This window comes from Pristiophorus japonicus, unplaced genomic scaffold, assembly GCF_044704955.1.
Source record: "Pristiophorus japonicus isolate sPriJap1 unplaced genomic scaffold, sPriJap1.hap1 HAP1_SCAFFOLD_1692, whole genome shotgun sequence".
In the NCBI taxonomy this organism is placed as follows: Eukaryota; Metazoa; Chordata; class Chondrichthyes; family Pristiophoridae; genus Pristiophorus; species Pristiophorus japonicus.
Genome location: NW_027251375.1, coordinates 1 through 50509, shown reverse-complemented (window position 1 = coordinate 50509; position 50509 = coordinate 1). Strand labels below are relative to the sequence as shown.

The 50509-nt window shown below is 57.5% G+C and overlaps 2 protein-coding genes across 2 annotated transcripts; one reads left to right on the top strand and one right to left on the bottom strand.

Annotated features, from left to right (window-relative positions):
- The first annotated feature begins 2989 nt into the window (after positions 1-2989).
- Positions 2990-14469, top strand: LOC139243426 (KH homology domain-containing protein 4-like). The gene is made up of 3 exons (XM_070870770.1): positions 2990-3153; positions 4220-4311; positions 11353-14469. The coding sequence occupies exons 1-3, from the start codon at positions 3059-3061 to the stop codon at positions 11562-11564; spliced, it is 399 nt and encodes a 132-aa protein (XP_070726871.1). The 5' UTR covers positions 2990-3058; the 3' UTR covers positions 11565-14469.
- Positions 14470-24122: 9653 nt separating this feature from the next.
- Positions 24123-47023, bottom strand: LOC139243427 (immunoglobulin superfamily DCC subclass member 3-like; the record flags this gene model as incomplete). Its single annotated transcript, XM_070870771.1, has 6 exons — positions 24123-24367; positions 24673-24811; positions 25024-25156; positions 41422-41526; positions 42632-42820; positions 46859-47023. Coding segments are annotated over 6 exons (833 nt in total), but the record flags the coding sequence as incomplete, so codon positions are not given.
- Positions 47024-50509: the final 3486 nt, after the last annotated feature.

Genomic DNA, 50509 nt, shown 5'->3' with positions numbered 1-50509 from the left:
AGGTGTGTGTGTGTGGGGGGGGGTGTGTGTGTGTGGGGGGGGTGTGTGTGTGTGGGGGGGGTGTGTGTGTGTGGGGGGGTGGGTGTGTGGGGGGGGGGTGTGTGTGTGTGTGGGGGGGGGAGGTGTGTGTGTGGGGGGGGGGTGTGTGTGTGTGGGGGGGGTGTGTGGGTTGTGTGTGTGTGTGTGGGGGGTGTGTGTGTGTGTGTGGGTTGTGTGTGTGTGTGTGGGGGGTGTGTGTGTGTGTGTGGGGGGGGTGTGTGTGTGTGTGGGGGGGGTGTGTGGGGGGGTGTGTGGGGGGGGTGTGTGTGTGTGTGGGGGGAGGTGTGTGTGCGGGGGGGGGGTGTGTGGGGGGGAGGTGTGTGTGTGTGGGGGGGGTGTGTGTGTGTGTGGGGGGGGTGTGTGTGTGTGTGGGGGGGGTGTGTGTGTGTGTGGGGGGGGTGTGTGTGTGTGTGGGGGGGGTGTGTGTGTGTGTGTGGGGGGGGTGTGTGTGTGTGTGGGGGGAGGTGTGTGTGCGGGGGGGGGTGTGTGGGGGGGAGGTGTGTGTGTGTGGGGGGGGTGTGTGTGTGTGGGGGGGGTGTGTGTGTGTGGGGGGGGTGTGTGTGTGTGTGGGGGGGGTGTGTGTGGGTTGTGTGTGTGTGTGGGTTGTGTGGGGGGGGGGGTGTGTGTGTGGGGGGGGGGGGTGTGTGTGGGGGGGGGTGTGTGTGTGTGGGGGGGGGGTGTGTGTGTGGGGGGGGTGTGTGTGTGTGGGGGGGGGGTGTGTGTGTGTGGGGGGGGGTGTGTGTGTGGGGGGTGTGTGTGGGTTGTGTGTGTGTGTGTGGGGGAGGTGTGTGTGTGGGGGAGGTGTGTGTGTGTGGGGGAGGTGTGTGTGTGTGGGGGGGGTGTGTGTGTGTGGGGGGGGGTGTGTGTGTGTGGGGGGGGTGTGTGTGTGTGGGGGGGGTGTGTGTGTGTGGGGGGGGTGTGTGTGTGTGGGGGGGGTGTGTGTGTGGGGGGGGTGTGTGTGTGGGGGGGGTGTGTGTGTGTGGGGGGGGTGTGTGTGGGTTGTGTGTGTGTGTGTGGGGGGGTGTGTGTGTGTGGGTTGTGTGTGTGTGTGTGGGGGAGGTGTGTGTGTGTGTGGGGGGGTGTGTGTGTGTGGGTTGTGTGTGTGTGTGTGGGGGAGGTGTGTGTGTGTGGGGGGGGTGTGTGTGTGTGGGGGAGAGGTGTGTGTGTGGGGGAGGTATGTGTGTGTGTGGGGGGGGGTGTGTGGGGGGGTGTGTGTGTGTGTGGGGGGGGTGTGTGTGTGTGGGGGGGGGTGTGTGTGTGTGGGGGGGTGTGTGTGTGTGTGGGGGGGGGTGTGTGTGTGTGGGGGAGGTGTGTGTGTGTGGGGGGGGGTGTGTGTGGGGGGGGAGATGTGTGTGTGTGGGGGGGAGATGTGTGTGTGTGTGGGGGGGAGATGTGTGTGTGTGTGGGGGGGGTGTGTGTGTGTGTGGGGGGAGATGTGTGTGTGTGGGGGGGGGAGATGTGTGTGTGTGTGGGGGGGGGTGTGTGTGTGTGTGGGGGGGGGTGTGTGTGGGGGAGATGTGTGTGTGTGTGGGGGGGAGATGTGTGTGTGTGGGGGGGGGTGTGTGTGTGTGTGGGGGGAGATGTGTGTGTGTGGGGGGGAGGTGTGTCTGGGGGGGGCTGTGTGTGTGTCTGGGGGGGGGTGTGTGTGTGTGTGGGGGGGGGTGTGTGTGTGTGTGGGGGGGGTGTGTGTGTGTGTGTGGGGGGGGTGTGTGTGTGTGTGTGGGGGTGTGTGTGTGTGGGGGTGTGTGTGGGGGGGGGGTGTGTGTGGGGGGGAGATGTGTGTGTGTATGGGGGTGTGTGTGTGGGGGGGGGGTGTGTGTGGGGGAGATGTGTGTGTGTGTGGGGGAGGTGTGTGTTGTGTGGGGGGGGTGTGTGTGGGGGGAGATGTGTGTGTGTGGGGGGGGGTGTGTGTGTATGGGGGGGGGGGGGTGTGTGTGTGGGGGGGTTGTGGAGAGCCGGGGAGGGGGGTGAGTGTGAGAGCAGGCGTTGGCTGTTGCTGACTGACTGTGAGTTGTATCCCCTCCTGTGCCCCCTGGACTGAAGCGGTGCTGGAATAGCAGGCCCGGGGTAACGGCAGGCAGTCAGTGTGGGGCCCAGCTAGCTGCTCTGGTGGTGTTTGGGTTTGTGTGTGTTGCGGTCTCGGAGCTGGAGGCTGTACCACCAACGCTGCCCCTTTAATGAGATGTGTCAGTGAGCGTGTGTTGACGTGTGCAGCCGACGTTGCCCCTTTAATGAGGTGTGTCAGTGAGCGTGTGTTGACGTGTGAGGCCTACGCTGCCCCTTTAATGAGGTGTGTCAGTGAGCGTGTGTTGACGTGTGAGGCCGACGTTGCCCCTTTAATGAGGTGTGTCAGTGAGCGTGTGTTGACGTGTGAGGCCGACGTTGCCCCTTTAATGAGGTGTGTCAGTGAGCGTGTGTTGACGTGTGAGGCCGACGTTGCCCCTTTAATGAGGTGTGTCAGTGAGCGTGTGTTGACGTGTGAGGCCGACGTTGCCCCTTTAATGAGGTGTGTCTGAGTGTGTTGAAGTGTGAGGCCGACGTTGCCCCTTTAATGAGGTGTGTCAGTGAGCGTGTGTTGACGTGTGAGGCCGACGTTGCCCCTTTAATGAGGTGTGTCTGAGTGTGTTGAAGTGTGAGGCCGACGTTGCCCCTTTAATGAGGTGTGTCAGTGAGCGTGTGTTGACGTGTGAGGCCGACGTTGCCCCTTTAATGAGGTGTGTCTGAGTGTGTTGAAGTGTGAGGCCGACGTTGCCCCTTTAATGAGGTGTGTCAGTGAGCGTGTTGACGTGTGAGGCCGACGTTGCCCCTTTAATGAGGTGTGTCTGAGTGTGTTGACGTGTGAGGCCGACGTTGCCCCTTTAATGAGGTGTGTCTGAGTGTGTTGAAGTGTGAGGCCGACGTTGCCCCTTTAATGAGGTGTGTCAGTGAGCGTGTGTTGACGTGTGCAGCCGACGCTGGGAGTGCTGTGACTGCTGCTAATGATACTGCTTTCTTCTGCTCATAGCATGGACCCATTCATATGACTAATTTAGGTACAGGATCCTCCCCGAATGGGCGAAGTGGAGTGGGCGTGATCTTCGCTGATTCCTGTGGCAGGGAGAAGGAGCGGGACAGGTGAGTGTCTCAGCATGGCTGGGCTCCGGGTCCATCCACTGACCGAGGGTGGCCCCGATCGGTACAGAGCAGGATGGTGCCAATCTCCCCACTGCGCGCTTCCTCCCCCCACCCCCCCCCACGGGATTGAGCTGATCACCCAATGCCACACCCCGCCCTGCCCTCACTGTCTGCGGGGAGCTCGAACTCCAGCCGCCTGGGACACTGCGAGCTGCCCCTGCTATCTGCGCTCCGATCACTGCACTGCGCGCTGACGGGGAACTGTCCCATCCTGCATGCTCAGTGCCCGTGTGGGCCTCAGTGCCCGTGTGGGCCTCAGTGCCCGTGTGGGCCTCAGTGCCCGTGTGGGTGTCAGTGCCCGTGTGGGTGTCAGTGCCCGTGTGGGTGTCAGTGCCCGTGTGGGGGTCAGTGCCCGTGTGGGTCTCAGTGCCCGTGTGGGTCTCACTGCCCGTGTGGGATAGTGCCCGTGTGGGTCAGTGCCCGTGTGGGTCTCACTGCCTGTGTGGGTCAGTGTCCGTGTGGGATAGTGCCCGTGTGGGTCAGTGCCCGTGTGGGTCTCATTGTCCGTGTGGGATAGTGCCCGTGTGGGTCAGTGCCCGTGTGGGCCTCACTGCCCGTGTGGGCCTCACTGCCCGTGTGGGTCTCACTGCCCGTGTGGGTCTCACTGCCCGTGTGGGTCAGTGCCCGTGTGGGTCTCACTGCCCGTGTGGGTCTCACTGCCCGTGTGGGCCAGTGCCCGTGTGGGTCTCACTGCCCATGTGGGCAAGTGCCCGTGTGGGTCTCACTGCCCGTGTGGGTCAGTGCCCGTGTGGGTCAGTGCAGTCCCACACCGGGCCCTGGTTTGTGAGATTATACGGTCTGTGGGACCCAGGGATAACGTTAGTGGGTGTTCTGTTCTTGTATCTCCGGGTGGCGTGTCATTCTCATTCTGCCACCGTGAATATTCTGCGTTGAATCTCCGCTCGTGCAATGTTTCCCGGCCTGGCACGCTGCCCCTAGTGGAAGGTTGAACGCTAACCCAGCCACTGCTCTGTTCTTTCCCCCCCACCCCCCCCGCCCCCTGCAGGCAGGTGATGCCCCCACCACTGCGACTTCTGACCGAAGGATTCATGGAGTCGAACGACCTCCGGGGGATGTACGGACCCTCAGCGTCGATGGGTGAGTGAGCTGCACCTGGACCTCCGCTTGGCATTGACTCGGGGGTGGGGGGGGGGAGCTTACATGGCCGATCCCCTGTCCCAGTGTGGGACTGATCTGGGACTGATCCAGTGCCCCAGTGTGGGACTGATCCCAGTGTCCCAGTGCGGGACTGATCCAGTGCCCCAGTGCGGGACTGATCCAGTGCGGGACTGATCCAGTGCCCCAGCGGGACTGATCCAGTGCCCCGGTGCGGGACTGATCCAGTGCCCCGGTGCGGGACTGATCCAGTGCCCCGGTGCGGGACTGATCCAGTGCCCCGGTGCGGGACTGATCCAGTGCCCCGGTGCGGGACTGATCCAGTGCCCCGGTGCGGGACTGATCCAGTGCCCCGGTGCGGGACTGATCCAGTGCCCCGGTGCGGGACTGATCCAGTGCCCCGGTGCGGGACTGATCCCAGTGCCCCGGTGCGGGACTGATCCCAGTGTCCCGGTGCGGGACTGGTCCCAGTGTCCCGGTGCGGGGCTGGTCCCAGTGTCCCGGTGCGGGGCTGGTCCCAGTGTCCCGGTGCGGGACTGGTCCCAGTGTCCCGGTGCGGGGCTGGTCCCAGTGTCCCGGTGCGGGGCTGGTCCCAGTGCCCCGGTGCGGGGCTGGTCCCAGTGCCCCGGTGCGGGGCTGATCCAGTGCCCCAGTGCGGGACTGATCCAGTGCCCCAGTGCGGGACTGATCCAGTGCACTGTGCCAGTGTTGGGGATTGTGGGGGTGATCGTCCATAGTTGAGTGAGCAGTTACTGATCGCACTGCTACATTTGGCTGTCCCAGCAAGGCGGGGATTGGTCAGGGGTGAGAGACCCTCCCACAGTTTCCCCGCTCCGGACCAAAGGTCTCGGGGAGCCCTGCTACTCCCAGCTGTGCGTCCAGCTTTCGGGGGTGAGAATTTATTTTTTAAATTAAATTTGGTTGCGTTGAACTTTGTGGAGCCTGCAGGTTCACACCTGATCTCAGCTCGGGTAGCAACAGGGGCGAGAGTGGGCTAGGGGGAAAGATCTGCCCGGGGCTTGCTCCCGATTACTGCCCAGTGATCCCTGGGTTAGAGAGAGGAAATCAGCCCGGGTTCCTGCTCCTGATCACTGCCCAGTGATCCCTGGGTTAGAGAGAGGGGAAATCAGCCCGGGTTCCTGCTCCTGATCATTGCCCAGTGACCCCGGGGTTAGAGAGAGGGGAAATCAGCCAGGGTTCCTGCTCCTGATCACTGCCCAGTGACCCCAGGGTTAGAGAGAGAGAGGGGAAATCAGCCAGGGTTCCTGCTCCTGATCACTGCCCAGTGACCCCTGGGTTAGAGAGGGGGAAATCAGCCAGGGTTCCTGCTCCTGATCACTGCCCAGTGACCCCTGGGTTAGAGAGAGAGGGGAAATCAGCCAGGGTTCCTGCTCCTGATCACTGCCCAGTGACCCCTGGGTTAGAGAGGGGGAAATCAGCCAGGGTTCCTGCTCCTGATCACTGCCCAGTGACCCCGGGGTTAGAGAGGGGGAAATCAGCCAGGGTTCCTGCTCCTGATCACTGCCCAGTGACCCCGGGGTTAGAGAGAGAGGGGGAAATCAGCCAGGGTTCCTGCTCCTGATCATTGCCCAGTGACTCCTGGGTTAGAGAGAGAGGGGAAATCAGCCAGGGTTCCTGCTCCTGATCATTGCCCAGTGACTCCTGGGTTAGAGAGAGAGGGGAAATCAGCCAGGGTTCCTGCTCCTGATCACTGCCCAGTGACCCCGGGGTTAGAGAGGGGGAAATCAGCCAGGGTTCCTGCTCCTGATCACTGCCCAGTGACCCCGGGGTTAGAGAGAGAGGGGAAATCAGCCAGGGTTCCTGCTCCTGATCACTGCCCAGTGACCCCTGGGTTAGAGAGAGGGGAAATCAGCCAGGGTTCCTGCTCCTGATCACTGCCCAGTGACCCCTGGGTTAGAGAGAGGGGAAATCAGCCAGGGTTCCTGCTCCTGATCACTACCCAGTGACCCCTGGGTTAGAGAGAGGGGAAATCAGCCAGGGTTCCTGCTCCTGATCACTGCCCAGTGACCCCTGGGTTAGAGAGAGAGGAAATCAGCCCGGGTTCCTGCTCCTGATCACTGCCCAGTGACCCCTGGGTTAGAGAGAGGGGAAATCAGCCTGGGTTCCTGCTCCTGATCACTGCCCAGTGACCCCTGGGTTTGAGAGAGGGGAAATCAGCCAGGGTTCCTGCTCCTGATCACTGCCCAGTGACCCCTGGGTTTGAGAGAGGGGAAATCAGCCAGGGTTCCTGCTCCTGATCACTGCCCAGTGACCCCGGGGTTAGAGAGAGAGGGGAAATCAGCCAGGGTTCCTGCTCCAGATCACTGCCCAGTGACCCCGGGGTTAGAGAGAGGGGAAATCAGCCAGGGTTCCTGCTCCTGATCATTGCCCAGTGACCCCTGGGTTAGAGAGGGGAAATCAGCCAGGGTTCCTGCTCCTGATCACTGCCCAGTGACCCCTGGGTTAGAGAGGGGGAAATCAGCCAGGGTTCCTGCTCCTGATCATTGCCCAGTGACCCCGGGGTTAGAGAGAGAGGGGAAATCAGCCAGGGTTCCTGCTCCTGATCACTGCCCAGTGACCCCTGGGTTAGAGAGAGAGGAAATCAGCCAGGGTTCCTGCTCCTGATCACTGCCCAGTGACCCCGGGGTTAGAGAGAGAGGGGAAATCAGCCAGGGTTCCTGCTCCTGATCACTGCCCAGTGACCCCTGGGTTAGAGAGAGGGGAAATCAGCCAGGGTTCCTGCTCCTGATCACTGCCCAGTGACCCCTGGGTTAGAGAGAGGGGAAATCAGCCAGGGTTCCTGCTCCTGATCACTACCCAGTGACCCCTGGGTTAGAGAGAGGGGAAATCAGCCAGGGTTCCTGCTCCTGATCACTGCCCAGTGACCCCTGGGTTAGAGAGAGAGGAAATCAGCCCGGGTTCCTGCTCCTGATCACTGCCCAGTGACCCCTGGGTTAGAGAGAGGGGAAATCAGCCAGGGTTCCTGCTCCTGATCACTGCCCAGTGACCCCTGGGTTTGAGAGAGGGGAAATCAGCCAGGGTTCCTGCTCCTGATCACTGCCCAGTGACCCCTGGGTTTGAGAGAGGGGAAATCAGCCAGGGTTCCTGCTCCTGATCACTGCCCAGTGACCCTGGGGTTAGAGAGAGGGGAAATCAGCCAGGGTTCCTGCTCCTGATCACTGCCCAGTGACCCCGGGGTTAGAGAGAGGGGAAATCAGCCAGGGTTCCTGCTCCTGATCATTGCCCAGTGACCCCTGGGTTAGAGAGGGGAAATCAGCCAGGGTTCCTGCTCCTGATCACTGCCCAGTGACCCCTGGGTTAGAGAGAGAGGGGAAATCAGCCAGGGTTCCTGCTCCTGATCACTGCCCAGTGACCCCGGGGTTAGAGAGAGGGGAAATCAGCCAGGGTTCCTGCTCCTGATCACTGCCCAGTGACCCCGGTGTTAGAGAGAGGGGAAATCAGCCCGGGTTCCTGCTCCTGATCACTGCCCAGTGACCCCGGGGTTAGAGAGAGGGGAAATCAGCCAGGGTTCCTGCTCCTGATCACTGCCCAGTGACCCCGGGGTTAGAGAGAGGGAAATCAGCCAGGGTTCCTGCTCCTGATCACTGCCCAGTGACCCCTGGGTTAGAGAGAGGGGAAATCAGCCAGGGTTCCTGCTCCTGATCACTGCCCAGTGACCCCGGGGTTAGAGAGAGGGAAATCAGCCAGGGTTCCTGCTCCTGATCATTGCCCAGTGACCCCGGGGTTAGAGAGAGAGGGGAAATCAGCCAGGGTTCCTGCTCCTGATCACTGCCCAGTGACCCCGGGGTTAGAGAGAGGGGAAATCAGCCCGGGTTCCTGCTCCTGATCACTGCCCAGTGACCCCTGGGTTAGAGAGAGGGGAAATCAGCCAGGGTTCCTGCTCCTAATCACTGCCCAGTGACGCCTGGGTTAGAGAGAGAGGGGAAATCAGCCAGGGTTCCTGCTCCTGATCACTGCCCAGTGACCCTGGGGTTAGAGAGAGGGGAAATCAGCCAGGGTTCCTGCTCCTGATCACTGCCCAGTGACCCCTTGGTTGGAGAGGGGAAATCAGCCAGGGTTCCTGCTCCTGATCACTGCCCAGTGACCCCTGGGTTTGAGAGAGGGGAAATCAGCCAGGGTTCCTGCTCCTGATCACTGCCCAGTGACCCTGGGGTTAGAGAGAGGGGAAATCAGCCAGGGTTCCTGCTCCTGATCACTGCCCAGTGACCCCGGGGTTAGAGAGAGGGGAAATCAGCCAGGGTTCCTGCTCCTGATCATTGCCCAGTGACCCCTGGGTTAGAGAGGGGAAATCAGCCAGGGTTCCTGCTCCTGATCACTGCCCAGTGACCCCGGGGTTAGAGAGAGAGGGGAAATCAGCCAGGGTTCCTGCTCCTGATCACTGCCCAGTGACCCCGGGGTTAGAGAGAGGGGAAATCAGCCAGGGTTCCTGCTCCTGATCATTGCCCAGTGACCCCTGGGTTAGAGAGGGGAAATCAGCCAGGGTTCCTGCTCCTGATCACTGCCCAGTGACCCCTGGGTTAGAGAGGGGGAAATCAGCCAGGGTTCCTGCTCCTGATCATTGCCCAGTGACCCCGGGGTTAGAGAGAGAGGGGAAATCAGCCAGGGTTCCTGCTCCTGATCACTGCCCAGTGACCCCTGGGTTAGAGAGAGGGGAAATCAGCCAGGGTTCCTGCTCCTGATCACTGCCCAGTGACCCCGGGGTTAGAGAGAGGGGAAATCAGCCAGGGTTCCTGCTCCTGATCACTGCCCAGTGACCCCGGGGTTAGAGAGAGGGGAAATCAGCCAGGGTTCCTGCCCCTGATCACTGCCCAGTGACCCCCCTGGGTTAGAGAGAGGGAAATCAGCCAGGGTTCCTGCTCCTGATCACTGCCCAGTGACCCCTGGGTTAGAGAGAGGAAATCAGCCAGGGTTCCTGCTCCTGATCACTGTCCAGTGACCCCTGGGTTAGAGAGAGGGAAATCAGCCAGGGTTCCTGCCCCTGATCACTGCCCAGTGACCCCTGGGTTAGAGAGAGAGGAAATCAGCCAGGGTTCCTGCCCCTGGTCACTGCCCAGTGACCCCGGGGTTAGAGAGAGAGGGAAATCAGCCAGGGTTCCTGCTCCTGATCACTGCCCAGTGACCCCTGGGTTAGAGAGAGGGAAATCAGCCAGGGTTCCTGCTCCTGATCACTGCCCAGTGACCCCTGGGTTAGAGAGGGGAAATCAGCCAGGGTTCCTGCTCCTGATCACTGTCCAGTGACCCCTGGGTTAGAGAGAGGGAAATCAGCCAGGGTTCCTGCTCCTGATCACTGCCCAGTGACCCCTGGGTTAGAGAGAGGGGGGAAATCAGCCAGGGTTCCTGCTCCTGATCACTGCCCAGTGACCCCTGGGTTAGAGAGGGGGAAATCAGCCAGGGTTCCTGCTCCTGATCATTGCCCAGTGACCCCGGGGTTAGAGAGAGAGGGGAAATCAGCCAGGGTTCCTGCTCCTGATCACTGCCCAGTGACCCCTGGGTTAGAGAGAGGGGAAATCAGCCAGGGTTCCTGCTCCTGATCACTGCCCAGTGACCCCGGGGTTAGAGAGAGGGGAAATCAGCCAGGGTTCCTGCTCCTGATCACTGCCCAGTGACCCCGGGGTTAGAGAGAGGGGAAATCAGCCAGGGTTCCTGCCCCTGATCACTGCCCAGTGACCCCCCTGGGTTAGAGAGAGGGAAATCAGCCAGGGTTCCTGCTCCTGATCACTGCCCAGTGACCCCTGGGTTAGAGAGAGGAAATCAGCCAGGGTTCCTGCTCCTGATCACTGTCCAGTGACCCCTGGGTTAGAGAGAGGGAAATCAGCCAGGGTTCCTGCCCCTGATCACTGCCCAGTGACCCCTGGGTTAGAGAGAGAGGAAATCAGCCAGGGTTCCTGCCCCTGGTCACTGCCCAGTGACCCCGGGGTTAGAGAGAGAGGGAAATCAGCCAGGGTTCCTGCTCCTGATCACTGCCCAGTGACCCCTGGGTTAGAGAGAGGGAAATCAGCCAGGGTTCCTGCTCCTGATCACTGCCCAGTGACCCCTGGGTTAGAGAGGGGAAATCAGCCAGGGTTCCTGCTCCTGATCACTGTCCAGTGACCCCTGGGTTAGAGAGAGAGGGGAAATCAGCCAGGGTTCCTGCTCCTGATCACTGCTCAGTTACCCCTGGGTTAGAGAGGGGAAATCAGCCAGGGTTCCTGCTCCTGATCACTGTCCAGTGACCCCTGGGTTAGAGAGAGGGAAATCAGCCAGGGTTCCTGCTCCTGATCACTGCCCAGTGACCCCTGGGTTAGAGAGAGAGGGGAAATCAGCCAGGGTTCCTGCTCCTGATCACTGCCCAGTGACCCCTGGGTTAGAGGGAGGGGAAATCAGCCAGGGTTCCTGCTCCTGATCACTGCCCAGTGACTCCTGGGTTAGAGAGAGGGAAATCAGCCAGGGTTCCTGCTCCTGATCACTGCCCAGTGACCCCTGGGTTAGAGAGAGAGGGGAAATCAGCCAGGGTTCCTGCTCCTGATCACTGCCCAGTGACCCCGGGGTTAGAGAGAGGGGAAATCAGCCAGGGTTCCTGCCCCTGGTCACTGCCCTTGGGTTGTAGAGAGGGGGAGTATCGAGGCTGTCACACTGATGGGGCCGGTACCCCAGGGAGACTGAGCGAGTGGATAGATAGCTGGCCGAGTGGAGGTTGAGCCCTCGGTGACTGATCTGTCCATGTGTGGGGCTGGGTCACTGTAACTCCCTGCAGGTGGAGCAGGATGGGTGAGGGAACCCCTTCTAACGTCACCTTCTCTTTTTGTGTTTCTCTCTCTCCTCTCTTCTCTTCCATGGTTGTGCTGCTGTCGGTGACTCCTGCTGGCTGTCCCGGACTGCCCTCTGCCTGCGTGACAAACCCGCCTCCCATCACCACCGACGACAAATGCCTCCCAATAACAATTCCCTTTCTTCCTCGAGCTGCTGTTTTGTGCCGCGTGTGCGTGCGTGTGTCTGTGTCTCTCGTTCTCTGCCCGTCTCTAGATCGCCCTCGGGAGCCCTCGATGAAGATGAGGAGAGCGGGCGAGCGGGGATCGCGGCCGTTGCCGTACGGCAGGGACCTGTTGGACGCGGAGGAGGAGGAGGAACGTTGTTGGCGGGGCCGTGGGGCGGGACAGAGCTGGGGCACGGGCTGCCACTTCACCATGCCCCCCCAGCGGCCACAACAACAGATGCCCTTCTGGATGGCGCCCTAGCGGGACTGGATTCTTCGGGGGGGTCCGAGCCCACCCACCCACCTCCCGACGATGGTGACGGACTATTGACGCGCAGGGGCTTGGCGAGGACCCCGGACCCCGGACATTACACTGGCGACGGTCAGAATGCGAGCTTCAAACATTACGCTTTTTGGGGGGGGGAGGGGAGGGCCGGGGAGAGAAATTTGGCCAAGAAATGTTTAGTTCTCCAAGTTGAAAGTTTTATTTTTATTTCCCTCGCGGCTGGTCGGGAGTCTCGGGAACAGATGGACGGACAGAAGCCGGTGGCAATGGGCGACCGCATTAGGACACTCCCGCGGGACCAGCTCTCCCCCTTCCCCCCCCCCCCCCCCCGCTTCCGAATGGATATTCCCCAGGAATTTGAACAGGCCCCCAAGATCAAATTGAGGGGGAGATTGGCGGTGATGTGGGGGCTCGCGACTTTCTCCCTGCGGGATCCGTGAGCGACGCTCGTGGAGCTGGCTCCGGGGGAGGGGGAGCGAGCGGGAGGGGGAAGGGGGAAGGGGGACGAGCTGTACTGTCTGCTCGAGGCTTTCTCCCTGTTTGGCCGCCTGGGAACCTATGATTTAAGGCCCTTTGTCAACCCGGGGTGTAAGCGGGAGACCTGGGAGGGAAGGTTGTGTAAATAGCAGGGGGGGGGGTTACGGGGGGGGATTGCGAACGGAGTCCCGGGTGCGTGACCTCGCCACGGGACGGCCTGGCCTGTGCATCCCAGGGGGCGTCTTTCCCCCGCCCTCGGCCCCAGCCGGTCCGCCTCGCCTCTGCCCCTCCCCGTCCCTCACGCTGAGAGTCTGCACAGAGGGCGACGGCCAGGCCCGCTCCTGCCGTCAGTCCGTCTGTACGCAGTGCGGGGGCCCGCGGGGTCACGGGAGGCAGCCCTGAGCGATCCCGGGGTCACGGGAGGCGGCCCTGAGCGATCCCGGGGTCACGGGAGGCAGCCCTGAGCAATCCCGGGGTCACGGGAGGCAGCCCTGAGCGATCCCGGGGTCACGGGAGGCGGCCCTGAGCGATCCCGGGGTCACGGGAGGCGGCCCTGAGCGATCCCGGGGTCACGGGAGGCGGCCCTGAGCGATCCCGGGGTCACGGGAGGCAGCCCTGAGCGATCCCGGGGTCACGGGAGGCGGCCCTGAGCGATCCCGGGGTCACGGGAGGCGGCCCTGAGCGATCCCGGGGTCACGGGAGGCGGCCCTGAGCGATCCCGGGGTCACGGGAGGCTGTGCTTTATGCAAGTGTTGGGACCGCTGCCCCTGAAGTGACTGCCCCTCTGAACCTTTGCACGATGCACCCAACGCCAGCCAAATGCAAACCCCTCCCTCCGCTTCTCCGGGTGGGATCCGACAGCCCCACTCCCCCTTGTGTTTGGCGGTTTGAGCTGTGCTGTGACCCCACCGATCCCAGGACCACGCACCCGGTGAAGCCAGACTGCTGGGCGTCTCTGCACCACCGCCGGGCTGGGTTGGCCGTGCCGTGTTGGAGTCACCGTCAGCGGGTCTGGCTCCTGATTGCCGGCTGTACTGCTGGCTCTTAAAGGGCCACAGCAGCCCCTCCACCAGCATCACATCCTGCGGAGCACGCAGACCCGCTGTAGTTTGCGAGGATCCACTGTGTGCCCGAGAGATTTCCCGGGTACCCGTATCCACTGGAGAATTGTCATGTGAAGTCCTGTATCGGGGGCGCCTGCACTGTTGGAGCTCTGTGTTAAATGGGCATCGCTTGGAAAGCACAAGAGCTCCGATCAATACAGAAAAAGCACCTTCCCCGCCCGGCCCTGCAAACTCCAGCTTGGATAAAAGCCAAACCCAATCCACAGTCCTGGTTCAGTGAGTGGCCTCCTCGCATCCCAGTCAGAACTCCCACTCCAGAGACTTGAGCTCAAAAATCCAGGCCGACACTCCCAGTACTGAGGGAGTGCCGCACTGTCGGAGGGGCAGTACTGAGGGAGTGCCGCACTGTCGGAGGGGCAGTACTGAGGGAGCGCCGCACTGTCGGAGGGGCAGTACTGAGGGAGTGCCGCACTGTCGGAGGGGCAGTACTGAGGGAGCGCCGCACTGTCGGAGGGGCGGTACTGAGGGAGCGCCGCACTGTCGGAGGGGCAGTACTGAGGGAGCCCCGCACTGTCGGAGGGGCAGTACTGAGGGAGTGCGGCACTGTCGGAGGGGCAGTACTGAGGGAGTGTCGGAGGGTCGGTACTGAGGGAGCGCCGCACTGTCGGAGGGGCAGTACTGAGGGAGCGCCGCACTGTCGGAGGGGCAGTACTGAGGGGGCGCCACACTGTCGGAGGGGCAGTACTGAGGGAGCGCCGCACTGTCGGAGGAGCCCTCTTTTGGGGGGGGGCGGGGCGGGGGAGTTCTCCCCGGTGTCCTGGGGCCAATATTTATCCCTGGTCCAACATCACTAAAACAGATGATCTGGGTCATTATCACATCGCTGTGTGTGGGATCTTGCTGTGCACAAATTGCCTGCCGCGTTTCCCACGTTACAACAGTGAGCACACTTCAGACAGTACGTGATTGGCCGTGAGGCGCCTTGGGACATACCGAGGGACAAGTCTGTCTGTGACCCCGGAGACAATGTGTTCTCAGTGTTACACCTGAAGATGAGGGGGTTTGGGGACGGCTGCACTCCCTCTCCCCCTCCCCTGTAAAACTGGTGCTCACTGCCCTCCCCTCCCCTGCATGTGAGTGCTACTCGCCTTCAGCAGTTAACGCTGCTCATTGCCTGGGCCGGGCCGGGCCGGGCCGACTGTTGGGAGTGGGACTGGGCGATGGGGGAATCAGTTTCTGTTGTTCTAACCTCGTTTGTCGGTTACAATTTCTGGCCGTTTGTAAATATTGTGACAAAGTTCTTATTTTGCCCTTTGTAAATAAAACCAAGCTGAACGGTCTTCCTCTAGATTCCTTTTGGAGCGGGGCCCGGGAGCAGCCTGTGAATCCCTCAGTCCGTTCAGTGGCTCCGCCCGCTCGGAAACCCCACGCGGGGCGGGGGCAGGAGGGTGTGGGGGGGTTACTCAGCTGAGCGCGACCGGAACCGGCAACACCAGAGCCTGAGGCCAACCTATCCCATCAGTCCGAGGGTAAAGGGGTGTCCCGGGCACAGGAGGATTCTCACCCAGCGGGGGGCAAAGCCTGGAGAATGCTGGCCTTTATAGCAAGGGGCGTGGAGTATAAAAGCAGGGCAGTCCTGCTCCAACTGTACAGGGTATTGGTGACGCCACACCTGGAGTACTGCGTGCAGCTTTGGTCTCTGTATTTAAGGAGGGATATACTTGCATTGGAGGCAGTTCAGAGAAGGTTCACTGGGTCGATTCCTGAGATGAAGGGGTTGTCTGATGAGGAAAGGTTGAGCCTGTACTTACTGGAGTTTAGAAGAATGAGATCTTATTGAAGCGTCTATGATTCTGAGGGGGCTGGACAGGGGGGATGCAGAGAGGATGTTTCCCCTCGTGGGGGCATCTAGAACCAGGGGGCATAGTCTCAGAATAAGGGGTCGCTCATTTAAGATGAGGAGGAATTTCTTCTCGGAGGCTGGTGAATCTGGAGGCTGGGTCATTGAATATATTTAAGGCGGAGATAGACAGATTTTTGAGCGATAAGGGAGTGAAGGGTTATGGGGAGCGGGCGGGGAAGTGGAGCTGAGTCCATGATCAGATCAGCCATGATCTTATTGAATGGCGGAGCAGGCTCAAGGGGCCGTATGGCCGACTCCTGCTCCTATTTCTGATGTAGGACGGTGGCTGGGCTCAAGGCTGGAGCCAGGAGTCCCAGTGATGCTCGATATCCTCCCAGCTACACAGCCCAGTGCACGCTCAGCTATTCACCCTGTGGGGCATCGTAGGAGTGGTTTTACCCGCCTGCTCCCGGAGTCTGCCCCAAGCAGCCGATCCAACGCCGGGGCCCGCAGACCCTGACTGACTGACCGCCCGAGCCCAGCCCGCTGGCAAACCACAGGGTCCTCCGAGCGCGGCTGGAGATGAATGGTCTACAAGGTACATTACATTGTGGAGTGCTGTGAGTAACTCTATCTGTTAAAGCGATACCGGCAGAATATTAACAACTCGGCTGCAGCGATTTGCTGAAATGAGCATCGTAAACACAAGATTTGTTCATCAAATCTTTTTATTTAAAAAAAAAATGAACATATTCTCGATGAAGAAGATGCTTTTGGACAGTGACGATGACCCGTGGGGTCAGTAAATGTTGGCAACCCTCAGTATTGCTGGTGCACCCGGGCAGGGGTAGTGGGAGAGAGAGGTTGGGGGGGGGAAGGAGAGACGGGCCCGGCCTGGGTATAGAGGGAGGGGGGGTGGGGGAGAGAGGTTGGGGGGGTGGGGGAGAGAGGTTGGGGGGCGGGGGGGGGGGGGGAAGGAGAGACGGGCCCGGCCTGGGTATAGAGGGAGGGGGGGTGTGGGAGAGAGGTTGGGGGGGTGGGGGAGAGAGGTTGGGGGGCGGGGGGGGGGGGAAGGAGAGACGGGCCCGGCCTGGGTATAGAGGGAGGGGCGGCCGGGTATAGAGGGAGGGGGGGGTGGGGGAGAGAGAGGTTGGGGGGGGAAGGAGAGACGGGCCCGGCCTGGGTATAGAGGGAGGGGGGGGTGGGGGAGAGAGAAAGAGAGGGGCCAGGATTGGGGGATGGGTAAATGGCCCGTGTTTAACTGGAGGTTTTATGGATGGGGGGGGCTGATCAATAAAGGGCAGTAATTGAGCGATCAGATACCCCGGGGGGGAGGGGGGGGAATCTCAGCAAGTGATGTCACGCTGCAGTCTGGGAATAAACCTCCAGCAAACCCGGTAACAAGCACCAAGGGGCCTTCAGCAATACAAAGGGAAGAAAAATTCCACCACCCTGTAGAGTTTTGTAAACGGAGCGTACAATGGAGAAACGGTTCAAACATTTAACCAGCATCTTTTTACAAAAATACACAACAAATACGTTTCACATCATTGGCACCAGCGTGTACTGAGTGTGACCACTGACTTCACTGGACAGGCAGGGGCCAGGGGCGAACCAGCGGCTGTTTCAAGCTCTGCAGCTCCAGGGTACCAGTGAGGGGGTAAAACAAAGCCCTCGCAGTCCCTGGAGCGAGCTGCAGGTGAGCTGATGTCACAGGGAAGGGTCCCACACAGCACCCCCACCCCCCCAGTCCCCGTCACTTTCACGTGTAGAAATTAGAACATCGGTTTTTGGCACGCCACGTGTTGAAGTAACAGTCCAATGGCTCAAGCATGCCATTACATCTCAGCAGATCTTTGGGAGACTGTGTGTGAGAGGTCGGTGTGCAAAACACCTCACAACAGCAGCATTAAAGGCCAGCAGCCTATTTGGTTTCAGAAAGAATCACGTCAATGCAGCACATCTTTTCCAAGGGGTCCCAGGGAGTGTGGTTCAGGGCCGTGAGCTGCCAAATACTGCCTCACCTCATGGACCTGCCCCAAGGCCCCTTTTTACTTTTGTACTTATTGGGGTCAAGGGAACAGGAGGAGGCCCATTCAGCCCCTCGAGCCTGTTACACAGGAACAGGAGGAGGCCCATTCAGCCCCTCGAGCCTGTTACACAGGAACAGGAGGAGGCCCATTCAGCCCCTCGAGCCTGTTACACAGGAACAGGAGGAGGCCCATTCAGCCCCTCGAGCCTGTTTCACCGGTCAATGAGCTCACGGCTGATCCTGTATCCTAACTCCATCCACCTGCCTTGGTTCCATGCTCCTGCCGAGCAAATATCTATCGACCCCTGATGTAAAATGATTAATTAAGCTGGCATCTACTACTTTGGGAGAGAGTCCCACACTTCTGCCACCTTTTGTGTGAAGTGTTTCCGAGCTACCCTCCTGAATGACCTGTCTTTGATTTTAAGGTGATGTCCTCTTGTCCCTCCCCCAACCACTATCTACCCTATCCATTCCCAGTAATCTCTCCTCAGAATCTAACCCTTGGAGCCCTAATAACATTCTGGCGAATCTGCACTGCGCTCTTTCCTGAGATACGATGCCCAGAACAGTACACAGGTGTGCTTGGAACAGCACGGGTTAGATACAGAGTAAAGCTCCCTCTACACTGTCCCATCAAACACTCCCAGGGCAGGTATAGCACGGGGTTAGATACAGAGTAAAGCTCCCTCTACACTGTCCCATCAAACACTCCCAGGGCAGGTATAGCACGGGGTTAGATACAGAGTAAAGCTCCCTCTACACTGTCCCATCAAACACTCCCAGGGCAGGTACAGCACGGGGTTAGATACAGAGTAAAGCTCCCTCTACACTGTCCCATCAAACACTCCCAGGGCAGGTACAGGGGGTTAGATACAGAGTAAAGCTCCCTCTACACTGTCCCATCAAACACTCCCAGGGCAGGTACAGCACGGGGTTAGATACAGAGTAAAGCTCCCTCTGCACTGTCCCATCAAACACTCCCAGGGCAGGTACAGGGGGTTAGATACAGAGTAAAGCTCCCTCTACACTGTCCCATCAAACACTCCCAGGGCAGGTACAGCACGGGGTTAGATACAGAGTAAAGCTCCCTCTACACTGTCCCATCAAACACTCCCAGGGCAGGTACAGCACAGGGTTAGATACAGAGTAAAGCTCCCTCTACACTGCCCCATCAAACACTCCCAGGGCAGGTACAGCACGGTGTTAGATACAGAGTAAAGCTCCCTCTACACTGTCCCATCAAACACTCCCAGGGCAGGTACAGCACAGGGTTAGATACAGAGTAAAGCTCCCTCTACACTGTCCCATCAAACACTCCCAGGGCAGGTACAGGGGGTTAGATACAGAGTAAAGCTCCCTCTACATTGTCCCATCAAACACTCCCAGGGCAGGTACAGGGGGTTAGATACAGAGTAAAGCTCCCTCTACACTGTCCCATCAAACACTCCCAGGGCAGGTACAGGGGGTTAGATACAGAGTAAAGCTCCCTCTACACTGTCCCATCAAACACTCCCAGGGCAGGTACAGGGGGTTAGATACAGAGTAAAGCTCCCTCTACACTGTCCCATCAAACACTCCCAGGGCAGGTACAGCACGGGGTTAGATACAGAGTAAAGCTCCCTCTACACTGTCCCATCAAACACTCCCAGGGCAGGTACAGCACGGGGTTAGATACAGAGTAAAGCTCCCTCTACACTGTCCCATCAAACACTCCCAGGGCAGGTACAGCACGGGGTTAGATACAGAGTAAAGCTCCCTCTACACTGTCCCATCAAACACTCCCAGGGCAGGTACAGGGGGTTAGATACAGAGTAAAGCACCCTCTACACTGTCCCATCAAACACTCCCAGGGCAGGTACAGGGGGTTAGATACAGAGTAAAGCTCCCTCTACACTGTCCCATCAAACACTCCCAGGGCAGGTACAGGGGGTTAGATACAGAGTAAAGCTCCCTCTGCACTGTCCCATCAAACACTCCCAGGGCAGGTACAGGGGGTTAGATACAGAGTAAAGCTCCCTCTACACTGTCCCATCAAACACTCCCAGGGCAGGTACAGCACGGGGTTAGATACAGAGTAAAGCTCCCTCTACACTGTCCCATCAAACACTCCCAGGGCAGGTACAGCACGGGGTTAGATACAGAGTAAAGCTCCCTCTACATTGTCCCATCAAACACTCCCAGGGCAGGTACAGCACAGGGTTAGATACAGAGTAAAGCTCCCTCTACACTGTCCCATCAAACACTCCCAGGGCAGGTACAGGGGGTTAGATACAGAGTAAAGCTCCCTCTACACTGTCCCCATCAAACACTCCCAGGGCAGGTACAGCATGGGGTTAGATACAGAGTAAAGCTCCGCCGACACTGTCCCATCAAACACTCCCAGGGCAGGTACAGGGGGTTAGATACAGAGTAAAGCTCCCTCTACACTGTCCCATCAAACACTCCCAGGGCAGGTACAGGGGGTTAGATACAGAGTAAAGCTCCCTCTACACTGTCCCATCACACACTCCCAGGGCAGGTACAGGGGGTTAGATACAGAGTAAAGCTCCCTCTACACTGTCCCCATCACACACTCCCAGGGCAGGTACAGGGGGTTAGATACAGAGTAAAGCTCCCTCTACACTGTCCCATCAAACACTCGCAGGGCAGGTACAGTACGGGGTTAGGATGTACTTTGTGTAGCTCACCCTGTCACTGGTGCAGATGTTGAGCAGGTTTCTTTGCAGAAACCAAATTGCTGAGCTGAAGGGGGTTTACTGTTCGATGGATTTAACGCAGAATCTCGGGATAAAGCTCAGTGTGGCAGCTGTGGAGAATAAGGGGACATTGTCCAGTGAGTGGTGGTCACACGAACACCCCTCCCTCCTCCCCCAACCAGAAACCATCGTTCTTTGCTAATCCTAGGACATAATAATTAAAAGGAAATCTCTCTTTGGGAGAAATGAAAAGCTTAAATCATCAAAACAGCAACTTCTGAACATTACAATTCAATTCAAACTAAAATTTAAACCTTTCACCTGTTCGGGCGATCAGTGGATTCTCCGCGGACACACACACGTGGTCCTGGACGGGTCAGTGCTGGGAGCGGGCCGGAGATTGTAAACCAGGTGTGATAGAGACAGTGGCCCCGGGATTCTCACCGTCAGCAGTCCAGGGGGGTGGAGCAGAGGCACCGATCTTACTGAATGGCCGACTCCTGCTCCTAATTCTCACATTCTCCCAACGTTCAGGGTGGGAGGGGAGAAAGGCAGACAGCCCGGTCTCGGGGTCAGTGCCCCTCTCCGACCCCCTCCCCTGGTCTCGGGGTCACTGCCCCTCTCCGACCCCCTCCCCTGGTCTCGGGGTCACTGCCCCTCTCCGACCCCCTCCCCTGGTCTCGGGGTCACTGCCCCTCTCCGACCCCCTCCCCTGGTCTCGGGGTCACTGCCCCTCTCCGACCCCCTCCCCTGGTCTCGGGGTCACTGCCCCTCTCCGACCCCCTCCCCTGGTCTCGGGGTCACTGCCCCTCTCCGACCCCCTCCCCTGGTCTCGGGGTCAGTGCCCCTCTCCGACCCCCTCCCCCGGTCTCGGGGTCAGTGCCCCTCTCCGACCCCCTCCCCCGGTCTCAGGGTCACTGCCCCTCTCCAACCCCCTCTCCCAGTCTCGGGGTCACTGCCCCTCTCCGACCCCCTCCCCCGGTCTCGGGGTCACTGCCCCTCTCCGACCCCCTCTCCCGGTCTCGGGGTCACTGCCCCTCTCTGACCCCTGGTCTCGGGGTCACTGCCCCTCTCCGACCCCCGATCCCGGTCTCGGGGTCACTGCCCCTCTCCGACCCCCGACCCCTGGTCTCGGGGTCACTGCCCCTCTCTGACCCCTGGTCTCGGGGTCACTGCCCCTCTCCGACCCCCGATCCCGGTCTCGGGGTCACTGCCCCTCTCCGACCCCCTCCCCTGGTCTCGGCGTCACTGCCCCTCTCCGACCCCCTCCCCTGGTCTCGGGGTCAGTGCCCCTCTCCGACCCCCTCCCCTGGTCTCGGGGTCAGTGCCCCTCTCCGACCCCCTCCCCTGGTCTCGGGGTCAGTGCCCCTCTCCGACCCCCTCCCCTGGTCTCGGGGTCACTGCCCCTCTCCGACCCCCTCCCCTGGTCTCGGGGTCACTGCCCCTCTCCGACCCCCGATCCCGGTCTCGGGGTCACTGCCCCTCTCCGACCCCCGACCCCTGGTCTCGGGGTCACTGCCCCTCTCTGACCCCTGGTCTCGGGGTCACTGCCCCTCTCCGACCCCCGATCCCGGTCTCGGGGTCACTGCCCCTCTCCGACCCCCTCCCCTGGTCTCGGCGTCACTGCCCCTCTCCGACCCCCTCCCCTGGTCTCGGGGTCACTGCCCCTCTCCGACCCCCTCCCCTGGTCTCGGGGTCAGTGCCCCTCTCCGACCCCCTCCCCCGGTCTCGGCGTCACTGCCCCTCTCCGACCCCCTCCCCCGGTCTCGGGGTCAGTGCCCCTCTCCGACCCCCTCCCCCGGTCTCGGGGTCACTGCCCCTCTCCGACCCCCGATCCCGGTCTCGGGGTCACTGCCCCTCTCCGACCCCTGGTCTCGGGGTCACTGCCCCTCCCCCGGTCTCGGGGTCACTGCCCCTCTCCGACCCCCTCCCCCGGTCTCGGGGTCACTGCCCCTCTCTGACCCCTGGTCTCGGGGTCACTGCCATCACACAAGGCTCAAACAACTTCCTTCGAAAAAGAAATAATGCTTCAAAAACAACCGGTCACAGTTGGGTTAACTTTGGTATCAACCTGATCAATCGGCCAACGTTTGGCGAACTTTCAAATACTGACATTTAAAACACTTTTCAATAAGGTTGTAGCTGCTATTTTTGGGATCATTTTATAATCAGTATCACTCTCTGCACAGACCGAGAAAACAGTGTCCTCCTCGGAGCGAGGGGCAGCGAGCAGACACGCAGCGTGTGGGCAGTGTCACGGGACAGTGAGCGCTTGTCTACAGGACACGGGTTTCATCCCTGACAGTCGTGGGGAACAGGAGGAGGCCACTCAGCCCCTCGAGCCTGTCCTGTCATTCAGTGACTGCCAGCGCACCTTTGATTAAACTTCGGATGAAACGCTCACAACTTGCCCCGAACTGCCTTTGCTTTTCATGGTGTTACTGACACATTGAGACCCAGGCTGAGGTTCAAACAGTAGCGGTGGGTGAAGGAAGGGATACGCTGGTGTGAGCACCAAAGACCAGTGGCAGCCCCCCCTCCCCCCAGGACAACTGCGGGGGGGGGGGGGGGGGGGTTACAGCTGCTCTCGGACTGGGGCTAGAGGCGGGGGCCAGCCAATCAGTCAGCGATCCTGCTCCCAATCCCCACCCAACAGCAATAACCGGCAGGAGCGGGCGTCGGCTGAGGACAGGATTGGCGATGCCCCCCATGGTCAAATGGCCAGGCAGCACTCTCCCGGGGCTAACGTAAATGCTGCCACTTGGGTAAGGGCGGCTGAGGAACCCAGGCCCCCCCCCAGTGAGAGTCGTGGGGGGGGAGGAGAGGGGATGGTGGGACATCCTCGGACACACAGCGGAATTAGCAGAGACCCCCTGTGTCGGGTGGTCCTGCGTCTTTGGTCTGGTTGTGGTGTAAGGATCACGTCTCTCTCTCTCCCCCTCCCCGGCTCAGACACCAGCGATAGCCCGAGGAGGGGAGCCCGAGGAGGGGAGCACGGGGGACCTCGGCCTGAGTCGGACTCCCCGAGGGTTTGTGGGGGGGGGGGGTCTCTCTGTCTGCTCGCTGACCGTCTCTGGGGTTGGAACACAAATTTACTCGATACGGAACAAGATAAATTCAGTTTCTACGACAATGTTGCTAAATCTCTAAAAACATCTTTGGACACGTTTCAGCCGGTGTACAATATTTGGATAGGTTTAGAATTTGTTTTAACTTCCTGTTGTGGGAGCCGGAGGAAAGTTTCTCCGCCCCCCCTCGGACAGGGGGGAGCCCCGTCACACTGGAGGTAGATTCGTGCCGGATCTCGGTTACAGGGGGTTACCGTCAGTCACCGGTGGTTACTGTAGGGGTTACCGGCGGTTACTGTGGTTACCGTCAGTCACCGGTGGTTACTGTAGGGGTTACCGGCAGTTACTGTGGGGGTTACCGGCGGTTACAGGTGGTTACTGTCAGTCACCGGCGGTTACTGTAGAGGTTACCGGCGGTTACTGTGGGGTTACCGTCAGTCACCGGTGGTTACTGTGGGGGTTACCGGCGGTTACTGTGGGGGTTACCGGCGGTTACAGGTGGTTACCGTCAGTTACTGTAGGGGTTGCCGGCGGTTACAGGTGGTTACTGTAGGGGTTACAGGTGGTTACTGTAGGGGTTACTGGGGGTTACCGTCAGTCACTGGTGGTTACTGTAGGAGTTACCGGCGGTTACTGTAGGGGTTACAGAGGGTTACCGTCAGTCACCAGTGGTTACTGTAGGAGTTACCGGCGGTTACCGTCAGTCACCGGCGGTTACTGTAGGGGTTACTGCCGGTTACTGTAGGGGTTACAGTCAGTCACCGGTGGTTACTGTAGGAGTTACCGGCGGTTACAGGGGGTTACAGTCAGTCACCGGTGGTTACTGTGGGGGTTACTGCCGGTTACTGTAGGGGTTACAGTCAGTCACCGGTGGTTACTGTAGGAGTTACCGGCGGTTACAGGGGGTTACCGTCAGTCACCGGTGGTTACTGTGGGGGTGGAGTAAAAAAATGGCTCAAATTTGGAACATTCATGTCAGTTGAGGTAGGAATCTTTGGAACGACAATGCCCGGTTAAAGCCGGATTAAAACCGATGTCAGACCTTTGGCTCAGAGAATAAAGAAATACACGTTGTGAAATATGGGCGGGTTCACGGCCCCTCTGGGAGAGGTCACGACCCCGGGGTCTGGGCCCTCGGGGTGTTGGTCAGGACCCCGGGGTCTGGGCCCTCGGGGTGTTGGTCAGGACCCCGGGGTCTGGGCCCTCGGGGTGTTGGTCAGGACCCCGGGGTCTGGGCCCTCGGGGTGTTGGTCAGGACCCCGGGGTCTGGGCCCTCAGGGGGTGTTGGTCAGGACCCCGGGGTCTGGGCCCTCGGGGTGTTGGTCAGGACCCCGGGGTCTGGGTCCTCAGGGGGTGTTGGTCAGGACCCCGGGGTCTGGGCCCTCGGGGTGTTGGTCAGGACCCCGGGGTCTGGGTCCTCAGGGGGTGTTGGTCAGGACCCCGGGGTCTGGGCCCTCGGGGTGTTGGTCAGGACCCCGGGGTCTGGGCCTGGGCTCAGGGTTGTGGGGCCGGGGCCGGGGGGTGTTCTATCACCACCTGCAGCTGTGTGGAGGTGGGCTCTCGGTCCCCGCCGTTCTCCGAAGCCGGCTCTCCGTTCTGAAACAAAGCAAAAGGAGAGAGGAGCGTCAGTAACCGCAACTGGGGGAAACGGGTCACCGGCCGTTACCGGGGTCACCGGCCGTTACCGGGGTCACCGGCCGTTACCGGGGTCACCGGCCGTTACCGGGGTCACCGGCCGTTACTGGGGTCACCGGCTGTTACCGGGGTCACCGGCCGTTACCGGGGTCACCGGCTGTTACCGGGGTCACCGGCCGTTACCGGGGTCACCGGCCGTTACCGGGGTCACCGGCTGTTACCGGGGAGACACTTTCTGTATCCAGTATGGATGTGGCTACACTCACCAGCTTGGCCATCTCCATCGCTCTCCCCGCCTCCTCCTTCCCCTCCGTCTCCAGGTGGCTGTTCTGCCTGTCCCCGGCCGCGCTGTGTCCAGCCTGGGGGACCGTCCAGTTCTCCTTCACCGTCTGACAGCCAAACAGACTGAGACACCCGGGGGGAGGGAGAGAGAGAGAGAGAGAGAGTGTGAGTGAGTGAGTGAGTGAGTTAGTTGTCAAATCACATCCTACCCCCTCCGTGACCCACACCATCCGTGTCCCCAAACCCAATCCCACTCCTCTCTCCCGCTTCCTTCTCCCTCTCGAACCCACTCCCCCTCTTCCACCTCCTCTCCTCCCCCCTCTGGAGACCGGTACCTTCTCCGGTATCCCAGCATGAGGAAGAGGACACAGAAGATGATGCAGGCCATTCCGATGTGAATCCCGACCACAATCCCACTCAGTGGGGTCTCCGGTGGCTTGTTACAGTCGCAGGCAGGGTCTCGCTGGTCTGTGAGAAACAACACAGGGTCAGTGAGCACTCAGTGTACACACACAGGGGTCAGTGAGCACTCAGTGTACACACACACACACGGGTCAGTGAGCACTCAGTGTACACACATACACAGGGGTCAGTGAGCACTCAGTGTACACACACAGGGGTCAGTGAGCACTCAGTGTGCACACACAGGGGTCAGTGAGCACTCAGTGTACACACACACACAGGGTCAGTGAGCACTCAGTGTACACACATACACAGGGGTCAGTGAGCACTCAGTGTACACACACACAGGGTCAGTGAGCACTCAGTGTACACACACACAGGGTCAGTGAGCACTCAGTGTACACACACACTGGTCAGTGAGCACTCAGTGTACACACACAGGGGTCAGTGAGCACTCAGTGTACACACACACTGGTCAGTGAGCACTCAGTGTACACACACAGGGGTCAGTGAGCACTCAGTGTACACACACACAGGGTCAGTGAGCACTCAGTGTACACACACACAGGGTCAGTGAGCACTCAGTGTACACACACAGGGGTCAGTGAGCACTCAGTGTACACACACACACAGGGGTCAGTGAGCACTCAGTGTACACACACACACACAGGGTCAGTGAGCACTCAGTGTACACACACACAGGGTCAGTGAGCACTCAGTGTACACACACACAGGGTCAGTGAGCACTCAGTGTACACACACACACAGGGTCAGTGAGCACTCAGTGTACACACACACACACACACACAGGGTCAGTGAGCACTCAGTGTACACACACATAGAGGTCAGTGAGCACTCAGTGTACACACACACGGGTCAGTGAGTACTCAGTGTACACACATACAGGGTCAGTGAGCACTCAGTGTACACACACAGGTCAGTGAGCACTCAGTGTACACACACACAGGGTCAGTGAGCACTCAGTGTACACACACACTGGTCAGTGAGCACTCAGTGTACACACACAGGGGTCAGTGAGCACTCAGTGTACACACACACACAGGGGTCAGTGAGCACTCAGTGTACACACACACACACACAGGGTCAGTGAGCACTCAGTGTACACACACACAGGGTCAGTGAGCACTCAGTGTACACACACACACAGGGTCAGTGAGCACTCAGTGTACACACACACACAGGGTCAGTGAGCACTCAGTGTACACACACACACACACAGGGTCAGTGAGCACTCAGTGTACACACACATAGAGGTCAGTGAGCACTCAGTGTACACACACACGGGTCAGTGAGTACTCAGTGTACACACATACAGGGTCAGTGAGCACTCAGTGTACACACACAGGTCAGTGAGCACTCAGTGTACACACACACACACATAGGGTCAGTGAGCACTCAGTGTACACACACACGGGTCAGTGAGCACTCAGTGTACACACACACACACAGGGTCAGTGAGCACTCAGTGTACACACACGGGTCAGTGAGCACTCAGTGTACACACACACACACACAGGGTCAGTGAGCACTCAGTGTACACACACACAGGGTCAGTGAGCACTCAGTGTACACACACACAGGGTCAGTGAGCACTCAGTGTACACACACACACAGGGTCAGTGAGCACTCAGTGTACACACACACACAGGGTCAGTGAGCACTCAGTACACACACAGGGGTCAGTGAGCACTCAGTGTACACACACACAGGGTCAGTGAGCACTCAGTGTACACACACACACACAGGGGTCAGTGAGCACTCAGTGTACACACACAGGGGTCAGTGAGCACTCAGTGTACACACACGGGTCAGTGAGCACTCAGTGTACACACACACAGGGTCAGTGAGCACTCAGTGTACACACACACAGGGTCAGTGAGCACTCAGTGTACACACACAGGGGTCAGTGAGTACTCAGTGTACACACATACAGGGTCAGTGAGCACTCAGTGTACACACACACACAGGGTCAGTGAGCACTCAGTGTACACACACACACACGGGTCAGTGAACACTCAGTGTACACACACACGGGTCAGTGAGCACTCAGTGTACACACACACACACAGGGGTCAGTGAGCACTCAGTGTACACACATACACAGGGGTCAGTGAGCACTCAGTGTACACACACACAGGGTCAGTGAGCACTCAGTGTACACACACACAGGGTCAGTGAGCACTCAGTGTACACACACACACAGGGTCAGTGAGCACTCAGTGTACACACACACACAGGGTCAGTGAGCACTCAGTGTACACACACGGGTCAGTGAGCACTCAGTACACACACAGGGGTCAGTGAGCACTCAGTGTACACACACACAGGGTCAGTGAGCACTCAGTGTACACACACACACACACAGGGTCAGTGAGCACTCAGTGTACACACACACGGGTCAGTGAGCACTCAGTGTACACACACACAGGGTCAGTGAGCACGCAGTGTACACACACAGGGGTCAGTGAACACTCAGTGTACACACACAGGGGTCAGTGAGCACTCAGTGTACACACACACAGGGTAAGTGAGCACTCAGTGTACACACACACAGGGTCAGTGAGCACTCAGTGTACACACACAGGGGTCAGTGAGTACTCAGTGTACACACATACAGGGTCAGTGAGCACTCAGTGTACACACACACGGGTCAGTGAGCACTCAGTGTACACACACACGGGTCAGTGAGCACTCAGTGTACACACACACACACACACAGGGGTCAGTGAGCACTCAGTGTACACACACACACAGGGTCAGTGAGCACTCAGTGTACACACACACACACACGGGTCAGTGAGCACTCAGTGTACACACACACACACAGGGTCAGTGAGCACTCAGTGTACACACACGGGTCAGTGAGCACTCAGTGTACACACACACGGGTCAGTGAGCACTCAGTGTACACACACACACACAGGGTCAGTGAGCACGCAGTGTACACACACAGGGGTCAGTGAGCACTCAGTGTACACACACGGGTCAGTGAGCACTCAGTGTACACACACACAGGGTCAGTGAGCACTCAGTGTACACACACACAGGGTCAGTGAGCACTCAGTGTACACACACAGGGGTCAGTGAGTACTCAGTGTACACACATACAGGGTCAGTGAGCACTCAGTGTACACACACACACAGGGTCAGTGAGCACTCAGTGTACACACACACACACGGGTCAGTGAACACTCAGTGTACACACACACGGGTCAGTGAGCACTCAGTGTACACACACACACACAGGGGTCAGTGAGCACTCAGTGTACACACATACACAGGGGTCAGTGAGCACTCAGTGTACACACACACAGGGTCAGTGAGCACTCAGTGTACACACACACAGGGTCAGTGAGCACTCAGTGTACACACACACACACACAGGGTCAGTGAGCACTCAGTGTACACACACACGGGTCAGTGAGCACTCAGTGTACACACACACACACAGGGTCAGTGAGCACTCAGTGTACACACACGGGTCAGTGAGCACTCAGTGTATACACACACACACACAGGGTCAGTGAGCACTCAGTGTACACACACACAGGGTCAGTGAGCACTCAGTGTACACACACACGGGTCAGTGAGCACTCAGTGTACACACACACACACAGGGTCAGTGAGCACGCAGTGTACACACACAGGGGTCAGTGAGCACTCAGTGTACACACACGGGTCAGTGAGCACTCAGTGTACACACACACAGGGTCAGTGAGCACTCAGTGTACACACACACAGGGTCAGTGAGCACTCAGTGTACACACACACACAGGGTCAGTGAGCACTCAGTGTACACACACACACACGGGTCAGTGAACACTCAGTGTACACACACACGGGTCAGTGAGCACTCAGTGTACACACACACACACACACACACAGGGGTCAGTGAGCACTCAGTGTACACACACACACAGGGTCAGTGAGCACTCAGTGTACACACACACAGGGTCAGTGAGCACTCAGTGTACACACACACGGGTCAGTGAGCACTCAGTGTACACACACACAGGGTCAGTGAGCACTCAGTGTACACACACACGGGTCAGTGAGCACTCAGTGTACACACACACACAGGGGTCAGTGAGCACGCAGTGTACACACACAGGGGGTCAGTGAACACTCAGTGTACACACACGGGTCAGTGAGCACTCAGTGTACACACACACACAGGGGTCAGTGAGCACTCAGTGTACACACACACACAGGGTCAGTGAGCACTCAGTGTACACACACACACACAGGGTCAGTGAGCACTCAGTGTACACACACACAGGGTCAGTGAGCACTCAGTGTACACACACACGGGTCAGTGAGCACTCAGTGTACACACACACACACAGGGTCAGTGAGCACGCAGTGTACACACACAGGGGTCAGTGAGCACTCAGTGTACACACACGGGTCAGTGAGCACTCAGTGTACACACACACAGGGTCAGTGAGCACTCAGTGTACACACACACAGGGTCAGTGAGCACTCAGTGTACACACACACACAGGGTCAGTGAGCACTCAGTGTACACACACACACACGGGTCAGTGAACACTCAGTGTACACACACACGGGTCAGTGAGCACTCAGTGTACACACACACACACACAGGGTCAGTGAGCACTCAGTGTACACACACATAGAGGTCAGTGAGCACTCAGTGTACACACACACGGGTCAGTGAGTACTCAGTGTACACACATACAGGGTCAGTGAGCACTCAGTGTACACACACAGGTCAGTGAGCACTCAGTGTACACACACACACACATAGGGTCAGTGAGCACTCAGTGTACACACACACGGGTCAGTGAGCACTCAGTGTACACACACACACAGGGTCAGTGAGCACTCAGTGTACACACACACGGGTCAGTGAGCACTCAGTGTACACACACACACACACAGGGTCAGTGAGCACTCAGTGTACACACACACAGGGTCAGTGAGCACTCAGTGTACACACACACAGGGTCAGTGAGCACTCAGTGTACACACACACACAGGGTCAGTGAGCACTCAGTGTACACACACACACAGGGTCAGTGAGCACTCAGTACACACACAGGGGTCAGTGAGCACTCAGTGTACACACACACAGGGTCAGTGAGCACTCAGTGTACACACACACACACAGGGGTCAGTGAGCACTCAGTGTACACACACACACACAGGGGTCAGTGAGCACTCAGTGTACACACACACACACACACACACAGGGGTCAGTGAGCACTCAGTGTACACACACACAGGGTCAGTGAGCACTCAGTGTACACACACACACAGGGTCAGTGAGCACTCAGTGTACACACACACACACAGGGGTCAGTGAGCACTCAGTGTACACACATACACAGGGGTCAGTGAGTACTCAGTGTACACACATACAGGGTCAGTGAGCACTCAGTGTACACACACACGGGTCAGTGAGCACTCAGTGTACACACACAGGGGTCAGTGAGCACTCAGTGTACACACACACAGGGTCAGTGAGCACTCAGTGTACACACAGGGTCAGTGAGCACTCAGTGTACACACACACACAGGGTCAGTGAGCACTCAGTGTACACACAGGGGTCAGTGAGCACTCAGTGTACACACACACACAGGGTCAGTGAGCACTCAGTGTACACACACACACACACAGGGTCAGTGAGCACTCAGTGTACACACACACACTGGTCAGTGAGCACTCAGTGTACACACACACACAGGGGTCAGTGAGCACTCAGTGTACACACACACACTAGTCAGTGAGCACTCAGTGTACACACACAGGGGTCAGTGAGCACTCAGTGTACACACACACACAGGGGTCAGTGAGCACTCAGTGTACACACACACACACACACACACACACACACACAGGGTCAGTGAGCACTCAGTGTACACACACACAGGGTCAGTGAGCACTCAGTGTACACACACACACACAGGGTCAGTGAGTACTCAGTGTACACACATACAGGGTCAGTGAGCACTCAGTGTACACACACACACAGGGTCAGTGAGCACTCAGTGTACACACACACACAGGGTCAGTGAGCACTCAGTGTACACACACACAGGGTCAGTGAGCACTCAGTGTACACACACACGGGTCAGTGAGCACTCAGTGTACACACACACACACACAGGGTCAGTGAGCACTCAGTGTAAACACACAGGGGTCAGTGAGCACTCAGTGTACACACACACAGGGTCAGTGAGCACTCAGTGTACACACAGGGGTCAGTGAGCACTCAGTGTACACACACACACTAGTCAGTGAGCACTCAGTGTACACACACAGGGGTCAGTGAGCACTCAGTGTACACACACACACAGGGGTCAGTGAGCACTCAGTGTACACACACACACACACACACACACACACACACAGGGTCAGTGAGCACTCAGTGTACACACACACAGGGTCAGTGAGCACTCAGTGTACACACACACACACAGGGTCAGTGAGTACTCAGTGTACACACATACAGGGTCAGTGAGCACTCAGTGTACACACACACACAGGGTCAGTGAGCACTCAGTGTACACACACACACAGGGTCAGTGAGCACTCAGTGTACACACACACAGGGTCAGTGAGCACTCAGTGTACACACACACGGGTCAGTGAGCACTCAGTGTACACACACACACACACAGGGTCAGTGAGCACTCAGTGTAAACACACAGGGGTCAGTGAGCACTCAGTGTACACACACACAGGGTCAGTGAGCACTCAGTGTACACACACACAGGGTCAGTGAGCACTCAGTGTACACACACACACAGGGTCAGTGAGCACTCAGTGTACACACACACACAGGGTCAGTGAGCACTCAGTGTACACACACGGGTCAGTGAGCACTCAGTACACACACAGGGGTCAGTGAGCACTCAGTGTACACACACACAGGGTCAGTGAGCACTCAGTGTACACACACACACACACAGGGTCAGTGAGCACTCAGTGTACACACACACGGGTCAGTGAACACTCAGTGTACACACACAGGGGTCAGTGAGCACTCAGTGTACACACACACAGGGTAAGTGAGCACTCAGTGTACACACACACAGGGTCAGTGAGCACTCAGTGTACACACACAGGGGTCAGTGAGTACTCAGTGTACACACATACAGGGTCAGTGAGCACTCAGTGTACACACACACGGGTCAGTGAGCACTCAGTGTACACACACACAGGGTAAGTGAGCACTCAGTGTACACACACACAGGGTCAGTGAGCACTCAGTGTACACACACAGGGGTCAGTGAGTACTCAGTGTACACACATACAGGGTCAGTGAGCACTCAGTGTACACACACACGGGTCAGTGAGCACTCAGTGTACACACACACGGGTCAGTGAGCACTCAGTGTACACACACACACACACACAGGGGTCAGTGAGCACTCAGTGTACACACACACACAGGGTCAGTGAGCACTCAGTGTACACACACACACAGGGTCAGTGAGCACTCAGTGTACACACACACACACAGGGGTCAGTGAGCACTCAGTGTACACACATACACAGGGGTCAGTGAGCACTCAGTGTACACACACACACACACACACAGGGGTCAGTGAGCACTCAGTGTACACACACACAGGGTCAGTGAGCACTCAGTGTACACACACACACAGGGTCAGTGAGCACTCAGTGTACACACATACACAGGGGTCAGTGAGCACTCAGTGTACACACATACACAGGGGTCAGTGAGCACTCAGTGTACACACACACAGGGTCAGTGAGCACTCAGTGTACACACACACAGGGTCAGTGAGCACTCAGTGTACACACACACACACACGGGTCAGTGAGCACTCAGTGTACACACACACACACAGGGTCAGTGAGCACTCAGTGTACACACACGGGTCAGTGAGCACTCAGTGTACACACACACACACACAGGGTCAGTGAGCACTCAGTGTACACACACACAGGGTCAGTGAGCACTCAGTGTACACACACACGGGTCAGTGAGCACTCAGTGTACACACACACACACAGGGTCAGTGAGCACGCAGTGTACACACACAGGGGTCAGTGAGCACTCAGTGTACACACACGGGTCAGTGAGCACTCAGTGTACACACACACAGGGTCAGTGAGCACTCAGTGTACACACACACAGGGTCAGTGAGCACTCAGTGTACACACACAGGGGTCAGTGAGTACTCAGTGTACACACATACAGGGTCAGTGAGCACTCAGTGTACACACACACACACAGGGTCAGTGAGCACTCAGTGTACACACACACACACGGGTCAGTGAACACTCAGTGTACACACACACGGGTCAGTGAGCACTCAGTGTACACACACACACACAGGGGTCAGTGAGCACTCAGTGTACACACATACACAGGGGTCAGTGAGCACTCAGTGTACACACACACAGGGTCAGTGAGCACTCAGTGTACACACACACAGGGTCAGTGAGCACTCAGTGTACACACACACACACACAGGGTCAGTGAGCACTCAGTGTACACACACACAGGGTCAGTGAGCACTCAGTGTACACACACACGGGTCAGTGAGCACTCAGTGTACACACACACACACACACAGGGTCAGTGAGCACTCAGTGTACACACACGGGTCAGTGAGCACTCAGTGTACACACACACACACAGGGTCAGTGAGCACTCAGTGTACACACACACAGGGTCAGTGAGCACTCAGTGTACACACACACGGGTCAGTGAGCACTCAGTGTACACACACACACACAGGGTCAGTGAGCACGCAGTGTACACACACAGGGGTCAGTGAGCACTCAGTGTACACACACGGGTCAGTGAGCACTCAGTGTACACACACACAGGGTCAGTGAGCACTCAGTGTACACACACACAGGGTCAGTGAGCACGCAGTGTACACACACACACAGGGTCAGTGAGCACTCAGTGTACACACACACACACACGGGTCAGTGAACACTCAGTGTACACACACACGGGTCAGTGAGCACTCAGTGTACACACACACACACACACACACAGGGGTCAGTGAGCACTCAGTGTACACACACACACAGGGTCAGTGAGCACTCAGTGTACACACACACAGGGTCAGTGAGCACTCAGTGTACACACACACGGGTCAGTGAGCACTCAGTGTACACACACACAGGGTCAGTGAGCACTCAGTGTACACACACAGGGGTCAGTGAGCACGCAGTGTACACACAGGGGGTCAGTGAACACTCAGTGTACACACACGGGTCAGTGAGCACTCAGTGTACACACACACACACAGGGTCAGTGAGCACTCAGTGTACACACACACGGGTCAGTGAGCACTCAGTGTACACACACACACACGGGTCAGTGAGCACTCAGTGTACACACACACAGGGTCAGTGAGCACTCAGTGTACACACACACACAGGGTCAGTGAGCACTCAGTGTACACACACACACACAGGGTCAGTGAGCACTCAGTGTACACACACACAGGGTCAGTGAGCACTCAGTGTACACACACACGGGTCAGTGAGCACTCAGTGTACACACACACACACACACACAGGGGTCAGTGAGCACTCAGTGTACACACACACACAGGGTCAGTGAGCACTCAGTGTACACACACAAGGGTCAGTGAGCACTCAGTGTACACACACACAGGGTCAGTGAGCACTCAGTGTACACACACACGGGTCAGTGAGCACTCAGTGTACACACACACACACAGGGTCAGTGAGCACTCAGTGTACACACACAAGGGTCAGTGAGCACTCAGTGTACACACACACAGGGTCAGTGAGCACTCAGTGTACACACACACGGGTCAGTGAGCACTCAGTGTACACACACACACACAGGGGTCAGTGAGCACGCAGTGTACACACATACAGGGTCAGTGAGCACTCAGTGTACACACACACGGGTCAGTGAGCACTCAGTGTACACACACACACACACAGGGTCAGTGAGCACTCAGTGTACACACACACACACAGGGGTCAGTGAACACTCAGTGTACACACACACGGGTCAGTGAGCACTCAGTGTACACACACACACACAGGGGTCAGTGAGCACGCAGTGTACACACATACAGGGTCAGTGAGCACTCAGTGTACACACACACAGGGTCAGTGAGCACTCAGTGTACACACACACGGGTCAGTGAGCACTCAGTGTACACACACACACGGGTCAGTGAGCACTCAGTGTACACACACACACAGGGTCAGTGAGCACTCAGTGTACACACACACAGGGTCAGTGAGCACTCAGTGTACACACACAAGGGTCAGTGAGCACTCAGTGTACACACACACAGGGTCAGTGAACACTCAGTGTACACACACGGGTCAGTGAGCACTCAGTGTACACACACACACAGGGGTCAGTGAGTACTCAGTGTACACACATACAGGGTCAGTGAGCACTCAGTGTACACACACACGGGTCAGTGAGCACTCAGTGTACACACACACACACACAGGGTCAGTGAGCACTCAGTGTACACACACACACACAGGGGTCAGTGAACACTCAGTGTACACACACACGGGTCAGTGAGCACTCAGTGTACACACACACACACACAGGGGTCAGTGAGCACTCAGTGTACACACACACACAGGGTCAGTGAGCACTCAGTGTACACACACACACAGGGTCAGTGAGCACTCAGTGTACACACACACACACACAGGGTCAGTGAGCACTCAGTGTACACACACACACACACAGGGTCAGTGAGCACTCAGTGTACACACACACAGGGTCAGTGAGCACTCAGTGTACACACACACACACAGGGTCAGTGAGTACTCAGTGTACACACATACAGGGTCAGTGAGCACTCAGTGTACACACACACACAGGGTCAGTGAGCACTCAGTGTACACACACACACAGGGTCAGTGAGCACTCAGTGTACACACACACAGGGTCAGTGAGCACTCAGTGTACACACACACAGGGTCAGTGAGCACTCAGTGTACACACACACACACACAGGGTCAGTGAGCACTCAGTGTAAACACACAGGGGTCAGTGAGCACTCAGTGTACACACACACAGGGTCAGTGAGCACTCAGTGTACACACAGGGGTCAGTGAGCACTCAGTGTACACACACACACTAGTCAGTGAGCACTCAGTGTACACACACAGGGGTCAGTGAGCACTCAGTGTACACACACACACAGGGGTCAGTGAGCACTCAGTGTACACACACACACACACACACACACACACACACAGGGTCAGTGAGCACTCAGTGTACACACACACAGGGTCAGTGAGCACTCAGTGTACACACACACACACAGGGTCAGTGAGTACTCAGTGTACACACATACAGGGTCAGTGAGCACTCAGTGTACACACACACACAGGGTCAGTGAGCACTCAGTGTACACACACACACAGGGTCAGTGAGCACTCAGTGTACACACACACAGGGTCAGTGAGCACTCAGTGTACACACACACGGGTCAGTGAGCACTCAGTGTACACACACACACACACAGGGTCAGTGAGCACTCAGTGTACACACACACGGGTCAGTGAGCACTCAGTGTACACACACACACACAGGGTCAGTGAGCACGCAGTGTACACACACAGGGGTCAGTGAACACTCAGTGTACACACACAGGGGTCAGTGAGCACTCAGTGTACACACACACAGGGTAAGTGAGCACTCAGTGTACACACACACAGGGTCAGTGAGCACTCAGTGTACACACACAGGGGTCAGTGAGTACTCAGTGTACACACATACAGGGTCAGTGAGCACTCAGTGTACACACACACGGGTCAGTGAGCACTCAGTGTACACACACACAGGGTAAGTGAGCACTCAGTGTACACACACACAGGGTCAGTGAGCACTCAGTGTACACACACAGGGGTCAGTGAGTACTCAGTGTACACACATACAGGGTCAGTGAGCACTCAGTGTACACACACACGGGTCAGTGAGCACTCAGTGTACACACACACGGGTCAGTGAGCACTCAGTGTACACACACACACACACAGGGTCAGTGAGCACTCAGTGTACACACACACAGGGTCAGTGAGCACTCAGTGTACACACACACGGGTCAGTGAGCACTCAGTGTACACACACACACACAGGGTCAGTGAGCACGCAGTGTACACACACAGGGGTCAGTGAGCACTCAGTGTACACACACGGGTCAGTGAGCACTCAGTGTACACACACACAGGGTCAGTGAGCACTCAGTGTACACACACACAGGGTCAGTGAGCACTCAGTGTACACACACAGGGGTCAGTGAGTACTCAGTGTACACACATACAGGGTCAGTGAGCACTCAGTGTACACACACACACACAGGGTCAGTGAGCACTCAGTGTACACACACACACACGGGTCAGTGAACACTCAGTGTACACACACACGGGTCAGTGAGCACTCAGTGTACACACACACACACAGGGGTCAGTGAGCACTCAGTGTACACACATACACAGGGGTCAGTGAGCACTCAGTGTACACACACACAGGGTCAGTGAGCACTCAGTGTACACACACACAGGGTCAGTGAGCACTCAGTGTACACACACACACACACAGGGTCAGTGAGCACTCAGTGTACACACACACAGGGTCAGTGAGCACTCAGTGTACACACACACGGGTCAGTGAGCACTCAGTGTACACACACACACACACACAGGGTCAGTGAGCACTCAGTGTACACACACGGGTCAGTGAGCACTCAGTGTACACACACACACACAGGGTCAGTGAGCACTCAGTGTACACACACACAGGGTCAGTGAGCACTCAGTGTACACACACACGGGTCAGTGAGCACTCAGTGTACACACACACACACAGGGTCAGTGAGCACGCAGTGTACACACACAGGGGTCAGTGAGCACTCAGTGTACACACACGGGTCAGTGAGCACTCAGTGTACACACACACAGGGTCAGTGAGCACTCAGTGTACACACACACAGGGTCAGTGAGCACTCAGTGTACACACACACGGGTCAGTGAGCACTCAGTGTACACACACACACACAGGGTCAGTGAGCACGCAGTGTACACACACAGGGGTCAGTGAGCACTCAGTGTACACACACGGGTCAGTGAGCACTCAGTGTACACACACACAGGGTCAGTGAGCACTCAGTGTACACACACACAGGGTCAGTGAGCACTCAGTGTACACACACACACAGGGTCAGTGAGCACTCAGTGTACACACACACACACGGGTCAGTGAACACTCAGTGTACACACACACGGGTCAGTGAGCACTCAGTGTACACACACACACACACACACACAGGGGTCAGTGAGCACTCAGTGTACACACACACACAGGGTCAGTGAGCACTCAGTGTACACACACACAGGGTCAGTGAGCACTCAGTGTACACACACACGGGTCAGTGAGCACTCAGTGTACACACACACAGGGTCAGTGAGCACTCAGTGTACACACACAGGGGTCAGTGAGCACGCAGTGTACACACAGGGGGTCAGTGAACACTCAGTGTACACACACGGGTCAGTGAGCACTCAGTGTACACACACACACAGGGGTCAGTGAGCACTCAGTGTACACACACACACAGGGTCAGTGAGCACTCAGTGTACACACACACACACAGGGTCAGTGAGCACTCAGTGTACACACACACGGGTCAGTGAGCACTCAGTGTACACACACACACACACACACAGGGGTCAGTGAGCACTCAGTGTACACACACACACAGGGTCAGTGAGCACTCAGTGTACACACACAAGGGTCAGTGAGCACTCAGTGTACACACACACAGGGTCAGTGAGCACTCAGTGTACACACACACGGGTCAGTGAGCACTCAGTGTACACACACACACACAGGGTCAGTGAGCACTCAGTGTACACACACAAGGGTCAGTGAGCACTCAGTGTACACACACACAGGGTCAGTGAGCACTCAGTGTACACACACACGGGTCAGTGAGCACTCAGTGTACACACACACACACAGGGGTCAGTGAGCACGCAGTGTACACACATACAGGGTCAGTGAGCACTCAGTGTACACACACACGGGTCAGTGAGCACTCAGTGTACACACACACACACACAGGGTCAGTGAGCACTCAGTGTACACACACACACACAGGGGTCAGTGAACACTCAGTGTACACACACACGGGTCAGTGAGCACTCAGTGTACACACACACACACAGGGGTCAGTGAGCACGCAGTGTACACACATACAGGGTCAGTGAGCACTCAGTGTACACACACACAGGGTCAGTGAGCACTCAGTGTACACACACACGGGTCAGTGAGCACTCAGTGTACACACACACACACACACACAGGGGTCAGTGAGCACTCAGTGTACACACACACACAGGGTCAGTGAGCACTCAGTGTACACACACACAGGGTCAGTGAGCACTCAGTGTACACACACAAGGGTCAGTGAGCACTCAGTGTACACACACACAGGGTCAGTGAACACTCAGTGTACACACACGGGTCAGTGAGCACTCAGTGTACACACACACACAGGGGTCAGTGAGTACTCAGTGTACACACACACAGGGTCAGTGAACACTCAGTGTACACACACGGGTCAGTGAGCACTCAGTGTACACACACACACAGGGGTCAGTGAGTACTCAGTGTACACACATACAGGGTCAGTGAGCACTCAGTGTACACACACACAGGGTCAGTGAGCACTCAGTGTACACACACACACACACAGGGTCAGTGAGCACTCAGTGTACACACACACACACACAGGGTCAGTGAGCACTCAGTGTACACACACACAGGGTCAGTGAGCACTCAGTGTACACACACACACAGGGTCAGTGAGCACTCAGTGTACACACACACACACACAGGGGTCAGTGAACACTCAGTGTACACACACACGGGTCAGTGAGCACTCAGTGTACACACACACACACACAGGGGTCAGTGAGCACTCAGTGTACACACACACACAGGGTCAGTGAGCACTCAGTGTACACACACACACAGGGTCAGTGAGCACTCAGTGTACACACACACGGGTCAGTGAGCACTCAGTGTACACACACACACACACAGGGTCAGTGAGCACTCAGTGTACACACACACACAGGGTCAGTGAGCACTCAGTGTACACACACACAGGGTCAGTGAACACTCAGTGTACACACACGGGTCAGTGAGCACTCAGTGTACACACACACACAGGGGTCAGTGAGTACTCAGTGTACACACATACAGGGTCAGTGAGCACTCAGTGTACACACACACAGGGTCAGTGAGCACTCAGTGTACACACACACACACACAGGGTCAGTGAGCACTCAGTGTACACACACACACACACAGGGTCAGTGAGCACTCAGTGTACACACACACAGGGTCAGTGAGCACTCAGTGTACACACACACACAGGGTCAGTGAGCACTCAGTGTACACACACACACACACAGGGGTCAGTGAACACTCAGTGTACACACACACGGGTCAGTGAGCACTCAGTGTACACACACACACACACAGGGGTCAGTGAGCACTCAGTGTACACACACACACAGGGTCAGTGAGCACTCAGTGTACACACACACACAGGGTCAGTGAGCACTCAGTGTACACACACACGGGTCAGTGAGCACTCAGTGTACACACACACACACACAGGGTCAGTGAGCACTCAGTGTACACACACACACAGGGTCAGTGAGCACTCAGTGTACACACACACAGGGTCAGTGAACACTCAGTGTACACACACGGGTCAGTGAGCACTCAGTGTACACACACACACAGGGGTCAGTGAGTACTCAGTGTACACACATACAGGGTCAGTGAGCACTCAGTGTACACACACACAGGGTCAGTGAGCACTCAGTGTACACACACACACACACAGGGTCAGTGAGCACTCAGTGTACACACACACACACACAGGGTCAGTGAGCACTCAGTGTACACACACACAGGGTCAGTGAGCACTCAGTGTACACACACACACAGGGTCAGTGAGCACTCAGTGTACACACACACACACACAGGGGTCAGTGAACACTCAGTGTACACACACACGGGTCAGTGAGCACTCAGTGTACACACACACACACACAGGGGTCAGTGAGCACTCAGTGTACACACACACACAGGGTCAGTGAGCACTCAGTGTACACACACACACAGGGTCAGTGAGCACTCAGTGTACACACACACACACACAGGGTCAGTGAGCACTCAGTGTACAAACTCTCTCACACAGGAGTCAGTGAACGGTCAGTATACACACACAGGAGTTAGTGTATACACAGACAGACGTGCCTGGTTTCTGTGCACTCTCCCTCAGGGATACGAATCTCCCGGTGCTGTTGCCTTCTCCATGCTGGTTGAATGCCAGCAGTTTGATCTCGTACAAGGCCGATGGTTCTGAAAACAGAAACAGACGGGCGTCAAAGCAACCAACCACTTAAACAATACTGCGAAGGCTGAGGGAGCGCTGCACTGTCTGTACTGGTCGATATCTCTCTGCTGTTTGTGGGAGCTTGCTGTGCACAAATTTCCCACCACACTTCATAAAAATATCAGAAACAGCAGTCGGCCATTCGGCCCCTCGAGCCTGCTCCACCATTTAATACGATCATGGGCTGATCCGATCCTGGACTCAGCTCCACTTCCCCGCCCGCTCCCCATAACCCTTCACTCCCTTATCGCTCAAACATCTGTCTCTCTCCGCCTTAAACATATTCAATGACCCAGCCCCCACAGCTCTCTGAGGCAGTGAATTCCACAGATTCACCACCCTCTGAGAGAAGGAATTCCTCCTCATCTCAGTTTTAAATGGGCGGCCCCTTATTCTGAGACTGTGCCCCCTAGTTCTAGATTCCCCCACGAGGGGGAAACATCCTCTCTGCATCCCCCCTGTCCAGCCCCCCTCAGAATCTGATACGTTTCAAGTAAAGGCCCAGCCGATCCTCTTTAGACAATCCCTTCATTCCAGGAATAAACCTAATGAACCTTCTCTGAACTGCCTCCATGTAAGTAATCCCTCCTTAAATCATCACCATCGTAGGCCGTCCCGCGAACCGAGGGTGACCTTCCACACCCAAAAAAAGGATGAGTTCACAGGTGTTTCAATGTCCCAGATCCCGATCTAATATTCCGGATCCCGAACTCCATCCTGAAGGGTGGAAGATGCCTGTGGGTGGATTGTTTTAACGTGGGGTGACCGTTGTACACCAGCCACCACACGGGGCTTGACAGAGCGAGGTCTGGGTCCAGGGGCAAGGGTTAACCAGGACGACTGAAGACCAGGCTCTGCTGCACAGACCCAGTGCGCCCACATATCGCACAGTGTGGGCTGGGCCCGTGCTGCCCCTGGGCCCGAACTCACGCCTTCCCCCCCCCCCATCGGGGCCTCGATCATATCCCTCCACAGTCTCTCACAGCTCGTGCTGTTCCTGCCCACGCTCCAATCACTGACCTGGACCCCCGCGGGCACTGACTGGCGGTATACGGGGAGCGTGGCACTTACCCAGGTGGGCGATGGTGAAGCTGCTTGCCGCTGCGGGCAGTAGCGTGGGGCCCAGAAGCCGGGAGCTCTGCACCTTGCGATGGTATAGCTTGTATCCACCGACTGTTCCCCGCCCGGGGGGAGGCTCCCAGAACGCCTGCACTGTCGTCAAGTTCAGCACCCGGGTGAAGAAGGTCACGGTGTCTGGAACTGAGGGGGAGACAACGTCAGACCGTCCCTTGAATCGCCTCCTGTGACTCGCACTCGCGTCAGGCGACATTCAGCACAGCTTTACCCGACTGTAACGTGTGCACCACCCGAATAGCTCACCGGTTGGTCGAGCTGTTGCATCAGCTGGTCACATGATGTTTACAAGCCTCAATAAAACCCCAGCCAGTTGGGTTCAGGGGATCCACCATGGGGCAGTTGGTTGTGAGCCTGGTGGATGAACCGGTAATGTGTCGTGTGATTGTTAAACCTTTGCTAATAAACCAACTGGTTCTTAATAGCGACGTGTTGCTATGAATCCTTGAGCAAGGATCCCACAAAGCACATACGTTACACCGAAAGGATGAGGGGTGATCTTATAGAAACATTTAAAATCATGAAAGGGATAGACAAGATAGAGGCAGAGAGGTTGTTTCCACTGGTCGGGGAGACTAGAACTAGGGGGCACAGCCTCAAAATACGGGGGAGCCAATTTAAAACCGAGTTGAGAAGGAATTTCTTCTCCCAGAGGGTTGTGAATCTGTGGAATTCTCTGCCCAAGGAAGCAGTTGAGGCTAGCTCATTGAATGTATTCAAGTCACAGATAGATAGATTTTTAACCAATAAGGGAATTAAGGGTTACGGGGAGCGGGCGGGTAAGTGGAGCTGAGTCCACGGCCAGATCAGCCATGATCTTGTTGAATGGCGGAGCAGGCTCGAGGGGCTAGATGGCCTGCTCCTGTTCCTAATTCTTATGTTCTTATGTTGAAACACCAATACCTACCAGCAGGGGTCAGTGGTGTAGCATGGTTGGGAGGACCTCTGTGTCCCAAAGTTCTCCCCCACTGGGGGTATTCCTTGCCTTGTGTCTGGGTGTCTCATACACTCACTGATAGAGACTGATCGTGGGGGAGGAAAGGGTGTAAGAGAAAAGATAGACACCCGTGGCTAACTAAAGAAATAAAGGACGGTATCCAATTAAAAACAAGGCCATACAAAGGGGCCAAAACTAGTGAAAGGACAGAAGATTGGGAAGCTTTTAAAAACCAGCAAAGAATGACTAAAAAAATGATTAAGAAAGGGAAGACAGACTATGAAAGTAAACCAGCATGAAATATAAAACAGATAGCAAGAGTTTCTACAGGTATATAAAAAGGAAAAGAGTGGCTAAAGTAAATGTTGGTCCCTTAGAGGAGGAGACCGGGGAATTAGTAATGGGGAACATGGAGATGGCAGAAACTCTGAACAAATATTTTGTATCAGTCTTTACGGTCGAGGACACTAACAATATTCCAACAGTGGATAGGGGAGGAGGAACTTAACACAATCACTAAGGAGGTGGTACTCAGTAAGATAATGGGACTAAAGGCAGATAAATCTCCTGGACCTGATGGCTTGCATCTCAGGGTCTTGAGAAGTAGCGGCAGGGATAGTGGATGCATTGGTTGTAATTTACCAAAATTCCCTGGATTCTGGGGAGGTCCCAGCAGATTGAAAAACTGCAAATGTAACGCCCCTATTTAAAAAAGGAGGCAGACAAAAAGCAGGAAACTATAGACCAGTTAGCCTAACATCTGTGGTTGGGGAAATGTTGGAGTCCATTGTTAAAGAAGCAGTAGCAGGACATTTGGAAAATTAAAATTCAGTCAGGCAGAGTCAGCATGGATTTATGAAGGGGAAGTCATGTTTGATAAACTTGCTGGAAATCTTTGAGGATGTAACAAGCAGGGTGGATAAAGGGGAACCAGTGGATGTGGTGTATTTGGATTTCCAGAAGGCATTTGACAAGGTGCCACATAAAAGGTTACTGCACAAGATAAAAGTTCACGGGGTTGGGGGTAATATATTAGCATGGATAGAGGATTGGCTAACTAACAGAAAACAGAGAGTGGGGATAAATGGTTCATTCTCGGGTTGGCAATCAGTAACTAGTGGGGTACCGCAGGGATCAGTGCTGGGACCCCAACTATTTACAATCTATATTAACGACTTGGAAGAAGGGACTGAGTGTAACGTAGACAAGTTTACTGACGGTACAAAGATGGGAGGAAAAGCAATGTGTGAGGAGGACACAGAAAATCTACAAAAGGACATAGACAGACTCAGTGAGTGGCAAAAATTTGTCAGATGGAGTATAATGTTGGAAAGTGTGAGGTCATGCACTTTGGCAGAAAAAAAATCAAAGAGCAAGTTATTATTTAAATAGAGTAAGATTGCAAAGTGCCACAGTACAGCGGGACCTGGGGGTACTTGTGCATGAAACACAAAAGGATAGTCTGCAGGTACAGCAAGTGATCAGGAAGGGCCAATGGTATCTTGGTCTTTATTGCAAAGGGGATGGAGTATAAAAGCAGGGAAGTCTTGCTCCAGTTATACAGGGTATTGGTGAGGCCACACCTGGAGTACTGCGTGCAGTTTTGGTTTCCATATTTACAAAAGGATATACTTGCTTTGGAGGCAGTTCAGAGAAGGTTCACTCGGTTGATTCCGGGGATGAGGGGGTTGACTTATGAGGAAAGGTTAAGGAGGTTGGGTTTCTACTCATTGGAATTCAGAAGAATGAGAGGTGATCTTATCGAAACGTATCAGATTATGAGGGGGGCTCGACAAGGTGGATGTAGAGAAGATGTTTCCACTGATGGGGGAGACTAGAACTAGGGGGCATGGTCTTAGAATAAGAGGCCACCCATTTAAAACTGAGATGAGGAGGAATTTCTTCTCTCAGAGGATTGTAAATCTGTGGAATTCGCTGCCTCAGAGAGCTGTGGAGGCTGGGTCATTGAATATATTTAAGACAGAGATAGACAGTTTCTTAAACGATAAGGGGGCGGGCAGGGAAGTGGAGCTGTGTCCATGATCGGATCAGCCATGATCGTATTAAATGGCGGAGCAGGCTCGAGGGGCCGTATGGCCCACTCCTGCTCCTATAATGTTCTTATGACATTCTCCGCACTGTCGGAGGGGCAGTACTGAGGGAGCGCCGCACTGTCGGAGGGGCAGTACTGAGGGAGCGCCGCACTGTCGGAGGGGCAGTACTGAGGGAGCGCCGCACTGTCGGAGGGGCAGTACTGAGGGAGCGCCGCACTGTCGGAGGGGCAGTACTGAGGGAGCGCCGCACTGTCGGAGGGGCAGTACTGAGGGAGCGCCGCACTGTCTGAGGGGCAGTACTGAGGGAGTACTGCACTGTCTGAGGGGCAGTACTGAGGGAGTGCCGCACTGTCGGAGGGGCGGTACTGAGGGAGCGCCGCACTGTCGGAGGGGCAGTACTGAGGGAGCACCGCACTGTCGGAGGGGCAGTACTGAGGGAGTGCTGCACTGTCGGAGGGGCAGTACTGAGGGAGACCCGCACTGTCGGAGGGGCAGTACTGAGGGAGTGCCGCACTGTCGGAGGGGCAGTACTGAGGGAGTGCCGCACTGTCGGAGGGGCAGTACTGAGGGAGTGCTGCACTGTCGGAGGGGCAGTACTGAGGGAGCGCCGCACTGTCGGAGGGGCGGTACATTAAACAGAGGCCCCGTCTGCCCTCTCGGGTGGATGTAAAAGATCCCGGGGCCACTATTGGAAGAAGTGCAGGGGGAGTTCTCCCCGGTGTCCTGGGACCAATATTTATCCCTCGACCAACATCACTAAAACAGACGATCCGGGTCATTGTCACATTGCTGTGTGTGGGATCTTGCTGTGCGCACATTACCCGCCGTATTTCCTACATTACAACAGTGACTACACTTTAAAAAATACTTCATTGGCTGAAATACAATAGCAACAACAAATTGCATTTATATAGCATCTTTCACAAGTAAAACATCCCAGGACACTTCCCAGGAGACAAAGTCTGACCCTGAGCCACAGAAGGACAGGTGACCAAACGCTGGGTCAAAGAGGGAGGTTTTCAGGAGTGTGTTACAGGAGGAGAGAGGCGGAGAGGTTTAGGGAGGGAGGTAAGTTGCCTTGGGACGTCCTGTGGAGGTGACGGGCACTATATAAATGCAGGTTCTTGTGTGGCGGGTGTGTACGGCTGGCCGAGAGAGTCAGGCTCCCCTTACCTTCCCCTGCTGTGGTGGCAGTGACCAGCTCAGACTGCCTGCTGGTCCCCAGCGGGGAGTAGGCCTTGATGTACATGGAATAGGCGGTGGTCGGCCGCAGGTTGGGGAAGATGTGCTGGAACGTGGTCTTGCTGACAGCCTCCTGGAACTCCTTCCCATCCGGGTCTGGGGAATGGGCGCAAACAGAACACGGGGTCACCCGGCAGATCGGCAACGTCAGGCCTCACTTCTCACGTCACCCGTCAGTGTGGCAAGGGCCACAATCTCAAACCCACCCCACACCCCCCCCCACACACCCCCAGCTCTCTCTCCCCCCCACACCCCCAGCTCTCTCTCCCCCCCCCACAACCCCAGCTCTCTTCCCCCCCCACACCCCCAGCTCTCTCTCCCCCCACACCCCCAGCTCTATCCCCCCCCACACACACCCCCAGCTCTCTCTCCCCCCTACCCCCCAGCTCTCTCCCCCCCACACCCCCAACCCCAGCTCTCTCCCCCCTACCCCCAGCTCTCTCTCCCCCACACCCCCACCCCCAGCTCTCTCTCCCCCTACCCCCAGCTCTCTCTCCCCCCCACACCCCCAACCCCAGCTCTCTCCCCGCCAACCCCAGCTCTCTCCCCGCCAACCCCAGCTCTCTCTCCCCCCCACCCCCCCAGCTCTCTCTCCCCCCACACCCCCAGCTCTCTCCCCCCCCACACCCCCAGCTCTCTCCCCCCCACACCCCCAGCTCTCTCTCCCCCCACACCCCCACCCCCAGCTCTCCCCCCCCACACCCCCAGCTCTCTCTCCCCCCCACACCCCCAGCTCTCTCTGCCCCCCCAAACCCCAGCTCTCACCCCCCCCCTCCACAACCCCCCAGCTCTCCCCTCACATCCCCCCAGCTCTCTCTCCCCGCCAAACCCCACCCCCAGCTCTCTCTCCCCCCTAACCCCAGCTCTCCCCCCCCACACCCCCAGCACTCTCTCCCCCCAACACCCCCAGCTCTCTCCCCCCTACCCCCAGCTCTCTCTCCCCCACACCCCCAGCTCTCTCCCCCCTACCCCCAGCTCTCTCTCCCCCCTACCCCCAGCTCTCTCTCCCCTCCACACCCCCAGCACTCTCTCCCCCCCACACCCCCAGCTCTCTCTCCCCCTCCCCCCAGCTCTCTCCCCCCCCGTACCCCAGCTCTCTCTCCCCCCTACCCCCAGCTCTCTCTCCCCCCTACCCCCAGCTCTCTCCCCCCTACCCCCAGCTTCTCTCCCCACACTCCCCAGCTCTCTCCCCCCCCTAACCCCAGCTCTCTCCCCCCCACACCCCCCAGCTCTCTCTCCCCCCTACCCCCAGCTCTCTCCCCCCCACACCCCCAGCTCTCTCTCCCCCCTACCCCCAGCTCTCTCCCCCCCACACCCCCAGCTCTCTCTCCCCCCAAACCCCAGCTCTCACCCCCCCCTCCACATCCCCCCAGCTCTCTCTCCCCGCCAAACCACACACCCAGCTCTCTCTCCCCCACTCCCACCCCCAGCTCTCTCTCCCCCCACACCCCCAGCTCTCTCCCCCACACCCCCAGCTCTCTCTCCCCACACACCCCCAGCTCTCTCTCCCCCACACACACCCCCACTCTCTCTCCCCAACACACCCCCAGCTCTCTCTCCCCCTAACCCCAGCTCTCTCTCCCCCCTAACCCCAGCTCTCTCTCTCCCCCACACCCCCAGCTCTCTCTCCCCCTACCCCCAGCTCTCTCCCCCCACACCCCCAGCTCTCTCCCCCTACCCCCAGCTCTCTCTCCCCCACACACACCCCCAGCTCTCTCTCCCCCCTACCCCCAGCTCTCTCTCCCCCTACCCCCAGCTCTCTCTCCCCCCTACCCCCAGCTCCTCTCCTCCCCCCCTACCCCCAGCTCTCTCTCCCCCCTACCCCCAGCTCTCTCCCCCCCCCACACCCCCAGCTCTCTCTCCCCCACACACACCCCCCAGCTCTCTCTCCCCCCTACCCCCAGCTCTCTCTCCCCCCTACCCCCAGCTCTCTCCCCCCCCCACACCCCCAGCTCTCTCTCCCCCTAACCCCAGCTCTCTCTCCCCTAACCCCAGCTCTCTCTCCCCCCTAACCCCAGCTCTCTCTCCCCCACACCCCCAGCTCTCTCTCCCCCTACCCCCAGCTCTCTCCCCCCACACCCCCAGCTCTCTCCCCCCTACCCCCAGCTCTCTCTCCCCCTACCCCCAGCTCTCTCTCCCCCCTACCCCCAGCTCTCTCTCCCCCTACCCCCCTGCTCTCTCTCCCCCTAACCCCAGCTCTCTCTCCCCCCTAACCCCAGCTCTCTCTCCCCCCTAACCCCAGCTCTCTCTCCCCACACCCCCAGCTCTCTCTCCCCCCTACCCCCAGCTCTCTCTCCCCCCTACCCCCAGCTTCTCTCCCCCCTACCCCCAGCTCTCTCTCCCCACTACCCCCAGCTCTCTCTCCCCCCTACCCCCAGCTCTCTCTCCCCCCACACCCCAGCTCTCTCCCCCCTACCCCCAGCTCTCTCTCCCCCCTACCCCCAGCTCTCTCTCCCCCCTACCCCCAGCTCTCTCCCCCCCACACCCCCAGCTCTCTCCCCCCCACACCCCCAGCTCTCTCTCCCCCCCAAACCCCAGCTCTCACCCCCCCCCTCCACATCCCCCCAGCTCTCTCTCCCCGCCAACCCACACACCCAGCTCTCTCTCCCCCACACTCCCACCCCCAGCTCTCTCTCCCCCCACACCCCCAGCTCTCTCCCCCCACACCCCCAGCTCTCTCTCCCCCCCACACCCCCAGCTCTCTCCCCCCCACACCCCCAGCTCTCTCTCCCCCCCACACCCCCAGCTCTCTCTCCCCCCCACCCCCAGCTCTCTCCCCCCCACCACCCCAGCTCTCTCTCCCCCCCACCACCCCAGCTCTCTCCCCCCCACCACCCCAGCTCTCTCGCCCCCCCACACCCCCACCCCCAGCTCTCTCTCCCCCCACACCCCCAGCTCTCTCCCCCCCCACCCCCCCAGCTCTCTCCCCCCCACACCCCCAGCTCTCTCCCCCCACCCCCCAGCTCTCTCCCCCCACACCCCAGCTCTCTCTCCCCCCCAAACCCAAGCTCTCACCCCACAATCCCCAGCTCTCTCTCCCCCCCCTCCACACCCCCACCAGCTCTCCCCTCACATCCCCCCAGCTCTCTCCCCCCCCCACCCCCCAGCTCTCTCCCCACCCCCCCCCCACCCACCCCAACACACTCCCAGCTCCCCCCGCCCAGCTCTCCTCCCCCCCCACCCCTCTTCCCACTGACCCATCCTCAACCAAAATCACTAAAACTGATGATCTGGGTCATTATCACATCGCTGTGTGTGGGATCTTGCTGTGTGTAAATTGCCGTTTCCCACAATACAACAGTGAGCACACTCCGAAAGTACTTCACTGGCTGTAAAGCGATTTGGGACGTCCTTAGATGGTGAAAGGCGCTATAGAAATGCAAGTCTTACATTTCTTTCTCTCAGGTACGATGATTCGGGGAGAGGATGGGGGAGGGGCGCGGGGTGCGTGTTGGGGGCGAGGGGTCATTGATCGAGCCCTGGCCGGTGGAGTGATCGATCGTCTCGTGATGTCCTGGCCTGTCCGAGCATCTCCCGGGGGCAGAGGGTCTGGGTGCTGGCGGAGGGGAATTGGGGGGAAAC

What these genes read in the sequence shown, in the direction of transcription:
- LOC139243426 (XM_070870770.1), top strand. Translation starts at nt 3,059, where the DNA reads ATGACTAATTTAGGTACAGGATCCTCCCCGAATGGGCGAAGTGGAGTG. An exon ending in AGGGAGAAGGAGCGGGACAG is followed by an intron (nt 3,154 to 4,219) that starts GTGAGTGTCTCA and finishes CGCCCCCTGCAG; the next exon opens with GCAGGTGATGCCCCCACCAC. An exon ending in CGGACCCTCAGCGTCGATGG is followed by an intron (nt 4,312 to 11,352) that starts GTGAGTGAGCTG and finishes GCCCGTCTCTAG; the next exon opens with ATCGCCCTCGGGAGCCCTCG.